We start from the raw sequence: 72,089 nt of genomic DNA on the forward strand, positions 1-72,089 counted from the left end.
CTAATGCTTGACGAGAGAGAAATCCTTAAGGGGAAATATATTAAAGGGGGAGAAATCCTTAAGGGGGAAAGTTATCTAAGCACATGCTTACCCAAATGAGGTAAACTACAAGAAGGGAAAGCTTCTTGTATTGGACTTGTCTCACCCTACCTACTTCCAATATCTAAATGCTATGATTCAAGGGGAGACAATATCCTACATAATCACACTGAGGGGAGAAAGTTCCAAATGTTCTTGGAGACACATCTATCCAAACAAACAGAGGGAGAATTATCTATCATCAAATCCTATTTTCAATATGTCTTCTATGTGTTGGTACTTTTGAAGCTCTTTGCATCTTTACAATAGAATACTCTTGTGTTATCTAACAATTATTTTCTCAAGTGTGTTCATAGTACTAAGATGCTCAAGAACTCCAAGGTAAGTATATGCATCACATCCTTGTTCACGATGATCTCTTGTCTCTTGCACATATTGTTTGCAAGAGTGAGTCTTGAACATGGAAACCTTTAAATTCACATATGTTTGATGCATATAGCCAAGATTCACATGACTTGTCTTGTCCCTTATACTATGTGTGTGCCCATGCAGTCCAAAGAAAATATCTCTTAAAAGGGATTGCACACATTTAGGGGGAGCTTGTATTAGTCGTGTACCTTTGAAAGCTATCTTGTTCTTATGCATATCTCTATTTCAACCTTTGATTGTATGTTGTCATCAGTTACCAAAAAGGGGGAGATTGAAAACACATATGCTACCTTGGTGGTTTTGGTAATTCATGACAACATACATTGTCTCTTGGACTAATACTTTTACCTAGTATATTTCAGATATAGTCCACATAGAGGATTGGCTAAGGATTGTGAGGAGAATTCCTAAGGAAGGAAAGGAATAGGATTGGCCAAGCTTCAAGCTTCAAGACTCTATATTTTATATTTTGTGAGAAATCACACTTGAGTCCATAGGAAAGCCAATACTATTAGAAGGGGATGAGGTGACTATGATGATCTGGTTGCTCGAGTGCTTAAAAATTAGCCACCAAAAATACTCATGAATTCTCCCACAAATATTCTATCCAAAATTCGGTGCGACCGTTTTTTTCCATTCGGCCCTACCGAGTTTACCTGAGACATATCCTATGCCAAATCCTAGCTTCTCGGTGACACCAAGTCTTGTTTCAGTCTGACCAAGAATGAGTGAACAACTCTTTGTCTACCTGTTTCTGAATCGTAATTTACGAGTTTTAGGAATCAGTGCCACCGAGTGTGGTAACTCTCGAGACTAGCCAAAACCGGACCCATCGAGATTCATATTTCGGTTTCACCGAAATGCGGAAAGTTGCCACATTTTGCACTAGTCGGTGCAACCGATTTTTTACCTCGGTTTCACCGAGTTGAATAATAATGTTGCAACGGTCGGATTTTTGGAGATGCCTATATATACCCATCCACCACCTCTCATTCGCACAGGAAGCACTCAGAACATATAAACACTTTCCCCATCCATTTTTCCGAGAGAGAGACACATACTCATGTGTTGAGATCAAGATATTCCATTCCTACCATATGAATCTTGATTTGTAGCCTCCCCAAGTTGCTTTCGACCCAACCAATATCTTCTACCCAAGACAAATCGATAAAAGAGTGGATGAGTGTTGAGGAGACTATCTTTTGAAGCACAAGAGCAAGGAGTTCATCATACTACCACATCTATTTACCTTCTCGAGAGTGGTGTCTCTTAGATTGGTTAGGTGTCGCTTGGGAGCCCCCTACTTCGTGTTGTGGAGTTGAACCAAGAAGTTTGTAAAGGCAAGGATATTTCCTACTTCATGAAGATCTACCCCGAGTGAAGCTAGCCCTTCATGGATGTAAGTCATGACAAAATATACAAGGTTGCTTCTTCGTCGACCCCTTATAGGTGGAGCCCTCCGTGGACTCGCGCAACTGTTACCCTCCGTCGGTTGAAGTCTCCATTAACGTGGGTGTATGATAGCACCACCTATCGGAACCACCCCAAAAATCTCAGTGCCAATCTTTGCGTTTGATCTTGCTTAACTCTACTCCTTACTTTGCATGTGCATGTCTTTACTTTCCGCTGCTATTCTCATAAACTTGCATCTATAGGGTGTGTTTGACTTCTATAAGTGTTAAAATTCTGCCAACAATTAAAATTGGGAAAACGCTAGGTTTTAATTTTTCAAGTAGTCTATTCACCCCCCCCTCTAGATATTTCTTCTAGTGATCCCACAACATCATTGAAATCTCAAGCTTATTTTGATGGTTATAAAGGGAGAGCTTATTCGAAGACAACCCAATAGTCATCATCTATTTCTGTTTGTGTGAGATAAGATGATTATTGCTACTGTAATGATTGTGTTTTATGTTTAATTTAGTGTTTGTGCCAAGTAAATCCTTTGGGATGACTTGCATGATAAGTAGAATTGATGCGGTGCAAGAACAAAAACTATGGCGTCCACTGCATTATTTATGTGATTTTAGTGGAACGTCTTTTTGATCTGATTTTTTTACACAATATTTTATTACAAATTCCTCAGGTTGTCCTAATGTGTCAGAATTTTCGGAGTTACACAAGTATAGTTTCCTTACAAATCATTAGAGACTATTCTATTTTTGCTTGCATAGTTTGCTTGTTTTGACGATGCTATAGATTGTATCGGGGGTATAAGCCATGGAGAAGTTAGAATCCAATAACTTATATAATAATAAAATAATAATCAATTTATAACAGAACCTAAAGTATTTGATATGTTTATTATACTAACGGATCTCACGAAGGTTTCCCTTGAGTTTTGCGTGCTGAAGTTTTCAAGTTTTGGGTGCTATCACGATGGATGAAGGAATAAGGAGCAGCAAGAGCCTAAGCTAGGGGATTCCCAAGGCACCCTAAGCTAATATTCTAGGAAGAATCAAGCGTCTAAGCTTGGGGATGCCTTGAAAGGCATCCCCTCTTTCGTCTCAATCCATTGGCATGTCACTTGGAGCTATATTTTTATTCATCACATGATATGAGTTTTGCTTGGAGCGTCATGTATCTTAGTTTGCTTTTGTTTTAGTTTTCCACAATCATTGTTTTTGAACACATCTACCTGAGAGAGACACATATTTACCACGATTTATTGGAATACTCATTGTGCTTCACTTATATCTTTTGAGCTAAGCAGTTGCTCTAGTACTTCACTTATATCTTTTTAGAGCATGGTGGCATGTAGATTTTAAAGAAATAATTGCACTTTCGTTCTTCACTCATATTTGTTTGAGATTCAACAAATAGTGATGGTAATTTTCATGGGTTATAAGACGAGTCCAAAAATAATAGGTATTCAAGGAGTGCATAATCAAATCTTCATGTAGCACATAAAAGAGAAAGTGTGAGTTATGATATTAATGTGGTAATGTGAAAAGACATCAGTGCATGCTCATTGGTTAGTAAGAATAACATAAATTAGAGGGAGTTAACTTGTTTTTCATCTAAATATTTTTTAGGCATGATGATGATGTGTGAGCATTCTTATCCCTCGTTGAAATCCCACCGTTGTTTAGGTCGGGGGCGCACGATGGCTAACTCCTACCAACCTCCTCCCTAGGGGCATGCGAGCGGTACTTTTAGTCGAGAGAGCTAATAAAATCTTGCAATAAGTATGTGAGTTCTTTATGACTAATGTGAATCCATGGATGTACACACTCTCACCTCACATATTTTGCTAGCCTCTTTGGTACCGTGCATTGCCCATTCCCACCTCGAGGATCGGTGCATACTTTGCCGGTGCGTCCAAACCCCATGACATGATACGCTCTATTGCACATAAGCCACCTTATATCTTCCTCAAAACAGCCACCATACCTATCTATCATGGCATTTCCATAGCCATTCCAAAATATATTGCCATGCAACTTCCACCTTCACATAATATGACTTGTACTTACACCATCATATTGCTTTACATGATCATGTAGACACAGTATTTGTGGCAAAGCCACCGTTCGTCATTATCATACATGTTACGCTAAATCATTGCACATCCTGGTACATTGTCAGAGGCATTCATATAGAGTCATACTATAGTTTTCCATATCAAGTTGTAAGTAAGTAAAAGTGTGATGATCATCATTATTAGGGCACTGTCTTATTGAGGAAAGGATGATGGAGACAATGATTCCCCACAAGTCATGATGAGACTTCTGCCGAAAAAAGAAAAAAGAAAAGAACTAATTAAATAAATAAATGATAGAAACGAGAGAAGGGACGGTGCCACTACCTCTTTTTCGACACTTGTGCCTCAAAGTGGCACCATGTTCTTCATATAGAGAGTCTCTTGTTTTGTCACTTCCATATGCTAGTGGGAATTTTTCATTATATAACTTGGCTTGTATATTTCGATGACGGGATTCCTCAAATGCCCGAGGTCTTCATGAGCAAGCAAGTTGGATGCACACCCACTCAGCTTCAGTTGAGCTTTCATAAACTTATAGCTCTCGTGCATCCGTTGCATGGCAATCCCTACTCCTCACATTGATATCTATTGATGGGCATATCCATAGACCATTGATACGTCGAGTTGATGCGAGACTTTCTTCTCCACTTTTACTCCTTCGAAACCTACCACCATATTCTATTCCACATATCTGCTATATCCATGGTTCACGCTCATGTATCAAGTGAGTAATAAAAAGCTGAAGTGCGTTAAAAAGCACAACCCAATTGCCTGACTTAATACCGTGGTGCTTGATATTTGTATCTATGTGGTGAAGACGAAGCCATGCCTTGCTAATATGATAAAATAAATAGGGGTAAACATTCTTTAAGGATTGTATATTTTGAAACTTGATGATTATGTTACTTATGTTTATGAATATTACTATGTTGATGTTTATTTCATCATTCCTCAATGATCATACATGTAATATATTACATGTTGGGTAGCTTGTCGCATCAAATATTCTATTTTTATCATTTTCCTACTCGAGGACTAGCAGGAATTAAGCTTGGGATGTTGATATGTCGCCAACGTATCTATAATTTTGATAGTTCTGTGCTATTATCATTCTAGGATACTTTTTGGGAACTTATTTTTTAATTCATATTTTTTTGAGCACTAACCTATTAACCCGGTGCCTAGTGCCAATTGCTATTTTCTGTGTTTTTTTTTGGATCTTCAGCTTTACAGTATGAAACAAAGTCCAATGACCACAAAACTTTTTGATTATTTTTTTGGACCAATAGAACACCTGGAAGCTTCGGGAGGAGACCGGAGGCCACACGAGGGAGGCAACACACATCAGGGCGCGCCGGGGGGGGGTCGTGCCCTATTCTGTGTTGGCTCCCCCTGACATCCCGTGACGCCCCTCGTTGGCCTATAAATTCTAGTATATCCCAAAAACCCTAGGGAGCATCCCGAAACACTTTTTCCACCACTTCAAGTCTTTGTTCCATCATGTGCCCATTTGGAGCCCTGTTCCGGTGACGTGCCAGAGGAGTGGTGATCATTGAGGGCCTCTACATCAACCTTGCTACTCCCATGGTGATGTGTGAGTAGTTAACCTCAGACCTACGGGTCCGTAGTTAGTACTTAGATGGCTATCTTTCTCTTTCTCTTGATCTTCAATACAAAGTTCACTGCATCTTCGCGGTGATCTATTCGGTGTAATCACTTTGTGCGGTGCGTTTGTTGGGATTCGATGAATTTTGAGTTTATGTTTAGATCATTCATGATAAAAGATTTGAGCCTTCTCTGAATTATACGATTCTTAATTGCATGACTATTATAGCTTCGTAAATTTCTCCGATCTATTGATGTAGTTTGGCCAACTAGATTGATCTATCTCCAATGAAAGGGGTGCGTTGTAGTGGGTTCAATCTGGCGGTGCTTATGGACGTCTTTGCATTGTTGCCATTAGATTGATATATCCAAGTGACAGAAGGGAACAAGACACGTCTTTGCATTGTTGCCACTAAGGATAAAACGATGGGGCCGATTCATATTAGGTGAGTTATCTTTGTCTACATCATGTCATTGTTCTTCAAGCATTACTCTGCTTTACTTAATACTCTAGATGCATGCTCGATAGCGGACGATGGGTGCAACAATAGTAATAGGTGCAGGCAAGAGTCGGTCGATTTTCTTATGGACGTGATGCCTATATACACATGATCATCGTCGTGAATAAAGATTGCATTACTATGCGTTTTTCTAACAATTGCCCAACAGTAATTCATTTACCCACCGTATGCCTACTATATGAGAGATGCCACTAGAGAAAACTGTGGCCTCCAGATCTATATACTTATATATTTATAAAAACTTTATTTCCTCGCCGCCTTTATTTACCTTTTTATTTATTTCGCAATTATCAACTATCATCTACACACTTCATTTGCTTACAAATAATGAGTCCAAGGGGATTGACAACCATCTCGCGCGCGTTGGGTGCAAGTGTTTGCTTCTTTGTGTGCAGTCGCTGAAGATGGGGTTGCATGCTACTCTTATTGGTTCGATAACCTTGGTTCTCACTCAGGGAAATGCTTATCTATACTATGCTGCATCATCCGCTCCTCTTTGCAAAAAACCCAACGTAGATCACAAGTATCAAGGTGACAAACTCGTCGAGTTTCGGCATGGATGTGGCCTAGCGCCCGTGTTGGTGCAGCGACAACGAAGTCAAGAGAGAAAAACAGAAGGAGAGAAAAATGAAAGAATGAAGGCCCCGGTTCCGAGAGGGATCTTGGACGGGGTTTTTGGGTGTGATGGGGGTGTCGAAGTCCTACTTGGATGTTGTCTGGATCTTCGAACCGCCAGTTTGTCTCGCATTTACAGAAAGAAGTATGTCTGGACCATTGGATGGATCGACACAGATCCACGACGGACGACACAACACGTTCGGTCCATGCAGTTCGGACGGTTGTGGATGGTTTGAAGGTCCATTTTGAAGACGCCCTAAGGTGGAGAACGACACCAACAACACAAACAAGTAGTTTGGCAACCCGCAAAATTGACTAGGGAAGGAGTACGTGAATTTTTATTTGGTACCCACTTGTTAGCGTTCCTTGTTGTGTTCAACGTTTGACTCTAGAATGAAATTACGTCCATAAAGGATGTGTGGTTTAGGAAGCACATCCACATAATGGCTGGGTTTACTACAAGTATAAGGCCTTGTTTGATTGTTTTGCCATAAACACCTGTGTATAAAAAATACAGATCTCTTTCCATTATTTCGTGTTTGACTGGTAGTCTTATAGCCGCCGGTAAAATACACCCATAAAAGTAATATGTCTGTATCTAATTACACCGCATCCAAGCGCAGCCTAAGATGGTAGTCATCGACGCACACAACATTATCTCCGCAATATGCCAATGAAACTAGTTTTATACTTCCTCTGTCCCAAAATAAGTGTTTCAATCTTATTATAATTTTGTACTAGAGTTAGTATAAAGTTAAGACACTTAGTTTCTCTTCGTGCGATAGTTGCAAACATTTGTGCTAGTTGTTCGTTCTGAAAAAAAGCGATTGACTAGGCTGCTTAAACTCCCGTCTGGGCCGACTGCCTTTGATGTTTGAAATTCAAAAAGTTTTATCTACAAAACCGTTAATTCAATCGATGATCCGTTTTCACCATTGACTTTTTCAAAACTAGATCCCACGTCGACATGTTCTCTTAACTATTTTTTCCGGTTCAGACTTGCCATATTTTTTGACCCACTTGTCATATTATTAACCACTTACTTGTCTCAGAAAAATAACTTGATTGACACTTTTTAATGTTGTTTCGTACAAAGCCCTGTAGCAGGTTTTTTATTATGCATGATATAAAAAAGCATGTAATAGGTTGTGTTTGCCAATTTAAATATGCCAACTTGTCGTATTTACATACATCTTTGTCAGAAAACTATTTTGTGTGCTTGTTAGTTTAACTATGTCGAGTTGTCATATTTACAAACGACGATAAAAAAGATTTATTGTGATCATCGGTTTTAAATATGTTGAGTTGTCATATTTTCACACGTAATCGCCTATAAAAAGTTGTTTGTGTTTGCTAGTTTGATTATGTCGAAATGTCATATTTATATGTAATTTCTAAAAAATATGACGATTAAGTTATTTTTTATCAGACAAATAAGTACTTATTAATATGACAAGTAACTGCAACAAATGTGGTAAGTACGAGTAAAAAAAAGTTATCGATTAAGTTGTTTTAAAGATTTCGTCGAAACAAAGTCAACACGAAAACGGATCATCGATCGAATTAATGATTTAAGAGATAATTTTTTTGAATTCCAATCATTTAGAGATGAATCATTGCATGCTGCATGACCAAGAGAACACAACCGATCGTTTCCGCGGCCGGCGCACGGTAATAACGAGACGCGGCACTGTTAGTTAGTTTTTTTTTTAAGAAAAACCAACAACTGTGTTCTACATCCGCTTTCCTCGAGAGTGATCCAGCCGTCCAGTCTCATGGGGAATAAATGGACGGCACGAATCTTAACTTGACCACCGAACGGGGTGGAAGCGAAATCAAGGCAAAGGCGGACAAAAGCCCCGTCCTCCACTCTCCTCCTCAGTTTGCTCCGTTTCCCCCAAATCCGCCGCCCGACCCAACAAAACCCTTGCGGCGGCGACCCACCCCATCTCCGGCGGCCAGGCGGAATGGAGCGCTCTGCGGCGGGCGCCTCGTACCAGCGCTTCCCGCGCGTGCGGATCCGCGAGCTCAAGGACGAGTACGCCAAGTTCGAGCTCAAGGACACCGACGCGAGCATGGCCAACGCCCTCCGTCGCGTCATGATCGCCGAGGTCCCCACCGTCGCCATCGACCTCGTCGAGATCGAGAGCAACTCCTCCGTCCTCAACGACGAGTTCCTCGCGCACCGCCTCGGCCTCATCCCGCTCACCTCCTCCGGCGCCATGTCCATGCGCTTCTCCCGCGACTGCGACGCCTGTGACGGGGACGGCTCCTGCGAGCACTGCTCCGTCGAGTTCCACCTCGCTGCCCGCGCCACCGACTCCGGCCAGACGCTCGAGGTCACCTCCACCAAGGACCTCCGCTCCACCGACCCCAAGGTCTGCCCTGTCGACCAGCAAAGGGAATACCAGCAGGCCCTCGGCAATGTCGACGCCTACGAGCCCGATGCTGCCGGTGACCACAGGCAAGTCAGCGCTCTCCATTTCGCCACCATTGTGTTAATATTTATTCTTTATCTCTTAAATCCCCAAGTATTGATGAAATGATGACCTCTGCCTCATCTACAGAACCCAACTAACCCTAGTTAGTCATTCTACTAGTAGCTTATCTGTTTGATGAATTCCTAATTTACCTATCTGGCTCTATTTCTATCTAGTTTGTTGTGTTTTTGTTTTGTTTGTCATACTATTTATTCTGCTTTGTACCAAATGGTTTATGTGTCCCTAACTATTTGTCTTGCCTCTAAATGCGTTTTTCCTTTCTTTGGAAGGTACTGTAGATGTGTAAAAATGTAATCCTGTGACTGCACTACTTGAACTACCTCATGCTCGTCACCGTATCTGTAGATGCTTTAATTCGATGGTTAATTTGTATCAAAAGGTCACAATTACATTTTCATGGCCTTGTCCCTGCGCTCATTCTTGTATTTTAAATCAGCATTCTGTTACTAGGAGTCTAGCAGTGCATGTAATTCAATCATGCTCAACCAGGTCTCAATTTCAGATTAAAGCTCTATGTGTGCTACAATTGCTTATAGGTTAATTTAGTCGGAGGCCAAGGCACCAGCATTTTACTCTATCTATGCCAAAATGCTAGTTGTCCTCACTCACACCACCTTATGCTTTCACTACCTTAACATTGCAATGACTCAAGTGAAACTATATTAGCATCGTTGTACAGCATCTTCAAGTGAGATCAGCATTAATACGAAGGCATGGATTTCTTTAGCCAAAGCAATCTTGTATTGTTGATTCCAATGAACAACTCATTTTGTATCCTTCTACTATATCTGAACTAAACCAGCATTTCCTAGTAATAAATAATAACGTTGCAATCTCTGAATTCTGAAGATGGTATATTCTTGCTAACATTGAAATTTGGAAATTTGTCATACTAATCCAGTAGTGTGGAAGTATTGATAATGTCATGTAGTCTAACATTTGAATAGATCATTTATGTAGAGAGTTCAATAACTTTATTGGTTGTGTAAGCCTCTTCGATCACTTTGTTAGTTAGACATTTAGTACACATGGTTGTTCTGTTAAATCACATTCTGTATTTTTGTCGAAATCACTGAGAAGATATAAATATACTGCAACATCAGGTTCTCTATCTTTCATGGTATGTAGTTCAGGAAGCATAAAATACGTTGACCTCTTGTTTCGATTGTAATGTTCAGTGCTTTTGTTAAAACCTCCAAAAATTCGTGTCCAGTGAAACTTATAAATTATTTATCCTTGTTGGATTTGCACATTCGATGCTTGTCTAGACACCTTTCTGGGTTATGTACATACGACATGGTCGTTATTGTGCATCCTTTGCCCAGAGAAATTATTTACTTTAGACCTTGATACCACTTTTAGAAAAAGAAGGGAGCAACATGAGGTTGTAAAAGAGAGATAGAAAAGAAGCTACCATGCAATTTCCTTTTACTTCTTAATAACGTAAACAAACGAGCTTGATGGCTACACAGTAAAGCCTAAGTTGTACGCACCTTTTGCCATGCTGTTATATTATAACTCGTACCCTAGTGTTCATCACCTCATTGTTCTACGGTGTTCATCCATATACCGTAAGTTTATCTGCCTGTAATCTGCTCAATTTTCCATTTTCCATCGTACAGATTGTAATGCTTATGTTGGGAGTACCACTCTATATGTCACATGTATCTTTCCTTCTCTTCTACAATAAGTTAACCAATTCATTTTCCTTTGTAAGCAGTTAGTTAAAGAAAAGAAAGATGCCTCTTTTGTACATTCTTCTTTTCCCTCTTCTTTCATTCCATCATAATGGGGCGTTATGAAGGCAAGTACTGACCATTTGGTTATTAGTTGATCTTGCATGTCACTAATCTTATGTGGGACAACACTACAAATGACTCAATTTTCCATATCCCATGCAGCTTGTAATAATACTTTATGTTGGGAAACACTACTGTGTATGTCACATGTATCGCTCCTTAATAAGTTGACCAAATCATTTTCCTTTGTAAGCAGTTTTAAAGAAAATAAAGAGGCTTTTTTTGGGTACAAACTTCTTTGCCCTTTTCTGTCATTCCATCATAATGGAGCGTTATGAATGGAAGTAAAACTGAGCATTTGGTTATTAGTTGATCTTCATGCTAATTATACACACTAATGTTATGTGGAGACAGCACCACATATGTGTATACCAGGCTTACCGTCAGTGGCATCTTTAGGAGGCAGATAAGACTTTGTACCCCTTAATGGTTTGATTGAATAACCTCTAGGTCGGATGCACATTTAACTCTTTGATTATGACATTTGGCTATATCTATCTGACACTGATCTAAGACTAGTGCCGTACTTGGGGATCTTCTTGAAATGAAACAGATGCCCAACTTCTCAGAAGGCAAAGGAATGCCTTATGTCAGATTTATTTCCTTTATTGCCTAGGCCTTGGCTTATCAGAACTGATAGGATAATTCCTTGGGCTTATCAGAACTGATAGGATAAAGATCGAGACCTCACAAACAACAACGTTCCTTCCCCATCAAACCCCAATTACTAACCACCTTCCATTGAGAGTAGACTAGACAGGCGGATGATGGGGATGGCGGCAGCGGCGGCTAGCACAGGGGAGAGGAAGGGGCCGAAGGAGCCGGAACCTTCCTTCAAGAAATCGATGGAAGTGGGTCCTCCCCTACAACTCAGCAAATCTTCCTTCTTTTCTGTTCTGCACTGTACCTGCAAGGAGTTCAAGGGGAAATTATTAATCCTATCGAGACCGGTTAATGCTAGAACTATAAATAAGGGGATCAAGATCTCCTATGTGCTTCTAAATGCAAGCATACTCTGCTTATAACTATCTTTGCCTAATTATTTTGTTATTATATACGTTAGATGGATATGTACATTAACCAGGTCCAAAGGATTAATAACACTATAAACCTTCTCCTACATGCACAGAGCATGCACTAGTGATATGTTCTGCTGCTGTCGCAATAAAGTTAAGCTACCTTATTATACTCCCTCCGTCCCAAAATAAGTGTCTTAAGCTTAGTACAACTTTGTACTAGACCTAGTGTAAAGTTGAGACAGTTATTTTGGGACGGAGGGAGTATGTGTTAACTTTTGGTCTAATGGATTCAGTGGCATCTTTCCTTTGCATATCTTGGTCTTGCTAATAAATGTTTGAAAATTGCCCTTAACTCTTGTTTAACTAATGCTTATTGTATTGAGCTTTAAATAATGATATCTTATTTCAGAGGCATATTAATTGTAAAGCTGCGCCGTGGGCAAGAGCTGCGTCTTCGAGCAATTGCCAGGAAGGGAATTGGAAAGGACCATGCCAAATGGTCTCCAGCTGCTACTGTGACCTTCATGTATGAGCCTGATATACGTATTAATCAAGAACTCATGGAGACACTCACACTTGAGGAAAAACAAAGCTGGGTGGAGAGCAGCCCTACAAAAGTATTTGACATTGATCCTGTCACCCAACAGGTCAGCTTGCTCTCTAGTGCTTCTCCATCACTCATTTCAAATACATCATCAACAGATAGGTGGAGTTCTTTTTTCATATGCTATGATAAACTATTGCTAGTTTCACTGTGTGTGAGTGTGCGCGCACCCCCCTGTGGGCGAACTATTCCTAGATTCACCACACATCTTACTGTATTAGTCAAATCATTCAACACCACAACTATGATGTTATGCAGTCTCCATGCACTACGTTAGATAAGCCGTCAATATTTGCTGATGCTGCAATCTGTCACTTCAGTGGTTTAGGCACTTCATTGTTACACAACACCTGCTATCGTAAGTGGTGCATGTGTTTATTCAGTGCTTATGTACTTATATCTGCTATTTATTTTTCTGGCTGTTGGAATTAAATTACCATCAAATACCTGACTGAGTTCAGTTTTTGGTCTGGTTGACAACTTGGCATATCAATACACATAGCATTGATGCTTCACAGTAGTGATTTTAACAACAAATTTTACTCGATATTACTGTAAAATGGACTGCTCAGAGCAATAATTGTTCTCTCGATATATTTACTAGTAACACGTGACTGGAAAACTCTGTTTCCTGTTACCAAATTTAAGTTTCCATTCCTGATAGACATACCGCAAGTTGCACTCTCCTGTTTACTGAACTCTTGGATATGCACTTCTCGTGAGTCATCAACCAGAAGAAACCCCCAAAAAATTGTCTGCACAAACTCAATTGCTTCTCCAAAGTGCGAGAGCACAAAATTACGGCAAATCAGCAACCACAACAACATATGCAAACCATGCAAATGATTGTTAAAAGACATTCCTAAACTCTCAGAGGTCTACTAGTTAAAGTTTACATCTAGCATGTCCTTGTTGGGGAGAACTGCCCCGTCACCATCCAATTCACATGCGCCGTTTGCAGCCACTAAGTGAAGGTGGATCTAGTGCATCATGTAAACCAGAGGATAGGAAAACATAGGAATTTTGCAGACTTAGGCCTCCTTTGGCTCACAGGATCCTAAAAACGCTGGAATTAATTATGAATGCATGTGTAAACCAGAGGATTGGAAAACATAGGAATTTTGCAGACTCCTCCTTTGGCTCACAGGATTCTAAAACGCAGGAAAGGAAAAAAAAAACCAGGAATTGGGTAGGAATACATGTGTAAAACGTAGGAATTTGCAGACTTTGGCCTCTCAACAGGTTTCTTAAAATGCAAGAAAGGAAAAAAACACAGGAATTGGATAGGATTACGTGTGTAAAACAGAGGGTTGGAAAACATAGGAATTTTTCAGAGTTGAATTCCTACAAACCGAAGGAGGCCTGAGGAAAAACACAGGAATCCTAATAAACAGAGTCAGATCAAAGTCAAACCACATGGAAATGTATAATTTCTTTTGAGACAAAAGGCAGCTCCGTATATTGACTCAGAGATTTGTTCAGTACAAACAATGGCCCTGATAATATCAGGAGACACATTAAACCAGCAGGGCCCTACATCATGTTCAGCTGACTTTGCTAGAACATGAGCTGCCTCATTACAAGAACGACTAACATGAGTAAAATTACATGACATGAACTTTGGAGCCCTTCTCTTAATATCAAAGAGTATGGCGCCTATGTGAGATCTATCCTTCTTCCCACTTTTCACCTTGCTTACCAAACTAGCACAATCAGAAGCTACAATAATCTGCTGGAAGCCAGTTTCTTCAGCGAAGGTTAAAGCATGGCGCATAGCGATAGCTCTGCCCAGCTCTGGGTTATCCACATGATCAACTAATCTTCTACTTGCAGCTAACACCAGACCCAGATGGTTGCAGATGACAACACCAATTCCCATGCGTTTGGTCTGGGCAAAAATCGCAGCATCAACATTAACCAGGACCGACCCAGCCGGCAGCAGAGACCACTTTGGGATTGTTGTCTGGTGCTCACGCCTAGTGGAGGTAGTCGACCTGAAGTTGTACAATAGGATGAAATCAACATAAGCCTTGATCTTGCCCACTACACATGAAGGATGAGGCATTTTTTCACCATTTCTTATGTTACGATTCTCCCAAATGTGCCAAATTGCAACAGCAAGAATCATTGAATGGAGACGTGATGCATTAGAAATCCAGTTCAATAACCATTGTTGCACATGGAAAGGTATAATTAGCCTGTTATTATGTCACTAAGGATCTCAGTCTCGTTTTTTCTGCGTAGGAATTTGAGAAAGAGGTCCAAGTGCATTGGAAAATTCCTATGATTTTCCTCTGAAACTGAGAACAAAGAAAATTTTCCTCTATTTTGTATTTTCCCTTCGCTACATTCCTTTGAACCAAAGGCCTGAATAGTGCCACCATAGGAAACTTTACTATTCTTATGTGTTTCCACCACTTCCCCTTTGAAGCAAAGTTTCTTGCAGGGCCTCTTTGGATTGCAGGATTTTGAAAACGTAGTAATAGGAAAAACACAGGATTTGGGTGTCACATAGGAGGTGTTTGGTTCGTCAATTTTGGCCCGTAACCTGATTACAGCGTAACTTGAAAACGTTACTTGTGTTTGGACCACATGGGCTGTAATCCGTTTCCGTGTAATCCAATTACATGGCTACTCACCGCCGATACCGCCCACCCTGCTCTGGAAACGGTTTCCTTTACTGACGTATTCTGATTCCATTACCATTTACGTTACAGTTTCTGAACCAAACACCTCCATAACGTGAAACAACACATGAATTTTACAGGATTGAGGAGAGAGGGCAGGATTCTGAAAATGTGGGAATAGGAAAAGTATAGGGTTGGAGTGGCATGGCCACAGGAAAAACAAAGGAATTGTAAAAGGAGGTTGGAGTTGATGTTAGATTTCCTATGAAATGTAGTATCCAAATCAATTGATGCGTCAGTTAATTTGGATCAGAGGGAGTACAAAAGATTCCATAGCAAAAATTCCTATAGGATTGAATCCTTATGAATCAAAGGACCAGCGTAGGAAAAATTCCTATGTATTTCAATCCTCCAAAATTCCTATAGAAATCCTTTGAATCAAAGGAGGTTAAAGTGCATAGGACTTCTTAAAGGAAAAATAAAATGAGGTCTGATCTCTTGTTGAGATTCCTATGGAATGAGGAGCATAGGAATGGATTCCATAGGAATTTCGTGACGTCAATCCTATGAAATTTCTTCAATCCAAAGAAGCACTCAATCTATGTGTACTTGAGGTCCTACACCTGGCAATCATAAGTGTAAAGTATAAATGCTATGTTTCCGTGTGCGTAGATAGTCCCCTGGAAGCTTAAATGCAAACCTAGAACAAATACATGCCTGATACCTGACACAATTTGTGCATCTCATATGACGATAAATAGCCAAAAAATTGGCATCATCACATGCTATTGTTTTGTATAGATTATTTATAATATACCCATGTGTTGAAAGTGGATTTACCTTTGTCAACTCATGAATTGGCCTTTTAGGAGTTTCATTCCACCTGACCTCCTCATTCCCTTAATTGGTCTTGTTTTGCTCAATAAACCATGTCATGCTTGGGCAAAGGCCTTAGGATTTGCGGAACTTCTGTCACTCTATGCCTTTTACTCTTGAGGAACTTCTGTCACTTTGTGCCTTGTAAGCATTGAGTTATATTTTCTTCGAACGCCTTATCTAGCATAGCAAAGAATGATAAAAAACAGTAAATATCGTTGTCTGTCAGATTGTCTTTTATTTACATAAAACGGTAAATGTTATCAAATGCCTATCTGTTTATGAGATTTTTAAATTATCATGTTGGTAGACAGGGATTGTATTTCCTTTTCATATCTGTAAGTGCAAATTAATCCATGTAGCTGTCTGTTTCTAATAAAGTAATAATGTCATTGATTTTGAGCATGCCTACTTTTTGTGTGACTGTCAGGTGACGATTGTGGACGCAGAGGCATACACATATGACGATGAGGTGATCAAGAAAGCAGAGGCCATGGGGAAGCCAGGATTGGTAGAGATCAACGCCAAGGAGGACAGCTTTGTGTTCACTGTGGAAACAACAGGCGCCATCACAGCCTACGAGCTGATTATGAATGCTATCACGGTCCTGAGGCAGAAGCTGGACGCCGTTCGCCTGCAAGATGATGACGGTGATCTTTTGGACCTCGGTGCCCACCTTACCGGAGGCTAACCGCTTTGTCTGGGAAAGAAATGGGCAGCCGTATCTTTCTTTCTTCCGTGTCTAGGCCCGTCTCGTCTAACTAGCGTGTTTGTGGCAAGAGGTGATGGATGCTTCCTTTGATATCCAGTACCAAAACTCTACGGTAATCGTCTTTGTATCCCTCTGTTTATGTCCTGACCTCTGCCGGAACTCTGTATGTGCAACCCCCAAAAAAAAGAAAAATGGGCACTGAAGCTTAGCCGCACTGTGGAGCAAGAGGATAGCTGGTAGTCCATGATTGGCCGGGCCTTGCGGTGGTGATACGGCGTGATGACTTGAATTCAGAGTTATTTGCAGGTCTCCCAGATTCATAAGCTGTGATGGCATTGCATTGTGGGGATTAATGTAGTGGGGTCGACGGATGCAGTTGCAGAGTGGTACCTGGTACCAGGTTGCGGGTTGAATGATGGGCCGCAGTACAACGGTATTCTGTGATGGATCGCTGGCTCGTTTGCTTAGATGTGCTGCCGATTACGGCGCCATGTGGGTCGGGGTCGGTACGGCTTTGGAGTGATGGGATGTAGCGCGAGATTTGGTGATTAATCCTGTTTGAATGCTCGTGTCGCTTCTCCTGTCTGTTTGCTCCAGGCGTTTTGACATCGTGGTAAATTCCGTTTGCTGCAACTAGGCTGTGCGTGTTATGTCCGATGCCACGTACGTGATGGCGCAAGCCGTGGTGCGTATTGTACATGCCATACGTACGTACGTGTGTCCATCTACGGCCGGCTTGAATGGAAGGAAGTGTCCCACGGCCACGGACGTTTGTTTCGCCGCGTTCAATACGACGTGAAAACAAGGCGGCGGCTGTTTGCTCGTGATTTTGGCGGGGTGAAGTTGATTGGGCGTCGTGGAGCCTCGTTTTGCTCTCCATTTTGCCGCCTTCCACCCCCACGGCATGCTAAGGTTTAAGGTAGGTAGGTAGGTTTCCTACTGTCATGCAATGTTTGTACGGGCGCCATTGTTGTGCGAGTCTTGCCAGCCATGCCACGGCCTCACGAGCGGCGTTTTTTCCATCAAAAAGGTCTGGGCGTCTCATTTTTGGGGGCCAGATGGCTATGCTATGCTGGATGATTTCCGCTGCCTTTTGCAGACAGGTCCCAGTCGTTTCAGTAGCACAACTGTAGGCCTGATGGGACGACGGCTCACTGTTCCCTGAGCTGGTACGGTTGTTACCTTGGCTAATGAGTAGGAGGGGTAGCAGCGATGGCGGATTAGCGAGCCCTTGTAATTGGGAAACAAGCCGTTTCAGGAGCGATGGATCGCCTTTTTACTTCTACGGTTCTACCACTGCTGCTACTACTACGGACGGACCGCCTTTTACTTCTACCACTACTACTACCTTGTACTTCCTCCGTTTTAAAATATAAGAACTTTTAGAGATTTTACTAGAAGACTACATACCGAGTAAAATGAATGAATTTATACTTCAAAATATGTCTATGTACATCCGTATGTAGTTCATAATACAATCTCTAAAATGTCTTATATTTAGAAACGGAGGGAGTAATGTAAGAGCAAGTACAATAGTATAGCCAGCTGCTGGCTATAAGCCATTGTCATGTCATCTATAACTCGTCTTATAGCCAACATGTATAATAGTTCATTTCAAAAGTGTACTACTTCTTCATTATATGGTCCACCTTTCATACTCATAAAATGCCTAGGAGCACGTGCTAAAGCTGGCTCTTAGCTAAGAGCCCGCTTAGAGCAAGTACAATAGTAGAGCCGGCTGCCGGTTGTAAGCTCATGTCATGTCACCTATAGCCCATCTTATAGCTAACATGTACAATAGTTGATTAGAAGAGTGTACTACTAATTTATTATATGACCCACTTTTCATTCTCACAGAGTGCCTAGGAGCACGTGCTAGAGCTGGCTTTTAGCTAAGAGCCCGCTTACCTTCTCTCTTCTCTTCTCTCTCCTCCAACTAAGCAAAAATATACTATTTTATTCCTTATAGCCAGCTGACTCAGCTCTATTATACTTGCTCTTACCTTCTCTTTCCTTTAACCTAACAAAAATATATTAGTTTATTTTTTATAGCCAGTTGACTCAGCTCTATTGTACTTGCTTTAAAAGGTGTAAGGTTTGGCATATTAGTGCCAAATGATGATCGGTTTCGTTCCCGGAGCACGCAGAGTATACTTCCGCACGCGGTACGTACATCCGTGGGCATTTAATTAGTACGCCGTAGCTAGTGTCAGATCATGTAAATGCAGGACCCGGTACTACCGGGCATCATTAGAGGCGGGGATTCCTTTGGATACGGATGTTGGTGTTGGGCGTGGCCGTTCCCTCCTGTGAGTGTGTGCCGTGCTGCGCACACGCTTTTCTCCACCTGTCTCCTGGATCCACCCGTCTCTTTACCGCTACACAGTGTTCACAGAGAGAGAGAGCGAGAGAGAGATGCACGCTGATCATTACATGCATGTTGCAAGTGAGTGAGTGACTTGGGGATGATGGATGATTATTACATCGATCTCGTCTAAGCTACAGTACGCATGCATATGCATTGCATGCACGCGCGCACGTAAAGCTCAGGAGGAGGAGGAGGAGACCAATGGTGGGAACTTGGATTGATGGATCAGGTGCGCCCAATTCAAGGCTCATCATGCTGCCGCCCTGCACCACGCCACTCTATACGATACGATGCGTCCATCGCCTTTGCATCCTCCTCCTCCTCCTTCCCTGGCCGAGCTGCTCTCGCACACGCAAAGCCTGCCTGTGTGATGCATGACGTGCCATGCCATCTCGTCTCGTCTTGACCCTACCACGTTTACGTGCAACCAAGCATTATATTCTCCGTTTGCATTTGGTCCATCAATTCAATATCTATTGCGCCGTTTGCATTTCATGCACATGAGAAGAATGTCCTGTCATGTTTTTGTAGCGCCAGCTTATTGAAAGCTATGGCGCTCCTATAACATGTGGTTATCTTATCATTCAATGCTAAGCTGGCCCCGCGTGTCTGCCCGGATCACTATAGCATTAAATGCTAGCCCTCTAGGGGTTTTCTTCTTCCTCACCCTACGTTGGACACAAAAATGTGTAGGCTATGGAGGCAGATACCCGATGGTTAATTAACAGTAGAGACATAAACTGCTGAGCACTGAGATTACTTTGACTGGCAGAGAGGATTAACGTACTACCTCTGTAAAGTAATTAACCATTAGAGCATATAACAGTACCATGTACACTACTGTTACCGGTAGTAACAGGCTTTTATGTGCAGCTTGGAACATTTTACCGCATTGTAGTGCAGGACCTGAAACCCGCCAATCAATTCAAACACAACATCCAAAAACCACATCCGTTCTCACGAACAATACGGTGTAAGATCTACTCCCCCGTTCATGAATAAGTGTACATTTAACTTTAAAATTTATCCATCAAAAAATGTACTGCACTATAAAGTTAAAAAAAAATGATTCCTCTCGTCACACAGTAATCAAGACCATTAACATTTAACACATGGTCTCCTTACTTTCTACATGCGCTTAGCTCATTGGATGTGAAGTAATTAAAGATGAGAGAGATGATAGTTGCATCTTTCCAATGCAGTTTTTTTTACTTCACTCTATAATCCGTCTTAAAATTTCTATATGCACATTTATTCGTGGACGGAGGGAGTACGGCGGTAAGAGCATCTTCAATAGTTTGTTGATTAGCTTGTTAGTAAAATATGCCATGTCATCAGTCAACACCTTAACATACAACTACTTCAATGGGTTGTATCTAGTTTGCTCAATAAGATATGAGGTACTCCCTCCGTCCGGTGAAGTGTGTACGTTTGGCTTTAAAATTTGTTCACAAAAGAGTGTACTTTATCTTTCCAATGCACTTTAAAGTAAGAAGAAATGCTTCTCTTTCATCACACGTAATCAAGGCCAATAACATTCTACACACAGTCTTTTTAATTTATACATGCACTTAACTCATTGGAGGTTGAATAATTGAAGAAGAGAGAGATGGTGGCTTGCATTTTTCCAATACATTTTTTACTCCACTTTATAATTTGTCTTAAAATATTTATATGTACACTCTTTAACGGACGGAGGAAGTAATAAATAAGGTGCTTTCTCATTCTACATTGAAGCTTGTGCAAGAGTATTGGTTAATTTACATACAACCTTACTCTCTTCCTTATTTATTACATGACACATCATCAAAAATCCTATGTGTCAAAATTTCCAACAGCTATCTTATAACTATTGGAGATGCCCTGAAGGAGGTACTTGTACATACGTGAAGCTATTCAATGAAGTACGTACATACTACATGATGATGGAGGGCGAGGCGCGCAAACCCGTTTCGCCATTACGCATGCATGCGTGCGTAGCAGCTAAGGAGGAGGGTGAGTCACATCTTGTGAGTGAGCGACCAGTTGGTCAATCAATCCAGGAGGGGAATTTTACGTGGTGGAAGTAAGTAACAAGCAGGTTGGACTGTGCGTATTATGAGTGTGATGCCATGGCCTTGAATGCTCCCGGACCGCGGGTTTAAATGCTCGGAGCTCGAGCTGTTATTGTGCAGGAGTACCTTGATGGATCCGTTGCACGTACGGCGTACGCACGCCTCCCCCCTTCGGATCTGCGTGACTGCATGCATCTACATGTACATACGTTGTTGCCCCCGATACGTGCAGCACGTGCATCCACTTGAACCGCGAGAGCAGCATATCTGCTCTGCATGGAAAACAAACCTAGCCGCGGGCATGCATAGCTGCGTTGCAAGGTGTAATTATGAAACTGTAAACAAATTCCTATTTAAAAAGAGCAATCATGTATGTGTTTAAGTCTCAACAAATTTGCTTCCACATCCGTCTGCCGCCCCAAACGTGGGAGCCGACCATCCAATGCTATTATGTACTGACTCTGTTTCAAAATAAGTGACTCAATTTTAAACTAAGTTTAATACAAAGTTAGTATAAAGTTGAGTCACTTATTTTGAAACGGAGAGAGTATATGTTTGTTAGTAAACACTTTGTTAGTAAACACAATTTGAAATCCAATTAAATTCTGATCCATAGCGCATGTTGTATCACACCAGCGTCGGATCATCCGATTGGCCATTACAAAAAGCTGCAAGTATGCTTAGTTTTTACATGCTCGGTCACAAAATAATATCAGCGTGACAATCCGAACCTCCACGCTGAAGGTGCCGTCACCGCCGCGTAGACAACCTCCGCCTCTCCTCCTCCTCCTTGTCTGTCATGCCTCTAACTCATCTTTCTACGGATGCAACATCTTGTAGCGGACGGCTTGCAAGATCATTCGTGCGTCAACATCCAAAGACTCCAAACTTAAAGACAACATCTTGGCCTTTTCCTCATCAGCTGCGATCTTCACCTTCTTTTCATCGAGCCCCTTTGTCTCCTCAAGCATTCCTTCTTCTTAGTGGCGGAGCTAACACAAGATCATTGGGGGGCCAATGGCAAAATATGGATTCCTGAAAAAGCAAAAGTATATATTTTCCCAATCTATACTACCACACACAAAAAATTCTTCACAAAAAATCCGAGGGCAGGGGGCGAGTGCCCCCCTAGCTATACACATGGCTCCGTCGGTGCTTCTTCTAAACACTAGCTTTTACTTGGTCGTCTTCATCAACGGTTTGAACCTCTCCGCCTTCTTTTTCTTCCTTGGTGTTCGAGCGCTTGACGTATGCCTCCTCCTTCTTGGACAGGAGTCCTCGACGCACCCTCTCGCTTCACCCTTTCCTCCTCCCACTTCTTTTCCAAAAACTCTCTTCTAACCTTCTTGGGTGGTTGCTACTTGTAAACTGTGTTGGAATTTTCTCCAAAGAGGAGGGAAGATGCAGCACAATAGAGATAAATATTTCCCTCAGTAAGAACCAAAGTTATTGAACCACTAGGAGGACCACATAAATGCCCATCTTCAACGCCTACACACAAAAGAGCAAGGCCCGGAAAGCCAGCTCGTTAAGTGGGCCGGCTCATTAATGTCGCCTAGATAGTCGGCTCAAACATGAAGGCACAAGAAACCCTCTTTTCCTTGAGGAGCAAGGGAAGTAGGAGTTAGATTATTTCACAGGCTCTTTATTGACCCAAACTCTATTGTAATCTCAAGGCCTTCACCTATATATAAAGGGGAGTCCTTGAGCTAGAAAGATCAAGTAAGAAACAAGCAAACCCTCGAGAGCTTGATTAGTGATTCCACACCCTCGTAATCGAGATCTTCATCAATATACACACAAGGAGGACATAGGCTTTTACCTCCATCGAAGGGGTCGAACCTGGGTAAACTCGTCTCTCGTTCCTGATCAACTCCTTTGAGTCGCCACCCAGCTGCGATGGCTCCGCACCTAAGTCCTTTCAAGAGGACATCTGTCGTGACAAAACCACGACAAAATCTGAGAGGGGAGAGGAGATGACAGAGCAAGAGATGCTAGTGAGTGAGCTAGGTTCGGAGCGAGGCGCCGGATTGGGAATTATGTAGCACAACGGTGAGGACGATGGTGTGTCGGGCATGTCAGCCACATCGTGGCGGATGCGGGAGGGCGTTCCCGGGCCGCCCCATACCCGTCCTAGATTTGGGCTGGATATGAGGGGCGCCGGATAGCCCGAGCACGTGAGGCCGGTTTTACGCGTCCGAGTGGGTCGATTTTTTGTGACCAGTTCGCCTGCCCGAACGTTTGAGACGCGTTTGGTACGCAAGGCTGTAGATGTTGTTACATCAACCATTTAGTTTTTAGTTGTAGTCGTACATCAGTGTGCGTTGTCTCTTCAAACCTCACGTAACGGTTCAGATAGCGGAAGCCATCCAACGAGGTCGTGTATTGGTCCGGATGCGATTTCTTCCACAAACTGTAAACAAATGTGGCGGAGGTTTGCGAGAGTCCGGACCACTACTTTGCCCGATTCTCATCCCTGGCCCACAAAACCCCCTCCCTCACCCCCTCACCCCACGCGAAACGGCCAGTGCCCGCATTCATCCCCGACCAGAGCGGACGTGACCGCTCACTGGCACCAGCATTGAAGCGATGTGCAGGCCGAGAGAGCGCCGCACTCGTCGCTTCCAAGTGCACACGACTGTTGCGCGTTCAAACAACACAACCGACGCCCGTCCGTGTGCCTGCCGGCCACATTGATGGCATGCCGTTGCCGAGGCATCACCTCCGCCGTCACCCGTCCGTCCGTCTGCCGCCCGCCATTGCTCTATAAACCGCAGTCCGACCATAGCCACACTCATGAGCCTCTGATCCCTCTCCGCAACAATCCCACCATGGATTCCTCCCCCCGCCAAAGCTCTCTAGGACGGGCTGACACTGGAAGAGAAGATTGAAATGGTAGGCATTGCTGCGAGTTGGCTGGCTGACAGGAAGCCGGAGGACACCGACGACCGAATGTAGGACGCAACCGACCATGACCCGACGCTACCCTACTCTTCCTCCTTCGCACGCCACCCTCATTCCTCGCCGTGCCTCCCTCGCCGTGCCTCCCTCGCCGGTGCACTACACCATGACCATCGGCGAGTCCAGTGGCCATTCCATGGACATGGTGCGGGATGAGCAGTTCAGGGAGGCGCAGGCCGACGCCGTCTACAACCACCACCTCCTCCAGGAGCACATGCAGGACGAGGAGGAGGAGGGCGAGACGATGTTCGGCTTGACCAATGACGAGGTGGAGGATAACACCGAGGCCGCACCCGACGAAGTGGACACGTTCGCGGGCGCTGCCAACATCTACGAAGATTAGTGCACGTTAGGTCGCCACCGCTCTAGTCCGAGGAAGGCCATCGCTCCTCCCCTCCCACCGATGCCAAGCTTGATGGGCTCAACATCGACGGCCGATTAGTCGCTTGGCGACGACGTGGAGGCGGACATCTAAGCTTGCCGGGTCTCCGGAGGAGGAGGTTACGGAGGCGGAGCTGGAAAGCGCCGAAGTGTAGCTGGAGAAGACGAAACTTCAGTCCTTGGGGCTCATGGCCACACAGAGGGAACGGACGCTGACCACCATTTAGATTAGATATTAATTACACCTCTAGAACCGGATTAGGGATGTAAATGTAGTGAAATCCGGTCATATTTATATGAAATGTTTGCATAAAATTTGACTGTGTTTGCACGAATTTCATCCGATTGATTTAAATTATTGGAAGGATGTATGTGGGTAGCGTTGAATGTCATCCTCCGTATCCGTGTCCACGGACCTATCCATGGACAGATGTGGAAGGAAATTTATGATTTATTGTTGGAGATGTGCTTTGCGGCTGTGTGCGGACGGATGCGGAAGAAAATTTACGATTTGTTGTCGAAGATGCGCTTTGCGGGCGCCCGCGAGTTTTGAGTGCGGTTTTTGTCTCTGTTTTTATGCACACCGCCGGTGCTGCAAGCTGAGCGGCTGTGGTAGGAAGGGCAGAGCCTGAGCGGGGGTCAAGGTCCTAGATTGCCATCATATTATTCTCCGGTTATTGTTTCCTTCGGCCCACACACTTTGCTCGACTTGGACTTGTCACGGCAAAAGCAAATTAAAGGGCTGAAGCAAAGTCAAATGAAAAGCATCATGTTGCCCCATTGCAATGCACCTTCCGGCTTAGGAGAAGATGGAATGAAAAGAGAGAGCATAGATGTGATCTCGGTCAGATTGTAGCTGCCAAGAAAGAACGGTGAAGCCCTCCACACACACACACACAAACACAAAAGAAGAATGCTTGGCCAAAACGGACAGCCATGGGGCTACTGCTTTGATGTGTTTTGTCATGTTGCATTGCATGTGCTACGTAGATGAGAGAGAGAAGTAGAGAGGGGCGCAATCTTTTGGCCCTATTTTCCGCCTGAGGGCGACTTGTGCGTATGATTTTGTTCCATGCAGCAGCGGTTGCAGGTCGGCCTTTTTGCAGAGGTCGGGCAGGGTCACGACTCGCTGCGCCTTTTTACACGGCGCGCTCCAACTCACGCATACATGCATACTGCTTTGACATCCCTCTATGGTTCATGTGTGATCATGGCATTTTGCACTCCGCTTTGGACTTTGGTTACAGCGTCTCCGAAGAGCCCAAGATACGCACTGTCATGCCTTAGTAGTAGTAGAGTATAGTAGTTGGACATCCAAATTAGGTCCAAGATCCGCCAACAGCTCTGTTTTTAACGCGCACGTTAAGTCAATGTGTTATGACTTGGGGTAGCCCTTTGTCCACACTCCACAACCAGTGAGACTCATGGGTGGCCACCTGCTCTTGTCCTTTGCCTCTTGTTTGGACTAGATATATGGGAACATATACAGACCTACTATACATTTCGACTTAGCATTAAAACACAACTAAAATTTGCTCAGCCCATTTCGGGCTGATGCAAATTAATTGTTTGATGAGCAGACCCTTGTTTCCTCGTAGAGCCAGAGGAGAGGAGGGTGTCCACAGGTGAGAAGGATGGTCCTTCCTTGGCGCTGGCATGATGGCATGCACATCAACAGGCCTGGCCTGGGCTGGTGGAGTGGAGTGGACTAGCTTAGCTAGCACAGGAGCCAATGCATGCATGTGGGGCCTTTTGTTTTTCTTGCACATGTGGCAGCGGTGGACAAAGGCGCCCGCTCCCGCGCGAATCACATATTGTACTACTCTTCTTTTTTTCTTTTAGCTGCGAATCACGTACTTCCTCCGTTCCTAAATATAAGTCTTTCTATAGATTCCACTAGTAGACTATATACGGATGTATATAAACATATTTTTTTAGTATAGATTCATTCATTTTGCTTTGTATGTAGACTCATAGTAAAATCTCTTAAAAAACTTATATTTAAGAACGGAGAGAGTACTGTTGTAAGTTGCCGCGCTGAGTGCCGGACAGAGGCAATTGCACGCCAACGCGAAACATTTCACTGTTTCCTAGTACCAAACCGGACCACCGTGGTCCCTGCAAGAGGCACCCGTTTTGCCACTTCTTCTTCCTGTTCCTTTTCTTCTTCTTCTTCTTTTCTCTTTACCACGTAGATCGTCGTTAAAACGTATACAAAATTTGTTTGGTTGCCTACATATAGTTAATCAGGACGCGCGGAAGGAATTCGATCCATTCGGATGCCACCGTACATTGTTAGGCTTGCATGTCACGAAATTCAAAGTACGTCACAACGAGACCTGCTAGGAACAATCATATCGACACCTTCTAGCGAGCCAGACTATGCCGAAGCAGGGTATGGGAACGTGGCACGGAGCTCATGCGACCACGGAGATGGCGCGAGCTCGCGCGCGTCTTTGAAAAACGACGGGATGATTTCGGGTTACCTCCGCATATTCAGTCAGCCTATATAGCCCCCTTCGCTTCACTGTCGAAACTCCTCCCACCATCATTTCCCCTTTCGAGCTTTCCCACCAACGCTGACGACACCGACGAGCAGGCAAGCGCCGCTTCTTCTCTGGTCGATGGTCCACGGCGGCGGCGACTCATCTCCTACCCTTTTTCGACCCGTTCCGTGTCTCCCTCGAGCTCCAGCAATGGCATTTATGAGTTCATTCACCACCTTCTCTATACTCGTTGTAGCTAGATCTGAGAGCATATGGTAGGTTTTGACTTTAGAGCACGTGATATGTATTTGAGTTTCTAATGAATACAACTCTAGCATGGACAATAAACGAGTATCATGAACAAGGAATAATAATAACTAATTTATTATTACCTTTAGGGCATATTTTCAACCGTCTCCCGCTTGCACTAGAGTAAATAATCTAGTTCACATCACTATGTGATTCATACCCAATGAGTTCTAGGGTTTATTATGTTTTCCTTGTGAGAAGGGTCTTAGTCAACCTGTCTGAACCTTTTACATCCGCGTGTTCTTTACAAATCTCTATGTCCTATGTAGATGTTGCTACCATGCTCCATTTGGAACTATTCCTAAATGACCACTCCACTATATGAACCCGGCTTGCTCCTCAGAGTCATCCAGATTGGTGTCAAGCTTGCATCAACATAAACCTTTACGATGAACTCTTTTATCACCTCCATAATCGAGAAATATTTTTCCTTAGTCCTGAAGTTACTAAGGATAATCTTGACCGCTGTCCAGTGACCCATTCCTGGATCACTCTTGTATCCCTTGACAGATACATCGCAAGGCACACATCAGGTGCGGTACACAACATAGCATACTATAGAGCCTACTAATAAGGCATAGGGGACGACCTTCGTCCTTTCTATTTCTTCTGCCATGGTCGATCTTTGAGTCTTACTCAAATTCACACCTTACAACTTAGCCAAGAACTCCTTCTTTGACCGATCTATTTTGAACTCCTTCAAAATCTTGTGAATGTATGTATTCATTGAAAGTTTTATTACGCGTCTTGATATATCTCTATAGATCTTGATGCTTAATGTTCAAGTAGCTTGATCCAGGTTTTCCTTTGAAAAACACCTTTCAAACAACCTTGTATGCTTCACATAAATCCTACATCATTTTTGATCAACAATATGTCAACCATATATACTCATCAGAAATTCTATAGTGCTCCCACTCAGTTTCTTGGAAATACAAGTTTCTCATAAACTTTGTAAAAAACCCAAACAGTTTGATCATCACGTAAATGTGTATATTCCGACTCCGAGATACTTGCTCCAGTCTATAGAAGGATTGCTGGAACTTGCATACATGTTAGCATCCTCAGGATCAACAAAACCTTCTATTGTATGCTACCTCTTGAGCTTGTGTTGGTTTTCCCTTGAAGAGGAAAGGGTGATGTAGCAAAGTAGATGAGTATTTCCCTCAGTTTCTTGAGAACCAAGGTATCAATCCAGTAGGAGGAACAAACGAGACTCCAATAGTAGTACCTACACAAATAATCAAACATTTGCACCCAACACCATAAAGGGGTTGTCAATCCCTTCACAATTATTTGCAAGGGTGAGATCTGATAGACATAGATATAAAATATTGATAGATCTGAAAGTAACACTAAAGTAAATAAATTCTAGCAAATTATTTTTGGTTTATAGATCTGAAAATAGACCCGAGGGCCATAGGTTTCACTAGAGGTATCTCTCATAAAGGAAAATAATACGGTGGGTGAACAAACTACTGTTGAGCAATTGATAGAAAAGCAAATAATTATGAAGATATCCAAGACAATGATTATGCATATGGGCATCACGTCCATATCAAGTAGACCAAAACGATTCTGCATCTACTAATATTACTCCACACATCGATCGACTCCTGCCTGCATCTAGAGTATTAAGTTTATGAAAAACAGAGTAACACATTAAGTAAGATGACATGATGTAGAGGGATAAACTCAAGCAATATGATGAAAACCCCATCTTTTTACCCTTGATGGGAACAATACAATACGTGTCTCTCTACCCCTACTGTCACTCGGTGAGGACACCGCAAGATTGAACCCAAAACTAAGCACTTCTCCCATTGCAAGAATTACCAATCTAGTTGGCAAACCAAACAAATAATTCAATGAGACTTGCAAAGATATGAAATCATGCATATAAGAATTCAAAAGAGACTCAAATAATATTCATGAATAAATTGAACATAAACTCACAATTCATCGGATCTTGACAAACACACCGCAAAAGAGTATTACATCGGATAGATCTCCATGAAGATCATGAAGAACATGGTATTGAAGATCAAAGAGAGAGAAGAAGCCATCTAGCTACTAGCTATGGACCCGTAGGTCTGTGGTGAACTACTCACACATCATCGGAGGGGCAATGGAGTTGATTTAAATGCCCACCGTGATCTATTCCCTCTCCGACAGATTACTGGAAAAGGCTCCCATATTGGATCTCTCGGGAACAGAGGCTCCCAGCGGCATACAAGTATTCTCGTTTTTCTTTTTGGTGTTTCAGGAATATTTGGGAAGTTATAAGCCAAGAATTAGGGTAGGAGACCTGCAGGGGGCCCACAAGCCAGGGGGCACGACCACCCCCAGGGCACGCCCTGTGGGCTTGTGGCCTCCCGGCAACTTCCTTCCCCCTACTCCAAGTTTGTCACGTGTCTTCTGGTCCAGAAAAAATCTTTCCAGAGATTTTATTCCGTTTGGACTCCATTTAATATTCCTTATCTGCAATATTAAAAAATGTGGAAAAACAAAAACTGGCACTAGGCTCTAGGTTAATTGGTTAGTCCCAAAAATAATATAAAACAACATATTAATGCATATGAGACATCCAAAACATATAATATAATAGCATGCAACAATCAAACATTATATATACGTTGGAGACGTATCACCATCCCCAAGCTTAATTCCTGCTCGTCCTCGAGTAGGTAAATGACAAAAACAGAATTTTTGATGTGGAATGCTACCTAACATATTTATCCATGTAATATGTTGGGTAACGTTGTATGTGAAACAAAAAATTTCCTACGCACATGAAGACCTATCATGGTGATGTCCATCTACGAGAGGAGATTAGATCTACGTACCCTTGTAGATTGCTCAGCGGGAAGCGTTAAGAAACGCGGTTGATGTAGTGGTACAACTTCGTGCACTACTGGAAAAACCTAATTTGCCGACAACTTTGGGCTTTGCCGTCAGCATTTTCACGGGGCTGACGGCATAGAGGCTTTACCCTCAGCCGAAAATAATGCTGACGGCATAGGCGCGGCTGACGGCATAGAAACTCTATGCCGCCCGCTCTGTCTAAGCCGTCAGCCAGCTGATGGCAAAAGAGCAAAAGAATGACAGCAAAGGGCGGCTAACGGCATAGGGAGGTTCTCGGTCCCACGTTCGACCACGGCTTAACGGGAGCCGTCTATGCCGACAGCTAGCTGACGGCAAAGCCCAACGGCTGTCTTTGCCGAGAGCCAGCTGACGGCATAGTCGGGTGGTAACCCCCCCCCCCCCCGTGCAGGCTACGACCTAACCCCTCTTCTCTCTCACCTCTCCCACCCTGCTCTCCCGACCAGCCGCCGTCGTCGACCCACGCCCGAGGCATCGGCCCCTGCGCCAGCCCCGCCCTGCGCCGCCCCGCACCGCCCCTACTCGCCGGCGCCGCCCCGCGCCAGCCCCGCCATCGCCCCGTCCCGAGGCATCGGCCCCCGCGCCGCCCCGCGCCCGCCCGTACTCGCCGGCGCCGTGCCGCGCCGCCCCTACTCGCCTCTGCCCCGCGCCGCCCCTACTCGCCTCTGCCCCGCGCCAGCCCCACCCCGCCGCCGCCCTGCGTCAGCCCCGCCCCGACTCGCCGGTGAGCTCATCCTGCCCCTTTTTTATTTTTTTATTTTTTTAGTTTATTTTTTCTATGTTAGGGCCTCTATTGGCACAATCATTTGTATGTGGGTGTCCTCCATATCATCTTGAAGTGGTTTGCCTAGCCTGTGGTCATAATTGGTTGAACAAATTATGGAGGACCCTCGCCTCTCGAGATGGACACAGAGGTAATCCTCTGATCCTTTGATTGGAGGAGAAGTAGGGGCAGCAGATGTACCCTTCCCTAAGGTCTGGTGACAAAGCTGATAAAAAAATAAAGCAAGGACCCGATGCATGTTTGGCATCTGATCCCCCAAGGCAACGTAGCAGTCTATGATGAGTGTCCATGGAAGCTGTTGGTTTCAGCTATAGGGCGGCAATCATCACGCCATTTGTTGAGACGGCCGTCCCGTCCTGATATGCTGTTGGAACAGCGAAAATCTGAGGAAATTAAGGGCATCGTCGGCATAGAGAACAATACATGTCCTAGGAGCGGCGTTTCGAGTTGCGTACAGTGAATCGGGTGGCGATGATGCTCGACCAGATGATGTTTACCATCGTACCTCTACCTAGTACTCCAACTAGGGTGCTATACTATACTGGAGTAGTGCACTTGTAGTGTTGTACATGATCGCAAAAACATAGGAATAGGAAAAATGTAGGGAAACTATCGGAATGCATGTGTAAAACTGAGGATTGGAAAATTTAGTTAACAATTACTTAGTGGTAGATTTTTAGTTAGATTTAGTTAGCAATATATGTTAGTACATCTAAGTATTAGTTAGCTAGCTGTTAGTATTAGTCAGCTAGCTGTTATTATTAGTTAGCTAGCTGTTAGCAATAGAAAGAAAATAATAAGAAGAAAAGAAATAGAAGAAGAGAAGAGTAACAAAACTTGAATAACAAATTATTAATAATAGATGTTAGTATTAGTTAGCTTAATTACCGCGAGTGCGTATTTGTGTTGATTGAGTGCATTTAAATGTGCAGTAGCTTCTCCGCGAGGGTTTGGTTTTCGACGACCTCCCCTGCATTCGAAAGTGAGCACATTTGTTAACTCCTCCTCCACCCCCTTTATTTTGCTCTGTTCCGGCCTTCGTGCTGATGACACTAGCTAGCTAGGTATTTTTAGTATTAAAATGCAAAGGTGTTGCGTAACCATCCATTCAGAAAAGACAAGAAGAATTTCATGAAAGGTAAAGTTGTCAAACACTCAGCACCACCTGCGTTGACGGGGGCACAAATTAATGAACAGTTAAAATCTATGGAGCCTGATCCAAACCGTCCAGGGTATTTCTTGGGTTATGATGAAGAACACGCCTGGACCCACAAGCCATGCACCTGGGATCTCCCCTACTTCGAAGACCTCTTACTTCCACACAACATTGACATGATGCACACTGAAAAGAATATCGCCGAGGCCCTTCTTGGCACATTTTTCAGCACTGATAAGGGCAAAGATAATACAAAGGCTAGAGTTGACCAGGAGACTCTGTGTGATAGAGTTACTTTAGGGTCGAGGAGGGGACAGAGGAGGCGGCCAAGAAGAACCTAGTGAAAGAGTGCAAGAGTTTATTGAATAACACGAGGCACGAGCTGCATGTTCAGGCTGTTCGAGATTGGTACGCCAAGCAAGGGGAGCCGAAGACAAAGACTGAATGTCGAAAGATTTTCCTTGATAAGACCGAGTACATGGAGGTATGTACATTCCAAAGATCAATTCTTAGGGCTAGTTAGGTCTATTTAGTTATAATACTTAGTTTCATTCTTCATTAACTTACATGCATAGGTGCCCCCGAGATGGTTGGCCAATAAGATGGATTGTTGGGAGATGATAGTGGACATGTGGTGCACAGAGGCTTGGTTGAGCACCCACACTATGGCCAAGGACCGTCGTGCCCAATTGGTTGGTGTGCCACACCACCAAGGCAATGCCAACATCAAGCAATACGCCAAAAATGGGTATGTGTGCCTTGTTTTGTTTCATCAATAATTCGTTCGTTCATGATTTCTGTTGTACTAATTCTTTGTCTTTTCGTGTAGGCCAAACACAATAACCAGCCCGAGCCTGAGGGATACACCGCGTTTAGCATGGCCCATAAGGGCTTGTACAAGACAGCGAAGGCATATTCTAAGGGGGACGGGCCGTCGGCGTACACAAGCCTGTCCGCCTACAACAAGATGACGTCTTATTCTAAGGTGGTCAAACAGCTGCGCGGGTCTGACTTTGACCCGAGCGAGAATCCTATCGATCCAGAGGCGTTAATGATCTCTGGTGGCGGTAAGAGTCATGGCACGCTGGCCATGTGTGATGGCTTCGTCCCTATCACTGAGACTCTATCTCAGATCAAGTCAAGGCAAACGAGCTCCGCTCCTGTAATACGGCAACGCGCGAGGCCAGTTGATCTTGCCATCGAGGTTAGTTTTCTTCATTATTTCTTTCGTTCTTTTGTCCCTGGATGGATGATGAAAATTCCTTTTGAGGAGTGGTTGCAGGCCGCACTTATGAAGGAGAGGGAGGCCACCAGGCTCTTGTTGGAGGAGAGGGACCGGAATACGCAGAGGTTGCTTGAGGAGGAGAGGGCACGCAATAATGCCCATGCGAAGGCCATGCACGACTTCGTTGCGGTAAGTCAGTTGTGTGAGAAGCAAGGCTATGGGTGAGACGCAACAAGGCTATTTCTTTGACTCCTCGAAAACTAATTTGCAGGCAATGTGTGAGAAGCAAGGTTTGCCGGCCCCTCCGCCGATGCCTTCTCCGGTGGGAACGGTGAGTTCCCTTTCAATGACCAACCTTGCACGGTCTTATACCATTGTCTGTCGCCGTGCTAACCACATATTTTAACTCTTGCCTTGTTGCAGCATCATTCCAGAGTTGAATCCCACGATCCCTTTACTTCTCCTGGTGAGAGCCCTAGCAACCCAGCGACCAACGGAGATGGAGCTTCTCCTCCGTTTCTTGGCATTCGGTAAGTTATTCCTCTCCTTCTTATTCTTCTTATTGTTTAGATCAACTTAGATTATGCCATGCTTTAGTTAGCTTAGAAAATTCTAGCTGATATTAGCCATGGTTTAGTTAGCTTAGAATTCTAGTTGATATTAGAGCTCAAAAATGACATAATTAGTTTAGAAAGTTTTAAAAGAAACCAGAAGAGAAGAACAAACAAGAGGTGAAGAAATAAGAGAAGAAGAAAGAGGAGAAAAAGATAACTTCTCTTCTTTCTTTTTCTCTATCTTCTTCTTCTTCTTCTTCCACTTCTTCCACTTCTTCTTCTTGTTCTTGTTCTTGTTCTTCTTCTTCTTCCACTTCTTCTTCTAATTGCTTAGCTTAATTTAGATAACTTCTTTCTTATTGTATTCTTCTTCTAACTTCTTTCTCATTATGCAGATTTTGATAAAGCAGCATGGAATATGGATGGATGCTCGAGGGACTTTGTAATGCACTTGTGTAGTCTTAGATGAACTTTGTAATGCAATTGTATTTGTGGATGCACTTGTGATGCTTTGTAATACTTTGTGATCTTGTTTGCACTTTAATTACATATATTCGTGCTGTTTGCACTTGTGTTGTGCTGTTTGCACTTTGTGATGCACTTGTGGTGCTGTTTAGGGGCTGGGAATATATATATATGTTGCTGTTTGTATCTATGTTTTGCAAATGCAGAGAATTAACAGAAAACAAATATGAAAAAAGCAGAGAGGGTCTTTGCCTACAGCTTACTGACGGCAACGGCTTTGCCGTCGGTGGACTGACGGCAAAGAAGACACGTGGCAGCAACCTGTGTATCCTGACAACTCTGGGAATACCAAATTTTCCCAGATTTTCGGATTTGCCGTCAGCTGTGCTCCAGCTGTGGGCAAAGAGGGGACCTAGGGGACCCAGGGGTTTCGGCTTTGCCGTCAGCTTTGCTACGGCTGTGGGAAAAGCCTGTCGTTAACTTTCTAACGGGACTCCGCCTGCACCATTGCCGCCACTGCTCTTTGTCGTCAGCCCGTGCCACAAAGCTGATGGCAAAGTCTTTGCCGTCGGTCGACCTTCAGCTGACGGCAAAGAAGGTGATTGCCGATAAAATCTTGGCCGGTACCTTTGCCGACAGCACACTGACGGCAAATCCTTTGCCATCAGTTAAACTATCCTTTGCCGTCAGCTCTGGCTGTCGGCAAACCAGCAGATTCTAGTAGTGGTGATTCAAATCACCGTCGTCCCACGATCCGTCCCATGAACGGTTCCGATCTAGCGCCGAACGGACGGCACCTCCGTGTTCATCACACGTACAGCTCGACGATGATCTCGGCCTTCTTGATCCAAAAAGCAAGACGGAGAAGTAGATGAGTTCTACGGCAGCATGACGGCGCTCCGGTGGTGGTGATGATCTACTCGTGCAGGGCTCCGCCCGAGCTCCGCAGAAATCCGATCTAGAGGTAAAACCATGTGGAATAGGCTTGAGTTGCATGTGGCAAAGTTGTGTCTCAAAAAGCCCTAAACCACCAATATATATAGGAGGAGGGGAGGGGCTAGCCTTGGGGCACAAGGGTCCCAAGGGTGCGCCAGTCACCAGGGAGGCTCCTCCTCTAATTCGGTTTGGGAAGGAGGAGTCCTCCTCTTCCTTCCCACCTCCCTCTTTCCTTTTTTCTTCTTCTTTTCCTTTGGTATTTTTACATGTGGCGCCATAGCCCTCTTGGGCTGACTCCACCAACCCACTAAGGACTTGGTGCGCCACCCTAGGGCCTTGGGCTCACTCCCGGGTGGGTGGGCCCCTCCCGGTAAACACCCAAACCCATTCGTCACTCCCGGTACACTGCTGGAATTGCTCGAAACTTTTCGGGGACTGTCGTGGGTATAAGTCTGACAGTAGATGTGTAGGGTACGAAAGGATGGGCAGAGCCTTAGCTACGGTGAGGTTGTATGAGTTCAGGCCCCTCTACGGTGGAGGTAAAAGCCCTACGTCTCAGTGCTCTTGGGAGCTTGTTGTCGAGTGGAATATGAATTATAGTGAATTGCTAACCCCTGCACCAGTGGGGAAGGGCGGCTTATATAGAGTGCGTTGCCCTTCACAACGGTTCGGTGCACACGGGTGGAGTAGTGGCAAATAAATGCCTATGTTACAGGTAACGTATGTCTTAAATGCTAATAAAGGTACGTGGAAACGTATGACCGCTGCCCTCCAGGGGGGTTACCATGTACAGAGTGGAATCCAGTCGGTAAGTTTGATATGCTCCGAATGCTCATCTCCGACTGGATGATGGAGGAATCGTCGCCGACTGGATGATGGGAAGTCCTTAATTCAGTCGGAACTGACTAAGGGCCTTATCCCTTATGAAGGGTAGTCCTTGGGTAGGACCTATAGGGCAGGTCTATGACCCTACCCTAAGACTATAACCCCAACATTAGTCCCCGAATGGATTGGGGTTGGAACGACGAAGCGATGCTTGGAGTACGAATGCGACTGGTATGCATGCGACTTTGGCGTTGTTTGCTTCAATCCATTTTATCCTCTTGACCAGTGATCCGAGTGGATGTATGTATGAAACGAACCGTCAGGCACCGAGTGCTTCCGAGGAATCTTTTGACGTGACCAGTCAACTGACAGCGGCGGATTTTCTAGGATCCTCAAATTTCGGTTGCCACGCACTCGGCGGGGATGACGACATCATAATCGAGTAGTATCTGCCGCCTCGATTTTGGCGCCTTCGTCTCCTCCACTAATATCGCAGCGACCGGTCGGGGGATAAGATTTCGGGGCCACCTGCTAGTGACCCAGTCGGAACCTTATTTAAACCTCTACAGCGAGGGTTTTTCGTTGCACTCGCCTAACATCTCGCACTTGCCCCGCTTCTCTCGTGACCTCCTGCGCATCCCGAGCTCCTTCCTTCCCTTCCTCCTCCGCGGATCTGCAGCCTCCGCCATGACGAAGGGGCAGACGAGCAAGCTCGAGGCGCGGAAGAAGAAGAAGGCGGCGGCTCCTGCTCAGCGGCGACAGCGAGCACTGCCGGCGGGTTGGATCCAGGGGGATTTCCTCCCCTCCACGGTGATGGTGGTGGACATGCTGGAGCTGGTGGAGCAAGGCATGATTGAGCACAAGACGTGGAGGCTGCCGGCGGAGGGCGAGATGGAGCCGGCGCCCCAGGAGGGGGAGCGCGTCTTGCTGCTCAGTCATGTGTACCGAGGCTTCTCTCTGCCTCCTCATCCCTTCTTCAGAGGTGTAATGAACCACCTCGGGGCGCAGTTCCACCACTTTCCTCCCAACGAAATAGCTCATCTCTCTGCCTTCGTCATGTTGTGCGAGTGTTTTATCGGCTGTCCTCCCCACTGGGGGCTCTTTAAGCACATCTTCTGTGCTAGATCTCAAACCATCAAAAGACTTAGCCAGTCGGACGACAAAACTCATCTCCTCCAGCTCTGCGGATGCTTAGGCTTCCAAAAGAAAAGTAAAAGTAGCTATCCCGTTCTTCAGTTGTCTGAATCCGTTAGGAACTGGCAGTCGACTTGGTTCTACTGTCAGGACATTGCTTGCCCGAATGCCGCAACTGGACTGCCGCCTTTTAGCCTAGACCGACCGGCTCCGCCTAGGCAGCTTGCGCTCACGAAGATGGAGAACATCCAGATCCAGCCTCTGGTTGATGCGCTGGTAGAGGTCGTCCGAAAGGGGGTCACTGTCATAGATTTGCTGGAGATTTTTCTGGGTCGGCGTATCCAGCCTTTGCAAGCTCGACACCATGCCATGTGGCACTATACGGGGCCTGAGGACTCCACTCGGACTAACCCCGAGTGCGTGACCGGGGAGCTTGTGGCGTCGTGGGTCCTCAACATCACAGGCGCCTGTGATAACCCCAGAGGAGCCCGGCGAGTGAAGCCCTTCCGCGCGGACAACCCTCCTCCGAATGAGGTGAGTATAACTTGTCGAGTGCACACAATTGTCTTAGATTTATTGCTTTTTCTTGTATCACTGTCTGACGTCTGATGTTGTCGACTGTATCTTGTGCAGGCGTGGACCAACTGGTTTTCTCCTATCTCGAACGGGAATCCGGCTGAGGAAGAGGAAGGTAGCCAGGAGGGCAGCGTGGAGAGCGTCGAGTACGTCTCCGACAGTGGGGAGACAGAGGAGGATTCTGTAGAAGAAGAGGGGGAAGATGAGGAACAGAGCTCGCCACCCCCACCACCAGAGCCTCGGACTAAACACCGTCACGAACCTGTGGCTCCGTCGGCTCCCCCAGCGGCCTCGAGTGCCCCGCCAGCTCCTCCTGTGGTTCCGAATGCCTTGCCAGCTTCTCCCGTGGTTCCGAGTACTCGGAGCACAAAAAGGACCAGGGACTCTGCTGCTGAGCCCGCGGGCCAGCCCTCTAAGGTGGCCAAACCAAGTGGATCCAAGCCTCGGAAGGCTTTGCCGCGGATGAAGATCGCCGTTCCCGTTGCCTCAGCGTAAGTATATTGTTCTTCTATCTTCTTCCAGTATTTGATTGAACTCATGCTTATCGTTCGAGTGAATTTAACTCGATAGAGCTGCCACCTCCGCCATTTCTCTGCCGCGCCAGGAAGACGATCCCATGGATACGAACAATGTTGTCACGTCCCAGCAAGGTACGTCGTGGCGACTCCGAGAGCTTACATTATTGTTTCACGAATTCTGTCTTTGGTCTTGCCCTTTTTTCTGTGGTCTCATGTCATTTGGTCGGGCTTCCTTCAGAGGTGATTCATGTGGAGGATGACGACCAGAAGAGGCCCGATCAAGCAGCGGCGCCTGTTCTTGAGGCTGTTCTGTCTGTTACTACTCCCGCCATGGACGCGCCGCCAACCGAGACGATGCCGTCGACTGAAACGGTGCTTATCGCTGCTGAACCGACTGGAGCAGGACTTGGGATGCCCAAGGAGTCTCTTGTGGTGCCAGGTCCGTCGACTATCCAGTACGACGCCCAGCGTCTCCCGGAAGATCAGGTGGGAGCTGCCAAGGGGGCCATGGTGCAGGCGGAGTTGATGGCGGGTGATGCCAAGAGAGCTTACGATTCCATCGCGTTTGTGTACAAGCGAAGCTTGGGACTCCGGGACGATATCCGAGTAAGTGGGCTAGTAAGTATTTGCTTTCCCCTTGTAACCCACTGGGTGTTTAAGCAAGATACTCGGAAACGGAATGATTAGTTTGCAGTGGGTTCACTCTTAGTGAACCCAGTGGGTGTAGTCCCCGAGACTTCTGTCGAGTGCTTGCACCGGCAGTTGTCTTTATATAAATTTTCTTTAACTTGATCAGATCAAAACTAATCCGTTCGAATGTTACCGGTGGTGGCATTCCGAGTGCACCTACTGGATTAGTCCCCGAGAGTAATTTTACTCAGGTCGGGTAGTAGTAGCCTCATAGGCTTGTTTTTTGTTATGTATCTCAATAGGGCGGACCTGTTTGAGGTTCATGCCAGTGGGGTTACTCTCAATGAACCCACTGGGTGTAGTCCACGAGACCGCTGTCGACTACTTGCGTCGGCAGGGGTCTGAAGAACTTCGAGTTTTTATTGTTGTCCTTGTTGAATTTGTCTGATCGTCTCTTGGCGCTGACTTGCAGAAGACTTGCGAGATGGGATCAGCGTACAACACTCTGAAGGCTGAAAAGATTCAGTTTGCTGCGGAACTGGATGCAGCAATGCTTGCCTTGGCTGGTCTGAAGGGTGTTCTGGCTGAACGAGAGAAGGCCTTGGAGGAGTCCCGTGAGGCAAACAAGGCATTGGTGGCCGAAATGGAGAAAGGGGAAACAAAGAACCGAGATGATGGGACAGATGCAGGTGATGAACAGGCGGTGCATAGCATAGGAGAAGTACGTCAGTGACTGGGCAAGGAAGATGATTGCGCTTCTCGGTGGTAAGTTCTGTTTTTCCGAGTGCTTCTTGACTGTGTATTTCATTTTGCGCTTACTTTTTGCTCGTCTTTTCTTTGCAGATTTTTGCATGGACGCTGAGGCTGAAGCAGCTGACGTTGAGCGGTCGGTTCTTCCGAATGTTCCACTCGGCGAGGACGCCAATCGAGACATGCTCCGAGCGCACATTCGCCTGGGCAAAGTGGGACCTTTCATCGGTTGACTGAGAGAGGTCGTCGGCCGAATCGACAAGGAGTTGTGGCCCGAAGACGAGTCTCGGCAAGAGATGGTAGGGTTGATGACTCGGCTGGAGGAGCTCCCGAACCAAGTGCAGGCGTGGAAGAAGTCTGCGGCTCGCTGTGGTGCGGACGTGGCGCTGTCGCTGGTCCGAGTGCACTGCAAGGAGGCTCGCGAAGAGAAGTTGAAGGCGTTGCAAGTCTCCAACACCAAAAAGCTTCGATTTGAAGATTTCATGGAGACCTTCCTTGAGAGCGCCACTCGTATCGCAGATGGGATTGACCTCGACACTTTCGTGGAGCCTGCCAGTCCCAGTGCCAATCCTGACGACGCTTGAGAAAACTTTTACCTCGGTATGCCGAGTGTCAGTTGTATGAAACTTTGGCCACTTCTATTGGCCGTCACATTCGTGGTTCGGCGTGGATAAGCTTGATCTACACCGAACCAACTATCTTTAGACGAACTTTGAATTTGAATCGAATCTTTTGCTCTTCCTTTGCCAACGAGTTGTTGACACGATTTTGGTTCGCGGTTTTTGTTTGGCGTTTCTTGGTGAAGCCAATGGCAAACATGCGGAGCATGTAATTGTCAGTTGTCTTGACATTTGCATGAGCCTCACTGAGGGTCTGCTTAGTCTCCGAGTGGATCTGTAGGATACACTCGAAGGCAATTGTGTACTTAGGCGATTCGTGATCGCGGCTAAGTCTTCGAGTGCGACTGTATGGTCGTCCTCGGAGCGAGTTGTTACTCATGTAATTGTCAGTTGTCTTGACATCTACATGAGCCTCAATGAGGTTCTGCTACTCATGTAATTCTCAGTTGTCTTGACATCTACATGAGCCTCAATGAGGGTCTGCTAAGCCTCCGAGTGGATCTGTAAGATACACTCGAAGGAATCTTTCTATTTAGGCGATTTTTGATCGCAGACAAGTCCTCGAGTGCGACGTTTAGTGCACATTCGGAGAAAGTTAGTACTTAGGCGATTCTGGATCGCGTCTAAGTCCCCAAGTGCGACGTTTAGTGCACACTCGGAGAAAGTTTGTACTTAGGCGATTCTTGATCGCAGCTAAGTTCCCGAGTGCGACGTTTAGTGCACACTCGGAGAAAGTTTGTACTTAGGCCATTGTTGATCGCAGCTAAGTCCCCGAGTGCGACGTTTAGTGCACACTCGGAGGAATTTTGTACTTAGGCGATTCTTGATCGCAGCTAAGTCCCCGAGTGCGACGTTTAGTGCACACTTGGAGAAAGTTTGTACTTAGGCGATTCTTGATCGCAGCTAAGTCCCCGAGTGCGACGTTTAGTGTACACTCGGAGAAAGTTTGTACTTAGGCGATTCTTGATCGCAGCTAAGTCCCCGAGTGCGAAGTTTAGTGCACACTCGGAGAAAGTTAGTACTTAGGCGACTCTGGATCGCAGCTAAGTCCCCGAGTGCGATGTTTAGTGCACACTCGGAGAAAGTTTGTACTTAGGCGATTCTTGATCGCGGCTAAGTCCCCGAGTGCGACGTTTAGTGCACACTCGGAGAAAGTTAGTACTTAGGTGACTCTGGATCGCAGCTAAGTTTTTTTTTTCGAGACCGGAGTCTGCGACCGCGGAAGAATTTTGAATCTGCAAAAACTCAATCTGCTTTGTATTACTTCAACGATACTTGTTGTTTACATTGCTTCAGTCGACGGTCACGTGTAGAAGCGCTTCAGGAGATCTCCGTTCCATGCTCGCGGCTCGTCCGTTTCTCTATCGAGGTTGTAGAGTCGATATGCTCCGTTGTTCAGCACCTTGGAGATGATGAAGGGTCCTTCCCAGGCGGGAGCCAACTTGTGAGGTCTCTGCTGATCCACTCGGAGCACCAGGTCGCCTGCTTGGAATGTACGACTCCTGACGTGTCGCGCGTGAAAGCGCCGCAGATCTTGTTGATAAATGGTTGAGCGAGTCAGTGCCATCTCGCGCTCCTCCTTTAGAAGATCCACTCCGTCTTGCCTTGCTTGCTCTGCTTCAGCTTCGGAGAAGAGTTCAACTCGTGGAGCATTGTGAAGCAAGTCACTCGGAAGGACTGCCTCTGCTCCGTAAACGAGGAAGAACGGGGATCGCCCTGTAGATCTATTTGGGGTTGTGCGGAGACCCCAAAGCACCGAAGGTAGCTCGATGACCCATGCGCCGGTGGCATGTCCCACTTCTCGCAGGAGTCGAGGCTTCAAACCTTGCAGAATAAGTCCATTCGCCGGCTCTGCTTTCCCGTTTGTTTGGGGATGCGCCACAGATGCAAAATCCACTCGGATACCTTGGCCTGTACAGAAACCTTTGAATCTGTCCGAGTCAAAGTTTGTTCCATTGTCAGTGATTATGCTGTGAGGTACCCCGAATCTGGAGATGATGTCCATGACAAACTTGATGGCCGTAAGGGCGTCGAGCTTCTTGATGGGCTTGGCTTCAATCCACTTTGTGAACTTGTCGACTGCCACCAACAGATGTGTGAATCCCCCTTGGCCTATCCTGAATGGACCGACTGTATCTAAACCCCATACTGCAAACGACCAAACAAGAGGGATTGTGTTCAACGCAGATGTTGGTTTGTGGGACTTGTTAGAGTAGAACTGACAACCTTCACATCGGTCGACCATATCTTTCGCCATTTCATTCTCCTGCAGCCAGAAGAAGCCAGCTCTGAATGCTTTGGCGACGATTGCCCTTGAGGAGGCGTGATGACCGCAGGTTCCCGAGTGAATTTCTTCCAGGATTAACTGTCCCTCCTCAGGGGAGATGCATCGTTGAAGGACGCCTGAAACGCTTTCTTTGTACAACTGGCCATCAATGACAGTGAACGACTTTGACGTGCGGACGATCTGTCTGGCTTAGACTTCGTCTTCTGGTAATTCTTGCCTCAGGATGTATGCAATAAATGACACAATCCAATCGGGGATGATAGCAAGAATCTCCATGATCAAATCAACCACAGCAGGGACTTCAACTTCAATCGGATCTGTCGAGCTCTTTGGTTGTATTGGTTCCTCTGTGAAAGGATCTTCTTTAACTGAGGGAAGGTGGAGGTGCTCGAGGCAGACGTCACTCGGGACTGGTCTCCGAGTGGATCCGAGTTTTGCCAACTCATCAGCTGCTTGTTTTTTCAGTCGCGGAACATGGTGGAGTTCCACACCTTCAAACTTTTTCTCGAGCTTCCTCACTGCATTGCAGTATGTGGTCATGGTGGGGTTCCTGACGTCCCACTCCTTCATCACTTGATTAACCACCAAATCCGAATCGCCATAGACCATCAAGCGACGGACGCCGAGTGTGATGGCCATGCGCAGTCCATAAAGGAGAGCTTCATACTCTGCCTCGTTGTTGGAGGAATCAAAGTGTATTTGCAACACATACTTGAGTTTGTCACCTTTTGGCGATATGATCACAACGCCAGCGCCAGAGCCATTCAACATCTTGGACCCATCGAAGAACATTGTCCAATGAGCCGAGTAGATGTGGGTCGGTTGCTCTTGTTCTACCCATTCTGCTATGAAGTCAGCTAGAGCTTGAGACTTTATAGCTTTCTTGGCCTTGAACTTGATGTCACAGTATAACATCTCCATTGCCCACTTCGCCACTCGGCCCGATGCGTCCCGATTGTGTAGGATTTCCGACAACGGAGCATCAGAAACGACAGACACCGAGTGGTCTTGGAAATAATGAGCCACCTTCTTCGCAGTCATGTAAATCCCGTAGATAAGTTTTTGATAATGGGGATACCTCTGCTTGGAAGGAGTCAGGACTTCGGAGACACAATACACTCGTCGCTGAACCTTGTATGCTTTGCCTTCTTCTTCCCGTTCGACTGTGAGAACAGTGCTGACGACTTGATTTGTAGCTGCGATGTACAGAAGAAGGGGTTCTTTACTGAGCGGAGCAGTAAGAACCGACTGGGTGGAAAGTAGGACTTTGAGGTCGTCGAATGCGATTTGGGCTTTGTCTGTCCACTCGAAAGTATCTGATTTCTTCATGAGTCGGTATAGAGGAAGTGCCTTCTCGCCGAGTCGACTGATAAACCTGCTCAAAGCCGCTAGGCAACCTGTGAGTCTTTGAACATTGTGTATTCTAACCGGCCGCTCCATTCGGACGATGCTCCCGATCTTTTCGGGGTTGACATCGATCCCTCGTTCGGAAACGAAGAAACCGAGTAACTTTCCGCTTGGAACGCCGAATGAACACTTGGCTGGGTTGAGCTTGATATCGTACCTACGAAGGTTGGCGAATGTTTCTGCCAAGTCAGTCAGCAGGTCGGAACCTTTGCGTGACTTGACTACGATATCATTCATATACGCCTCCACATTCTGACCGATCTGGTCGAGGAGGCATTTTTCGATCATGCGCATAAAGGTTGCTCCTGCATTCTTCAAACCAAATGGCATAGTGATGTAGCAGAAGCACCTGAATGGGGTGATGAAGGCTGTTTTTAATTCATCGGGGCCGTACAGATGGATCTGATGATAGCCCGAGTAGGCATCAAGGAATGACAAACGCTCGCAACCCGTAGTCGAATCGACAATTTGATCGATGCGGGGGAGCGGAAAATGGTCTTTCGGGCAGACGTTATTGAGATGCTTGAAGTCGATGCACATTCGGAGCGACTTGTCTTTCTTGGGCACCATGACAGCATTGGCGAGCCACTCGAAGTGGTGTACCTCGCAAATGAAGTTGGCTGCCAAAAGCTTAGCCACCTCTTCTCCGATTGCCTTCCTCTTGTGCGCGGCGGACCGACGCAGGCGTTCTCGGACAGGCCGAGCGGCGGGATCCACATGCAGTCGGTGCTCAGCCAACTCCCTGGGTACACCTGGCATGTCAGTGGGCTTCCATGTGAAGATGTCCCAGTTCTCACGGAGGAATTGGATGAGCTCGGCTTCCTATTTAGGATCGAGGGTGGTGGAGATGTTCGTCGGGGCAACGGCGTCGTCCGTCGGGTGGATGCTGACCTTCTTCGTCTGTCCCGCCGACTGAAATGCGGACTCCGAAGCTGGCTTCTTTGAACGCATCAAATCAGTGGGGTCGACTGTTTTCTTGTACTCGTCAAGCTCAAGGACAGCCATCTGCTTATCGGCGATCCTCGATCCCTGCCGCAGACACTCCTCGGCCCGCTGCCGATTGCCTGTGATAGTGATCACACCTTTTCGGCCTGGCATCTTCAGCTTCAGGTACACGTAACATGGACGGGGCATGAAACGCGCATACGCCGGGCGGCCCAGAATTGTGTGGTACGCACTCTGGAAGTCCACCACCTCGAACGTCAGCTTCTCCTTGCGGAAGTTCTTGTCGGACCCGAAGACGACGTACAACTCGATCTGGCCGAGTGACTTGGCCTTTCGTCCAGGGACGACTCCATGGAACTGCATACTGCTCTCGCTAAATTTGGACATCGGAATGCCCATCCCCTTGAGAGTGTCAGCGTCCATGATGTTCAAGCCACTGCCGCCGTCCATGAGGACTTTGCACAGTCGGACTCCTTCCACCATCGGGTCGACGACTAGAGCCTGCCTCCCTGGGGTGGGTACGTGTGCTGGATGATCCGGATGGTCAAAGGTGATCGCAGTCTGAGACCATTTGAGGAACGTGGGGTTGGTCAGCGTGGCCATGTTCGCCTCCGTGTTCACCAGCTTCAGTCGACTCTTGCTCTCAACGTCAGCAAAAATCATCAGTGTTGCATGGACTTGGGGGAACGGATCCTCCTTGTCCTCCTCATCCTGTTCATTGTCCTTTTCACTCGGCTGCCCTTCGCCAAACCCCTGGATCAGGAGGCGACATTACTGAGTGGTATGCTTCAGAAATATGGGGTTGCCCTCTTCATACATCTTCGTGTGAATTAGACATGGCTGGTCCAGGATGGGGTTTCCGAACTGCTTCTTCTTGGGGGTGAACTGAGCCTTCCCCTTGCCCTTAAACTTGGCATTGGTAACGGCTGCAGCCTCTGCCTGCGGAGTGGACAGAGCTTTCTGCTTCTGCTTCCGAGTGTTGTTTCCATCTCCATCGGCGACTGCTTTGTGCTTGCCCCTACGAATGCGGTCTTCTTCTTCGCCATTTGCATAGCGTGCCGCTATCTCCATCATCTTACTCATGGAGATGTCGCCTGTCCGACCAAACTTCAGGTACAGATCTCTGTACCGCACGCCTGCCTTGAAGGCGCAGACTGCTTGGTGCTCTATGACGTTCTCCACCGTGTGGTAAAGGGTCGTCCAACACTGAATGAAATCGCGCAGGGGCTCATTCTGCTTCTGGACACAGTGCTGGAGCCCCAGGAGACCAGCAGGGCGTTTGCACGTCCCTTCGAAGGTCCTGATGAAGACTTGGGCCAGATCTGCCCAGCTGTAGATGCTTGAGGGAGCCAACTGGTTCAGCCACGCTCGTGCCGAGCCGTCGAGCATCAGAGGGAGGTGTTTCATGGCGACGTGGTCGTCCCCTCCTCCGATCTGGACTGCCACTCGGTAGTCGTCCAGCCATGTTTCTGGCTTGGATTCTCCTGTAAACTTGCTGATCCCCGTGGCCAATCGGAAGTTGGGAGGGATGTCAGCCGACCGGATGGTTCGACTGAAACACTCGGGACCAGAGACGATGGTCCTGCTTCGGACGGTCCATATCGTGACCATCGCGGTGGGCCCGGCCCCTGTCGACCCTCCTCTGGGCGATATGCCCTCTCGCGTCGGGCCTTGGATCATATGTGCCATCGAGTGAACGACGATCATCATGATGTCGGGGCCCATAGGGCCCACCCCGCGGAGGGGTGCGTGAGCAGTGACGATCTTCGGGATTCATGGAACGGCTGCCTCCCCTGTGTCGCTGATGAGAACCGGGGCTGTGAACTGACCGATGCTGTTCGCGTGAACAGAACTATTGTGAATCCTGTTATGCGACTGGGAGACCGCCGAATTTTGCTGCTGCGCAGTGTGCAGCAGGGCACAGATTTGCTCGATCCCTCTGCCAGCCTCTGAATCAGTCGGCTGGAGGGAATCGGCTATCTTGGCGGCGGCAGCCAGGTTGAGGACGGGTGTGCGGAACACCTCCACGTTGCTCCGCCGAGTGTGTCGACTGGCAGAACGGCGGGGTTGACGGAGAGCGCCGAATGTTTCGCCGACCTCGTGCTCGTTCTGGCCAATTTGGCGGGGACTTTCATGGGAGTTGGCCATGTGCACTTCAGCTGCAGGCCTGCGACCCAAGTACTCGGAAGGAAACTCAGTCGGAACTGAGTCCAAGCGCTGGGACGGCGGCGCAACCACAACCGACTCTAGGACCGCCACTTGTGAGGACGCGTTCTAGCGTGCCTGGGCGTGTTGCACCCAACGTTGGAGCCGCGGACGGCGAGACCGCTTGTTGCGGCGCGCGACGATGGCATAGGTCGACACCGAAGCCGACTGTTGTAGAAGAAGAATACCACGAGCGCCGGCACGGAAGTGCGTAGCCCCGCGACTGGGTAGCGCCTCGACGTCGAGAGGGGCATCCCGAAGCCATGCCGAATCATCGACGATTAAGGAGAGAGCGCCGAATAGGATCTCATGCTCAAATCTCCACCGGATGACAAGATGAAAAGATGTAGTCGCAAACTCGCCGGAAGTCGCTTAGACGCCTGCCCCACGGTGGGCGCCAATTGTCGTGGGTATAAGTCTGACAATAGATGTGTAGGGTATGAAAGGATGGGCAGAGCCTTAGCTACGGCGAGGTTGTATGAGTTCACGCCCCTCTACGGTGGAGGTAAAAGCCCTACGTCTCAGTGCTCTTGGGAGCTTGTTGTCGAGTGGAATATGGATTAAAGTGAATTGCTAACCCCTGCACCAGTGGGGAAGGGAGGCTTATATAGAGTGTGCTGCCCTTCACAACGGTTCAGTGCACAGGGGTCGAGTAGTGGCGAATAAATGCCTACGTTACAGGTAACGTATGTCTTAAATGCTAATAAAGGTACGTGGAAACGTATGACCGTTGCCCTCCAGGGGGGTTACGATGTACAGAGTGGAATCCAGTCGGTAAGTTTGATATGCTCCGAATGCTCATCTCCGACTCGATGATGGAGGAATCGTCACCGACTAGATGATGGGAAGTCCTTAATTCAGTCGGAACTGACTAAGGGCCTTATCCCTTATGAAGGGTAGTCCTTGGGTAGGACCTATAGGGCAGGTCTATGACCCAACCCTAGGACTATAACCCCATCAGTGACCAAATGAAACCATCCTATATATCAATCTTCGTTTCCGGATCATTCCAGAAACCCTCATGATGTCCGTGATATCATCCGGGACTCCGAACAACATTCGGTAACCACACATATAACTCAACTATACTAAAACATCATCGAACCTTAAGTGTGCAGACCGCGCGGGTTCGAGAACTATATAGACATGACCCGATACACTCCTCGGTCAATATCCAATAGCGGGACCTCGATGCCCATATTGGATCCTACATATTCTCCGAAGATCTTATCGGTTGAACCTCGGTGCCAAGGATTCATATAATCTCGTATGTCATTCCCTTTGTCCTTTGGTATGTTACTTGCCCGAGACTCGATCGTTGGTATCCGCATACGTATTTTAATCTCGTTACTGGCAAGTCTCTTTACTTGTTCTGTAATACAAGATCCTGTGATTTACACTTAGTCACATTGCTTGCAAGGCTTGTGTGTGATGTTGTATTACTGAGTGGGCCCCGAGATACCTCTCCGTCACACGGAGTGACAAATCCCAGTCTTGATCCATACTAACTCAACGGACACCTTCAGAGATACCTGTAGAGCATGTTTATAGTCACCCAGTTGCGACGTTTGATACACACAAGGTATTCCTCCAGTGCCAATGAGTTATATGATCTCATGGTCATAGGAATAAATACTTGACACGCAGAAAAAATAGCAATAAAATGACGCGATCAACATGCTATGTTCATAGTTTGGGTCTAGTCCATCACATGATTCTCCTAATGATGTGATCGAGACATCAAGTGACAACACTTGCATATAGTCAGAAAACCTTGACTATCATTGATCAACTGGCTAGCCAACTAGAGGCTTGGTAGGGACATTGTTTTGTCTATGTATCCACACATGTATCTATGTTTTCATTCAATACAACTATAACATGGACAATAAACGATTATCTTATAAGAGGAAATATAATAATAACTATTTTATCATTGCCTCTAGGGAATATTTCCAACATAATATTCTCTAATGTGGCATGAATATTCAGATCCATAAGACTCAAGACAAAAGTCTATATTGACATAAAAACAATAATATTTCAAGCATACTAAGAAGGTAATTTCTTCCTTTCGACATAGCATGGTCTTAGAAAGTTATCCCTACAAAATCATATGGTCTAACTATGCTCCATCTTCACCACACAAAGTATCTAAATCATGCACAACCTCGGTGGAAATCAAGCAATTGTTTCACACTTTTTATGTTCTCAAACCTTTTTAACTCCCACGCAGTACATGAGTGTGACCTATGGATATAGCACTATAGGTGGAATAGAATGTGGTGGAGGTTACAAAAAGAAAGGAAGAAGATAGTCTCACATCAACTAGGCATATCAACAGGATATGGAGATGCCCATCAATAGATATTAATGTGAGTGAGTAGGGATTCTCATGCAACAAATGCACGAGAGCTACAAGTGTATGAAAGCTCAAAAGAAAACTTAGTGGTTGTGCAAAAGATGTGTACCACTAGTTATATGAAAGTGACAACATATGTAGAACATGGTGCTACTTTGAAGCACAAGTGTGGAAAAAGATAGTAGCATTGTCCCTTCTCTCTTTCTCCCATTTTTTTTCTTCTTTTCATTTTTTTCTTTTCTGAATGGGCTTCTATGGCCTCTTTTATTTTATTTGGGCTTCGCTGGTCTCTTTTATTTTTTTTGTAAAGTCCGGAGACTCATCCCAACTTGTGAGGGAATCATAGCTTCCATCATCCTTTTTTCTCACACGGGACAATGCTCTAATAATGCAAAAATCATCACACTTTTATTTAATTACAACTCAAAATGTTACAAGTCGATAGCTAGAACAAAGTATGACAAGCAATATGGAAGTATGGTGTGTGTCATAAAAACGGGACGATGGTGTTGCATGGCAATATATCTCAGAATGGCTATAAAAATGCCATAATAGGTAGGTATGGTGGATGTTTTGAGGAAAATATATGGTGGCTATTTTGAGGAAGGTGGGTTTAATGTACCGGCGAAGATTGCGCGGTACTAGAGAGGCTAGCAAATGTGGAAGGGTGAGAGTGCGTATAATCCATGAACTCAACATTAGTCATAAAGAACGCACATACTTATTGCAAAAGCCTATTAGTTATCGAAACAAAGCATTAGACACATGCTCCTAGGAGAAGGATTGGTAGGAGTTAACCATTGCGTGATCCCGACCTCCACACAAAGGTTGACAATCATTAAACAAGTCATGCTCCGACTTCATCACACAACGGTTCACCATACGTGCATGCTACGGGAATCACAAGCTTCAACACAAGTATTTTTTCTAATTCACAATTACTTACTAGCATGACTCTCATATCACCATCCTCGAATCTTAAAACTATATGCAAGGAATCAAACTTCTCATCATATTCAATGCACTTAATATGAAAGTTTTAATTATAACCCTTTTGGATGCCTATTATATTAGACTAAATTCATAAACTAAACCAATTACCATGCTGTTTAAATAACTCTCAAAATAATATAAGTGAAGTACGAGAGTTTAATAATTCCAGAACACGACCATTCTCTAAAAGATAGAAGTGAAGTACTAGAGCAATATTGCCTAGCTCAAAAGATATAAGTGAAGCATAAAGAGTATTCTAATAAATTCACGATTCAGTGTGTGTATCTCTCTCAAAAGATGTGTGCAGCAAGGATGATTGTGGCAAACTAAAAAGTAAAGACTCATATCATACAAGATGCTCCAAGCAAAACACATATCATGTGGTGAATAAAAATATAGCCTCAAGTAAATTTACAGATGGATTGAAGACGAAAGAGGGGATGCCTTCTGGGGCATCCCCAAGCTTAGCCTTTTTGGTATCCTTGAATATGGCTTGGGGTTCCTTGGGCATCCCCAACCTTAGGTTCTTGCCACTCCTTATTCCATAGTCCATCAAATCTTTACCCAAAACTTGAGAACTTCACAACACAATACTCAAGAGAAAACTCGTGAGATCCGTTAGTATAAGAAAGATAAATCACCACTTAGGTACTGTCGTGAACTCATTCTTTATTTATATTGATGTAATATTTACTGTATTCTAACTTATCCATGGTTAATACCACCCGATACAACCCATACATTCATCAAAATAAGCAAACAACACAAAGAAAACAAAATCTGTCAAAAACAGAACAGTCTGTAGCAATCTATTTACTTTGAATACTTATGTAACTCCAAAAGTTCTGAAACATTAGTAAGACCTGGGAAATGTGTATACCAATATTGTGTAAAAAATTCATATCAAAAGCACATTCCAGTGAATTTATAAAATTCCTGGACTGAGAGCGAAAGTTTCTGTTTTTCAGCAAAATCAACTTGCAAGCACCATAGATCATCCCAAAGGTCTTACTTGGCTCAAACACTAATTGAAACAAGAAAACACATTTATTACAGAGGTAATAATATGTGAAACACACAAAAACAGAAACAAAAACAAAAGCAAAATAAATAAAATTGTGTTGCCTCCCAACAAGCGCTATTGTTTAACGCCCCTAGCTAGGCATGACGATTTCAATGATGCTCGCATAAAAGTAAAGAACAGAAACATAAATAGAGCATCATTAATCACATGGCAAGAGTATTTAAGTCTAACCCACTTCCTATGCATAGGTATTTTTTGAGCAAACAAATTATGGGAACAAGAATCAATTAGCATAGGAAGGGAAAACAAGTATAACTTCAAAATTTCCAACACATAGAGGAGAAACTTGATATTATTGCAATATATAAAAGCTTATGTTCCACTCTCATAGTAAGTTTTAGTAGCATCATGAATAAATTCAACAATATAGCTGTCACATACAACATTATTTTCATGATCCACATGCATAAAAGTCTTACAATCTTCCAAGGTAGTGGGATTAACATTAACTAAAGTCACGACCTCTCCAAACCCACTTTTATCAAAAAAAAACATAAGATTGAACACTCTCCAAATATGTGGGATTCTTTTTACCTAAAGTTGACACTCTTCCAAACCCACTTTCGATAAAAAAAACATAAGATTGAACACTCTCCAAATATGTGGGATTCTTTTTACCTAAAGTTGACACTCTTCCAAACCCACTTTCGATATCATATTCATCAAGAGTATTAAATAAATTATCAAGATCATAAGAAGCATTATCACCCCAATCATGATCATTGCAATAAGTAGTGGTCATGGCAAACTCATCAAATATAGCATCCCCAAGCTTGTGGGTTTGCATATCTTTAGAACAATTGATATTTATAGAATTTATAACAATATCATTGCAATCATGATTTTCATTCAAGGAAACACCGTGAATCACTTCATCACAATTTTCAGATTCACGAATCTCAAGCAAAACTTCATGGAGATAATCAAGTACACTCAACTCACTAGCAATTGGTTCATCATAATTGGATATCTTGAAAAGATTAGCAAGTGGATGAGGATCCATATCAATAGATTTTTAGCAAGCAAAGATGCAAGCAAATAGAAGGCACATGGTAACACAAGTAGACAAAAAGAGATCCGGCGAGAAAAAGGCAAATAAAACAACATATTGGTGAAGTGAGGGAGAGGAAAACGAGAGGCAAATGGCAAATAAAGTAAATGAAAGAGATGAGTTTGTGATGCGTACTTGGTGATCTTGCTATGTATCCTCCCCGGCAACGGTGCCAGAAATCCTTCTTGCTACCTCTTGAGCTTGAGTTGGTTTTACATTGAAGAGGAAAGGGTGATGCAACAAAGTAGATAAGTATTTCCCTCCGTTTGTTGAGAACCAAGGTATCAATCCAGTAGGAGGAACAAGCGAGACTCCAATAGTAGTCCCTACACAAATAATCAAATGCTTGCACCCGACGCTATAAAGAGGTTTTCAATCCCTTCAAAGTTTTTTGCAAGGATGAGATCTGATAGAGATAGATATAAAATATAATAGATCTGAAAGTAAAACTAGAGTAAATAAATTGCAGCAAAGTATTTTTCGTATTTTCGGTTTATAGATCTGAAAATATGATATGGAAAATAGACCCAGTGGCCATAGGTTTCACCACAGGCTTCTCTCATAAAGGACAATGATACGGTGGGTGGACAAATTACTGTCAAGAAATTGATAGAAAAGTAAATAATTATGAAGATATCCAAGGCAATGATTATGCATATAGGCATCACGTCCGTATCAAGTAGACCGAAAATATTTTGCATCTACTACTATTAATCCACAGATCGACCGACTCGTGCGTGCATCTAGAATATCAACTTGGGATATCTTATATGCATTTATATGCCATTTTATATAATATTTGGGACTAACCTATTAACTCAGTGCCTAGTGACAGTTTCTGTTTTTTCCGTGTTTTTGACCTTTTTCAATAAAGAATATTAAACGGAGTCCAAACGGAATAAAACCTGCGGGATGATTTTTTCCATAACAGAAGATACGCAGAGGACTTGAGAACCAAGGCAGGAGGTCTCGTGGGAGGTCACGAGCCCCCTAGGCGCGCCCTAGGGGGGCGCCTAGCAGGCTCGTGGGCCCCTCGTGGCTCCTCCGCCCTACCTCTTTCGCCTATAAATTCCCAAAAATCCCGAAACCAAAGAAGAGAGCCACAAAAATACTTTTCCGCCGCCGCAAGCTTCTGTCTCCGCGAGATCCCATCTGGGGACCGTTCTGGTGCCCTGCCGGAGGGGGATTCGGACACAGAGGGATTCTTCATCAACACCATTGCCTCTCTGATGATGCGTGAGTAGTTCACCACAGACCTTCGGGTCAATAACTAGTGGCTAGATGGCTTCTTCTCTCTCTTGGATCTTCAATATAAAGTTCTCTACGATCTTCAAGGAGATCTATCCGATGTTACTTTCTTTTGCGGTGTGTTTGTTGAGATCCAATGAATTGTGGATTTATGATCAGATTATCTATGAATATTATTTGAGTCTCCTCTGATTTCTTATATGCATGATTTCGTATCCTTGTAATTCTCTTCGAGTTATGGGTTTTGTTTGGCCAACTTGATATATAATTATTGCAATGGGAGAAGTGCTTGGTTTTGGGTTCATACCGTGCGGTGTCCTCACCTAGTGACAGAAGGGGTAGCGAGGCACGCATCATGTTGTTGCCATCAAGGGTAAAAAGATGGGGTTTATGTCATATTGCATGAATTTATCCCTCTAGATCATGTCATCTTGCTTAAGGCGTTACTCCGTTTGTTATGAACTTAATACACTAGATGCATGCTGGATAGCGGTCGATGTGTGGAGTAATAGTAGTAGATGCAGAAAGCATCGGTCTACTTGTCTTGGACATGATGCCTATATGTATGATCATTGCCTTAGATATCATCATGACTTTGCGCGATTCTATCAATTGCTCGACAGTAATTCGTTCACCCACCGTAATACTTGCTATCATAAAAGAAGCCTCTAGAGAACACTATGGCCCCCGGGTCTATTTTACAAATCATATATTCAGATCTACATACAAAAATACCAAAAATGCTTTGCTGCACTTTTATTTCTTTTTACCTTTTATCACCTTCAGATCTCACCTTGCAAGTAATCGTGAAGGGATTGAAAACCCCTTTATCGCGTTGGGTGCAAGTTTGTTTGTTTTTGCGCAGGTTCATTGGTGCCTCATCTTGATACTCCTACTGGATTGATACCTTGGTTCTCAAACTGAGGGAAATACTTATTTCTACTTTGCTGCATCACCCTTTCCTCTTCAAGGGAAAAACCAACGCAAACTCAAGAAGTAGCAGGAAGAATTTCTAGCACCGTTGCCACGGAGTATTCAAGTGAAGCATATCTAGCAAGTACCTATCACAAACTCATCTCTTGGATTTACATTATTTGCCTTTTGCCTCTCGTTTTCCTATGCCCCACTCAAACGATTTTCCGAAAATACCAAAAAGATTTTCCTTTTCATTCGCTCTTCTTCCGTTCGCCTTTTTGTTGCTATGTTTGCTTATGTTGCCATGTGCCTTCTATTTGCTTGCATCTTCGCTTGCTAAAAATCCATTGATATGGATCCTCATCCACTTGCTAATCTTTTGAAAAGACCGAATTAGGATGAACAATTTGCTAGTGAGTTGAGTGCACTTGATTATCTCTATGGAGTTTTGTTTGAAAATCATGAATCTGAAAAATTTGATGAACTGTTGAAAGAAGAAAATTATAAAGTGGTTCATGATATCTGCCTGAATAAAAACATGATTGCCATGTTGTTAGTATGGATTATTTGAATATCTATGATGCTAATGATATGAAAAACCACAAGCTTGGGGATGCTATGCTTGAGGAAGATGATATTTCTTGTTTCCCAAGTTTTGGTGATGACCCTTATGCTATAATTGATCATGAAAAGAATGCTTTGTGTGATAGTTATATTGTAAGGTTCCTTCATGACGTTACTGAAAATTACTATGAGAGAGGAACATATGCTTTTACATATTGCAATAATATCAAGCTTCCTCTCTATGTGTTCAACGTTTTGAAGTTATGCTTGTTTTGCCTTCCTATGCTAGTTAATTCTTGTTCCCATAAACTGTTTGCTCGCAAAATCCCTATGCATAGGAAGTGGGTTAGACTTAAACGTGTTTTTTGCCATTCATGATGCTCTTTTGCATATCTCAACCACTACTTTTAATGTGAGCATCATTGAAATCGTTAAGCCTAGCTAGGGGCGTTAAACGATAGCGCTTGTTGGGAGGCAACTCGATGAATAAATTTATTTTTGCTTTTCACTTCCTGTTTTGTTGAGTCCACACCATCATGATTCTGTTATGATTGTGTTTTTATGTTTTAATTAGTGTTTGTGCCAAGTAGAACCTTTATGATTAGTTTTGGTGATAGTTGTTTAATCATGCTGAAAAAGACAGAAACTTTGTGCTCATGAAATTATTTTTAATTCCTATCCAGAAAGAGATTTTGAGTTGATTCTTTTTGCTGCTGATTGATACGCAAATTTCCCTAATTGTCACAATTTTTCAGAAGTTTTGGGATAGCATAGGTATACGAAATATACAGATTGCTACAAACTGTTCTGTTTTTATTGTGTTGATTACTTATTTTGATGAAACTATGGTTAGTATCGGGAGGTACGAGCCATGGAGAAGTGAGAATACAGTAATATAACATCAATATAAATGGAAATCAAGTTTACTACAGTACCTAAAAGTTTGTGGTTTGTTTTCCTATGGTAATGATATCACGAGTTTCTATTTAAGTTTTGTGTTGTGAAGTTTTCAAATTTTGGGTGATGTTCTTATGGACAATGGAATAAAGAGTGGAAAGAGCCTAAGCTTGGGGATGCTCAAGACATCCCAAGCCAAATTCTAGGACACCAAAAAGCCTAAGCTTGGGGATGCCCCGGGAAGGCATCCCCTCTTTCGTCTTCAATCCATCGGTAATGTTACTTGGAGCTATATTTTTATTTACCACATGATATGTGTTTTGCTTGGTGCGTCGTGTATTATAGGAGTATTTGCTTTTTGTTTTATCACAATCATCCTTGCTGCACACCTTTTTGAGAGGGACATGCACTCATCATGAATTTGTTAGAATACTCAATGAGCTTCACTTATATCCTTTGAGCTAGGCAATTTAGCTCCCATGAGCTCCACTTATATCTTTTGAGCTAGATAATTTTGCTCTAGTGCTTCACTCAAATCTTTTCAGAGCACGGCGGTGTCATATTTTGTAGAAATAAAAACTCTTGATCTTCACTTATATCATTTTGAGAGTGCTCTCTCTAAGTAACTTGGTAATTGGCGTGTGCTATGAAATTAGTCCTAACTATGATAGGCATCCAAAGAGGATATAACAAAAACTTTCATATTCAAGTGAATTGATTAGTAAGAGAAGTTTGATTCCTCACAATAAGTTTTGAGATATGGATATGGTAATATTAGAGTTATGTTAGTAGAGTGTTGTGAATCTAGTAATACTTGTGTTGAGTTTAGTGATTCCTGTAGCATGCACGTATGGTGAACCGCTATGTTAGGAAGTCGGAGCATAATTGATTTATTGATTGTCATCCTTTGTGTGGCGGTCGGGATCGCGCAATGGTTAACACCTACCAACCCTTCCCCTAGGAGTATGCGTTTAGCAATTTGTTTTGATTACTAATAAAACTTTCACAATAAGTATATGAGTTCTTCATGACTAATGTGAGTCCATGGTATAGATGCACTCTCACCTTCCACCATTGCTAGACTCTCTAGTGCCGCGCAACTTTCTCTGGTGCACAAACCCACCATATACCTTCCACAAAACAGCCACCATACCTACCTATTATGGCATTTTCATAGCCATTCTGAGATATATTGCCATGCAACTTCCACAGTTCCATCTCATGACATGTGCCATCACTTTCATATTGCCATTGCATGATCGTAATATAGCTAGCGAGATGTTCCAACGTCATACGCTAAGCTAGATCGTTGCACATCCCGGTACACTGCCGGAGGCATTTCATATAGTCATTATTGTTCTAAGTATCGAGTTCTAAGTAAATAAAAGTGTGATGATCATCATTATTAGAGCATTTTCCCATGTGAGGAAATTTAAAAAAAGAGGCCAAAGATTCCCACACAAAAAATAGGCCAAAGAGCCCAAACAAAAAAAATGATGAGAGCAAAAGAGAGAAGGGACAATGCTACTATCTTTTTCCACACTTGTGCTTCAAAATAGCACCACGTTCTTCATGAGAGAGAGTCTCTTGTTTTGTCACTTTCATATACTAGTGGAAATTTTCATTATATAACTTGGCTTGTATATTCCAATGATGGGCTTCCTCAAAATTGCCATAGGTCTTCGTGAGCAAGCAATTTGGGTGCACACCCACTAGTTTTTTTTGAGCTTTCATAGACTTATAGCTCTAGTGCATCCATTGCATGGCATTCCCTACTCATTCACATTGATATCTATTGATGGGCATCTCCATAGCCCATTGATACACCGAGTCGATGTGACCATCTCCTCCTTTTTTCCTCACAACCTCCACCACACTATATTCCACCCATAGTGCTATATGAATGGCTCACGCTCATGTATTGCGTGAGAGCTGAAAAGGTTTGAGAAAGTAAGAGTGCGAAAAAATTACTTGGCCAATACCGGGGTTGTGCATGATTTAAATTCTTTGTGTGGGGATGATGGAGCATAGCCAGACTATATGATTTTGTAGGGATAACTTTCTTTGGCCTTGTTATTTCAAAAGTTCATGATTACCTTGCTAGTATGCTTGAAGTATTATTGTTTTCATGTCAATATTAAACTATTGTTTTGAATGTTACGGATCTGAACATTCATGCCACAATAAAGAAGTTACAAAGAACAAATATGTTAGGTAGCATTCCACATCAAAAATTTGGTCTTTATCACTTCCCTACTCGAGGACGAGCAGGAGTTAAGCTTGGGGATGCTTGATACGTCTCCAGCATATCTATAATTTTTTATTGTTCCATGCTATTATATTATCAACTTGGGATGTCTTATATGCATTTATATGCCATGTAGATGCTACGGCAACTTGGGATTAATTTAGTGCCTAGTGCTAGTTTCTGTTTTTCCGTGTTTTTTTTACCTTTTTCAGAAAAGAATATTAAACGGAGTCCAAACGGAATAAAACATGCGGGGTGATTTTTTCCATAACATAAGATACGCAGAGGACTTGAGAACCAAAGCAGGAGGTCTCGTGGGAGGCCACGAGCCCCCTAGGCGCGCCCTAGGGGGGGCGCCTAGCAGGCTCGTGGGCCCCCCGTGGCTCCTCTGCCCAACCTCTTTTGCCTATAAATTCCCAAAAATCCCAAAACCAAAGAAGAGAGCCATGAAAATACATTTCCGCCGCCGCAAGCTTCTGTCTCCGCGAGATCCCATCTGGGGACCATTTTGGTGCCCTGTCGGAGGGGGATTCGGACACGGAGGGCTTCTTCATCAACACCATTGCCTCTCCGATGATGCGTGAGTAGTTCACCACAAACCTTTGGGTCCATAGCTAGTAGCTAGATCGCTTCTTCGCTCTCTTGGATCTTCAATACAAAGTTCTCCATGATCTTCATGGAGATCTATCCGATGTAACTTTCTTTTGCGGTGTGTTTGTCCAGATCCGATGAATTGTGGATTTATGATCAGATTATCTATGAATATTATTTGAGTCTCCTCTGATTTCTTATATGCATGATTTCGTATCTGTGTAATTCTCTTCGAGTTATGGGTTTCGTTTGGCCAACTTGATCTATAATTCTTGCAATGGGAGAAGTGCTTGGTTTTGGGTTCATACTGTGTGGTGTCCTCACCTAGTGATAGAAGGGGTAGCAAGGCACGCATCGTGTTGTTGCCATCAAGGGTAAAAAGATTGGGGTATGTCATATTGCATTAATATACCCCTCCACATCATGTCATCTTGCTTAAGGCGTTACTCCGTTTGTTATTGAACTTAATACACTAGATGCATGCTGGATAGCGGTCGATGTGTGGAGTAATAGTAGTAGATGCAGAAAGTATCGGTCTACTTGTCTTGGAAGTGATGCCTTTATATATCCTCTGACTTTGCGCGATTCTATCAATTGCTCGACAGTAATTCGTTCACCCACCGTAATACTTGCTATGATGAGAGAAGCCTCTAGTGAACACTATGGCCCCCCGGGTCTATTTTACACATCATATATTCAGATCTACATACAAAAATACCAAAAATACTTTGCTGCACTTTTATTTCTTTTTTACCTTTTATCACCTTCAGATCTCACCTTGCAAGTAATCGTGAAGGGATTGACAACCCCTTTATCGCGTTGGGTGCAAGTTTGTTTGCTTTTGCGCAGGTTCATTGGTGCCTCAGCTTGATACTCCTACTGGATTGATACCTTGGTTCTCAAACTGAGGGAAATACTTATTTCTACTTTGCTGCATCACCCTTTTATTTTCAAGGCGAAAAACCAACACAAGTTCAAGAAGTAGTAGTTAGTCCCAAAAATAATATAAAAACATCATATTAATGCATATAAAACATCCAAAACATATAATATAATAGCATGGAACAATCAAAAATTATAGATATGTTGGATACGTATCATTGTATCACACACAACGTTTCCTCAAGGAAACAGATGAGGAAACAATGTTTTGACATCCATCTGCAAGATTTCATAATCGACAAATGCAGCAAGTGCTAACAGAATTCCAACATAGTTTAGCATCGCTACGGGTGAGAGAGTCTCATCGTAATCAACTCCTTGAACTTTTAGGAAACTTCTTATGATCATTAAGTAGTTCTTCCAAAGTCCACACTTTGTTTTCATACATGGATACAATCTCGGATTTCATGGCCTCTAGCCATTTGTTGGAATGCGGGCTCTCCATCGCTTCTTGATAGCTCGTAGGTTCATTGTTGTCCAACAACATGACCTCCAAGACAGGATTACCGTACCACTCCACAGAAGTACGTGTCCTTGTCGACCTATGATGTTTAGTAGCAACTTGATCCGAAGCTTCATGATCACCATCATCAGCTTCCACTTCAACTGGTGTAGGCGCCACAGGAACAACTTCCTCCGCCCTTCTACTCTTTGGTTGAAGTGACGGTTCAAAAACCTCATCAAGTTCCACCAACCTCCCACTCAATTCTTTCGATAGAAACTCTTTCTCGATAAAGGACCTGTTTTGAGCAACAAACACTTTGCTTTCGGGTCTAAAATAGGAGGTATACCCAAGTATTTACTTTAGGTATCGTATGAAGATGCATTTATCAGCATTGGGTTCGAGCTTATCAGGCTGAAGCCTTTTGATATAAGTATCGCAACCCTAAACCTTAATAAACGATAGATTAGCTTTCCGTAAACCATAGTTCATACGGTTTCATCTCAATGGAATTAAATGGCGCCCTATATAAAGTGAATGTGGTTGTCTCTAACGCATGACCCCAAAATGATAGTGGTAATTTGATAAGAGACATCATTGTACGTACCATATCCAATAGGACACTGTTATGATGTTCGGACATAGCATCACACTATGGTGTTCCAGGTCGCATGAGTTGTGAAACATTTTCCACATTGTCTTAAATGTATACTAAAACTCGCAACTCAGTTATTCACCTCCACGATCACTTCATATACATATTATCCTCATGTCATGATGATCTTCAACTCCACTCTAAAATTGCTTGAACTTTTCAATATATCAGACGTGTGATTCATCAAGCAAATACACATGTATCTACTCAAATCATCAGTGAAGTAAGAACATAACGATATCCACTCCGTGCCTCGGCACTCATTGGACTCCATATATCAAAATGTATTATTTCCAATAAGTCACTTGCTCGTTTCATCTCACTGGAAAATGAGGCCTTCCGTCATCTTGCCCATGTAGCATGATTTGCATGTCTCAAAAGATTCAAAATCAAGTGAGTCCAAAAGATCCATCTGCATGGAGTTTCTTCACGAGTTTACACCAATAGGCATGGCTGGCATGTCTCAAATGATTCAAAAACGAGTGAGTCCAAAGATCCATCATCATGGAGTTTCTTCATGCGTTTTATACCAATATGACTTAGGCGACACTGCCACAATTAAGTGGCACTATCATTAATACTTTGTATCTTTTGGCATCAATATTATGAACATGTGTATCACTACGATCGAGATTGAATAAACCATTCGTATTAGGTGCAAGACCATTGAAGGTATTATTCAAGTAAATAGAGTAACCATTATTCTCTTTAAATGAACAATCGTATTGCAATAAATATGATCCAATCATGTTCATGCTCAACACAAACACCAACAACATTTAGGTTCAACACTAATCCCGAAGGTAGAGGGAGTGTGCGATGGTGATCACATCAAACTTGGAAACACTTCCAACACACATTGTCACCTCGCCTTTAGCTAGTCTCCATCTATTCTATAGATTTTATTTGGAGTCACTAACATTTAGCAATGTTGCCGGTATATAATACCCAGGTGCTACTAGGAGTACTAGTAATATACACATCAATGGCACATATATCTAATATACTACCGTTGTCGGCCTTCTTATCTACCACGTATCCAGGGAAGACCTGCCTCAGTGACCATACCCCTCATCATAGAAGAACTTAGTCTCGGGTTTGGGTTCTTGGGTTTCTTCTTTGGAGCGACAACTGACTTGTTATTCTCGAAGTTTCCCTTCTTTCGCTTTCCCTTCTTGAAACTAGTAGTTTTAGTAACCATCAACACTTTCTACTCCTTCTTGATTTCTACATTCGTGGTGTCAAACACCGCGAATAGCTCGGGGATCATCTTCTCAATACCTAGTATGCTATAGTTCATCACGAAGCTTAGTAACTTGGTGTCAGTGACTTTGGAGAAATATGTCAATCACTATCTCATTTGGAAGATCAATTACCACTCGATTCAAGTAATTGTAGAACCCACACAATCTAATCACATGCTCAACGATTGAGCTTTTCTCCTTTACTTTGTAGGCTAAGAATCTTGTCGAGGTCTCATACCTCACAACAGGGGCACGGCCCTGAAATCCTAATTTTAGCTCCTGGAACATATCATATGTTCCGTGACGTTCAAAACGTCTTGGGCGCCTCATTTAGAAGCCGTAAAGCATGACACACTGAACACGTAGTCATCAAAACGTGTATGTGAGATCCTTGGGGTAGCACACCCAGCGGTGCATTAAGGACATAAGCCTTGTGTGCAACAATGAGGACAATCCTCACTTTATAGATCCGTTACGCTTAATTTCTACTATCATCTTTCAACTTAGTTTTCTCTAGGAACATATCAAAATACAGGAGAGCTACACCGCAATCTAACCATCTACAACATAATTTGCAAAGTCATTTTGACTATGTTCATGATAATGAGTTCAATTAATCATATTACTTAAGAACTCCCACTCAGATTGACATCCCCCTGGTCATTCGAATGGTACATGATCCAAATTCACCAACCCAATATCGATCATCACGTGAGATGAGGTGGCTTCAATGGTGAATATCTCCATGTTGATCATATCTACTATATGACTCATGTTCGACCTTTCGGTCCCGTGTGTTCCGAGGCCATGTCTGTACATGCTAGGCTCATCAAGTTTAACCTGAGTGTTCCACATGTGCAAAGCTGTCTTGCACCCGTTGTATGTGAACGTAGAGTATATCACACCTGATTATCACGTGGTGTCTCGAAACGACGAACTGTCGCAATGGTGCACACTCGGGGAGAACACAATTTTATCTTGAAATTTTAGTGAGGGATCACCTTATAATGCTACCATCGTCCTAGGCAAAACAAGGTGCATAAAAAGGATTAACATCACATGCCAATCATAAGTGACATGATATGGCCATGAACTCGTGCCTTTTGATCTCCATCTTCAAAGCACCGGCATGATCTCCATCATCACCGGCACCACACCATGATCTCCATCATTGTATTGCTATCGAGGTTGTCTCGCCAACCATGCTTGTACTACTATTGCTACCATTTAGCGATAAAGTAAAGCATTACATAGCGCTTAATGAGTGACACGGAGGTCATACAATAATTAAAGACAACCCTATGGCTCCTGCTAGTTGCCATAGCATCTACATGCAAGTTGTTATTAACTATTACAACATGATCATCTCATACATCAAATATATATCATCATGTCTTTGTCCATATCATATCACAACATACCGTGCAAAAACAAGTTAGACGCCTCTAATTTGTTGTTGCATGTTTTTACGTGGCTGCTATGGGTATCTAGCAAGAACACTTCTTACCTACGCAAAAACCACAATAGTGATGTGCAAGTTGCTATTTAACCTTCTACAAGGACCGCCTGTGTCAAATCCGATCCACTTAATGCAGAAGAGACAGACACCCGACAACCATCTTTATGGAACAAGTTGATGGAACCGGTCTCTCGTACGTGGACGAGTAAAGTTGGTTCGGTCCACTTCATCCCACAATACCGCTGAATCAAGAAAATACTTGTAGTGAAGGTTGAGATGAACCCGCGGGAAGGCCTCACAAACAGTAATGAAGGTGGAGATGTGCATGACTAAATTCGGGGGAAGATTGTAGAAATATAACATGTAGTAGAACATAAATCCCTTGACAAAGGGGTGGAGCGGGAAGCCCAGTCCCCGAATGAACTGGGGGACGAACACAACCCGTTCACGAGGCCTTGGTGTGGTCACGACCTCGCCCTTCTTTGGTGCTCAGTGGGCGATGTCAATCAACAGGTAGCCGGAGAGCTTCAACTCATGGATGTCCTTGTCGGAGACGCTTGAGATATCCCACTTGCCTTGAGAGCCTAGGCCCGCCATTGCTGAGCTTGGAAAAGAGGAGGCTGGAAAGGATGGGAGAAGAAATGGATCTGGGCGCTCGAGCTTGGAAGAAAGTGGAGTCGAGTTTGGAATTCCTGTTGTGGGTTGCGGATCTTTTTCCCTTTTTATGGCAGGTCATAAAACTAAGGGTTCCCTCTTACTACGCCGTTGGCTGTGCCAATCCCCGAAATGGCCGCATTGTTGAACGTGTGTGCTCTAGCCCGGGTCATTATTCAAATCCCCTTAAATGCGGTACAGAACCTCCTATTTGATAGGACGTACCCAAGGGAAAGCGCCCTCGACCGCGGTTCGAGTTTTGGTACTTAGTTGTCATGACTTTTCGTCAGAAGGGTTGCCAGATGAGGGATTGTTCACCTCTCGGCTTTTAAGCCTTTAGATTTAGCGACGCTTGTTTTTGAGAACGTGAGTCACCAAACTGACCAAATCGAAGCCAGCCGGACATAAAGGGAACTCGTCGGGCAAGCCAATTATTCTAAGTGTGCGGCTGCCAAAGATCGCACACATCGGCGTTGGAGGCTAGTTTGGGGGCTAGTGAGGGAGTCCTGGATTAAGGGGTCCTCGGGCGGTCGCCTTATCACTTATCGGCCAATCATATGGGCCGCATTATGGAAGACTGGATTGTGTGACTACTTTATTATCAAGATGGAATGCTCCGAAGACTGGCGTGCACTCCAAGTGAAAAAAGACCAGGTCGGCCCATGTGTCCCCGGCTAAGGCCCGTAATATGTAGGCAGGTTGACTCATCCATGTAGGTAGGTTGATTCATCTAGGGTTTAGCTCATACGATCTCGAGGTAGATCGACTCTGTAATCATCGTTCCACATCAATATAATCAACCAGGACGTAGGGTTTTACCTCCTCACGAAGGACCGAACCTGGGTAAATACTCTCTCCCCTCTTCTCCTGCAACCCATCGATCCAATGTCCATAGTTCACGACCCCCTACCCGAGATCTGCCAATTTTTACACCAACAGTGGGGTTTTGACTTTATGGGACATTTTCCTTCCTCTATTGCATATACTCATATTTTAGTTGTTGTTGATTACTTTAAAAAGTGGTAGAATCTATTCCAACTAGTAGTGCTGATCATAACACTTATATTAAAATATGTAAAGACATTATCTTTCTGAGGTTTGGTGTCCCTAGATACTTAATGACTGATGGTGGTTCACACATTATTCACATTGCTTTCGGTAAACTATTAGCTAAATATGATGTTAACCATATAATTGCATCACCATATCATCCTCTAATCTAGTGGTCAAGTTGAACTAAGCAATCGAGAAATAAAATTAATCTTGCAAAAGATTGTTAATAGGTCCAGAAAGAATTGGTCTAAGAAACTTGATGATGCTTTGTGGGCTTATAGGACTGCTTATAAGAATCCCACGGGGATGTCCCCATATAAAATGGTCTATGGAAAAGCTCGTCATTTACCTCTTGAGTTAGAACATAAGTCTTATTGGGAAATTAAATAACTTAATTATTATTTTAAACTTGCCAGTGAGAAGAGGTTATTTGATATTAGATCACTGGATGAATGGAGGACACAAGCTTATAAAAATGGTAAGTTATTTCAAGAAAAGGTTAAAGATGGCATGCCAATTGAATTCAAAAACGAGAATTCAATGTAGGAGACTTAGTGCTTTTGTCATAACAAGGGAGGAGCACAGAAAATAAGTATTCTGAAAGATTCCACAAACCTGAAAAAGGGATAGGTACATGGTACGGTAAGTAAACAGACTCCAAAATTTCCAAAAAATATTTTTTACTCGTTTTGGTATTTTAGAAAAAATGAAAAAATATAACAGGATCCAAGGGACCCATGAGGGAGGCACAAGCCAACAGGACGTCGCCCCCTATTTGCGACCTGATGGCTTGTGGGGCCCTCGTGCTCCTCCCGGACACCGAATTCTTCGTGAGCATGTATTCTTACATGGAAAAATTCATTATATATACTCCCGTGTGTTGTGAACACTACATCACGAGATATTATTCTATTCTAGTTTCGAGTTGTTTATGTGACAGATATAGATCGTCATGACTTCACTAAGCCATTCCAAGGACAAGTTCTATGTGAAGGTCATCAACCCCTACCTGCGGGAGGTGATGAAGCACACTCAAGCCATTTAGATGCATGAGGGGGTGCTTCACATCCGGGACGTTCAAGGTCCAAAGAAGGAGGGAAGACAGAAGTCCAGGCTTGCAGTGGTGGAACACGATATCTTCATTGCCAAGGGATGGTTGAGAGTGGTTTGAGTGCTAACCACTCCATGATCACAAAATCCATCCGGGAAAACAAGCTGGACACAAGGAACGTGTGGGAGATTCTCTCTAAGCTTCAAGATTGGATCTATCACCTCTAAAATCTATGAGATCCAAGGACAAAAGTGTGAGTATGAATCTAGGTTTCAGAGGATGAGCCTCGCTACTGGTTTCAAGGCTACCGAGAAAAAAAATTCTTTCTATGACGGAGAGTCTACACCCTAGAGTACTAAGGACACCCCTACTACACCACCACCATCACATGAGGAGGACACTTGAGTACATGGGTATGGGTACCACCCTTGGCTTGCCCCAAGCTTGGGGGAGGTGTCTCGGTATCGTGTCATCATCACTTCCATCATTACTATCTATCTTAGTTCGATCCTTAGTTGCATCGTGATTTAAAGAAATAAATTTCAGATTTGCCTTGCTTAGAATTTTTGCTTTGAGTTCCATCTATCCTTGTAATCGAGTATGCGAGTAATATAATAAAGATAAGTTGAGTTTTTTTGGTTTACCTATGGGACCCATCATCATAGCATGGCAATAAAAAGAAAGATAAAGATCATATGCTCGTCTCATGAGAGGTAATGACTTCGCACAAAAAGGGTATAAGTGATAAAAGTTTTTGATAGTAAACAAACATAGTATTTGTCATTGTTGCAATCTAAGCAAGATTATGACAGAGGAGATGAGACTCACATATAAATACACTATCTTGGACATCTTGTATGATTGTGAGCCTTCATCAAATATTATATAATTATCAAGTGTTAATGTTGGACATGGAAGACAACGTAATGATCATCGTAGTTTATATTCACATAGAAGTTATATACTCTTGGATCCTTCAACATGTGATGCTTGCTTTAGATCCTTTGCTAGCCCAAAAATTCTGCACTAAGTAGACATACTACTCGTGCATCCATAACCCTAAAACCCAGCTTCTTGCCATGAGAGTCCACAATACCTACATATGGATTGAGTAAGATCCTTCAAGTAAGTTGTCATCGGTGCATCAAGCAATAAAAATTGCTCCTAAATATGTATGATCTTTTATTGCAACAAAAAACAAGCTTTGTATGATCTTGCGATGGCAAAGAAATAAAAGCGACAGAGTGCGTAATAAAGTTTGGTATCATAAGGGGAAATATAAAGTGGCGTTTCTTTGCACTAAGAGTTCACACATCCAATAAATAAAAAGCACATGACAACCTCTGCTTCCGTCTGCGAAGGGCCTATCCTTTACTTTCAGGACTTCAATCGTGTGTTGGAGTCAATAAAGTTTATCCCTCTTCCTACTTATTAATCCTATAGTGCCAAGCGCCATGTGTTGAGGAAAGATTCAGATTTATATATCCAAGTGGATGTAAATGATCATGATTTATTATTGTTGACATTATCCTTGAGGTAAATAAGTTGCATGGCAAACCATTCAAGCCCCTATCTTCCTATGTGTCCTATGGAAACATGAGCTCCAAATATATTCCTTGGGCGTGAGAAACCATAGAATATTAAATGATAGTTGAGTATGTGAACTTGCAAGAAAGAAAGCTCTTACGTAGACACTCCTCTGGATTATGATGAATTATCAGTGCCCCAATAACTAAGAACATAGTATTTTGATTATCAATAAAATTTTACGCTTCATACTCCAATAGTTGTGAATGGATTGTTAATTGTTTATGAGAAGTTATATGGTAAAATACTTGCTGCTAGGGTAATATTCATGATTTTCTCATGCCCGTATTATATTTTTATCGACACCTCTCTCTCAAATCATGTGGTCGTTATTTTTTAGCTCGGTTTTCGCTTGAGGACAAGCGAGGTCTAATCTTGGGGAGTGGATACATTCATCTTGCATCATGAATTACTATTGATATGTGTGTTGATCCTGCCCATTATCCCTTATTATCATACAATTACTATGCTCTTTCTCTCTCAATATGAAAGGTACATTGCTGAGAGGGAAATATCTCGAAACAAGAATCCTGGACCAGGAAACCGAGAAGAAAGCAGAAAAATCAACTTGCTTCCAATGACCTAAAACTTTATAGAGAATTTTTCTAGAATATTTGAGAATTTCTAGGTTAAAAATATACCGGAGAGGAGCCACCAGCTGGGCACAAGCCAACAGGGTACCCTCTCGTGACCATATTCTCCTATTTGGTGTGTTTTACCCTAGAAAAAAAAAATCATAAGTCATCTTTCGAGACGAAGCGCCGCCATCTCGAGGCGGAAATCTGGGAGAGGCCCTTTTGCTCTCCGACACAAAGATTCTGTTGGGCAAACTTCCCTCCGGGATGAGGAAATCAAAGCCATCGTCATCACTAATGCTTCCTCCTTTGTGCGAGGACCAATCTTCATCAACATCTTCACCAGAACCATCTCATTACCAACACTAGTTCATCACGTGTATTCAACCTTTGTCTCAAAACTTCAGATTGGTACCTCTGGGTTACTAGTTGCGTTGATTACATCTCGTGGTTGATGCTTGTTGGATTACTTGGTGGAAGATATTATGTTCAGATCCTTAATTCTTATTATTGTACCTCTGATCTGGAACATGTTGATGATGTGTGAGTAGTAACTATTGTTTCTGAGTACATGGGAGAAGTCTTGTTATAAGTAATCATATAGAGTTGGTATTCGTCCGATATTTTGATGATATGGATGTTGTTACTTCTTTTAGTGGTGTCACATGAACATTGACTACATGACACTTCACCAAGTTATGGGCCTAAGGGAAGTAATTATGGAGTATCAAATAGATGATGTGTTGCGAGAGAGGCAGAAGCTTAAACCACAGTTTATGCATTGCTTCATGAGGGGCGGATTTGGATCCACATGTTTCATACTATGGTTAGATTTATCTTAATTCTTATTTCGCAGTTGCGGATGCTCGCAAGGGGGGTAATCATATGTAGGTTGTTAGTTCAAGTAAGAACAACACCTTAGCACCGGTCCACCCACATATAAAATCATCAAAGTAGCGAACCTGAATCAACTCAATATGATGAACATGACTAGACAGAAATTCCCATGTGTCCTCTAGAGCACTTGTTTTATATAACAGAGCTTGCAGGCTTGTACTTTGCTATAAAAAGGATTGGGCTACCTTGCTGCACCTTTGCTACTATTGCTACTTTTCACTTGCTACGAACTATCTTGCTACAAAACTATCTATCTCCGCTACTTAGAGCACTTGTAGAGAATTCCTTGCTAAAAACTGCTTATCATTTCCTTCTACTCCTCATTGGGTTCAACACTCTTACTTATTGAAAGGACTACGATTGATCCGCTATGTTTGTGGGTTATCATGGTTCTCTTTAGCTATGGGCACAAATTGTTTGACAGGGAGCTGCTCCCGACGGATGGCGCGCTTCAACACCCCGTTTGGTATGATGGTAAAAGTACCACAAGATCTCATTCTAATTGATGAGTTCTTGTTTTTAAACTGCTCCCTCACATCCATATTACTTCTCGGTCAAGTGGTGAATCAACCACTAAAATACGTCCATATACATCTGTTGGAGCTACAAGTAGTATGGATCGATCGAATGGAGTAAACACATTGGGTTCTTATTCACATTTTGGATTAGTGTTCTTATTCTGTCCTCCAAAGACATTGCATGTATTTTATCCACGGTTCGTTGAGTTGCAAATCATTGATGTAATCTTTGAGTGTATCTTCTTCTAATTAAGTCAGTATGATTTCTCAAGATGATTTTGGTCTCAACTAATCCATGTTGACAATATGTCGACTGCTAGTTCATTTCCTGGATTTTACAAAATGTACATGCTAAAACTCCCCAAATAATGCCATTTATGAATCAATAGTCACGTCCCCTTAAAGAAACAATACATCATCTAGTATCTCCGAGTTATTTCCCTCGTAACCCATTAAATTTGCATGTTGGTTTACAGTACCAAAACTAGTAAGTTTCCCGTATGAAAGGCTATCCCAAAATATGATGTGAATCCAGCTAGGATTTTATTGCTCCTTCATTACCTTGATCTAAGAGTAATTAAGCATGAGTTTACTCATTTTGGCGCCAGTATTGGAACCTATTATTAACTACGAAGTGTTACAAGCTTTCAGGTGAATGAAGAAAAAGAATCTATATCGACAAGAAAAGCTTCTCGGCTTACTTGCTTAGTATTCCCAAATGACGGATTACCCGCTCTATAAGATCTATGTGCATTTGGTCCTTGGGTTAGAAGTAAACACCACGATGAACTGAATGAATGTGGCACTAAAAGTAAATGAAAAGATGCATATCCGGTGAGGATTTAAGATGTATCTCACTCTGTTATTGGAAACTATTCATCTATGATTAGAGTATTTTTACTTTCTCTATCATGTGCCACGGGATGTAAATTGTGCACTACAATGTTATGTCTTCAAGTACATTATGGAAGGGATATTATCATCGTCAACTCGAAGCGGTGACTATGGGTCTACATGTGCTGCTTCAAGGTTCAAATTGCTCATGTCTCTTAATGCATATGTATTACTGAGCTCAAGCAAATCAAAGAGAAAGCGAGTTCACGTGGTGAGTAGGCCAAATGTTTTTTGTAAACACTTCATTACTTTTGACCTTTGTTCACCCATGTAACTGCATATTGCGGCACATGCATCTATAGATTTTTGGAATTTTTCCCGTATGATATAACCTATTTGTATTTTTATGTAGGTAAAGGTACGCTCAAATGATGATCTTACTGCAAGTAGTTTGCCCTAGAAACAACAATTTGAACCTATCGTGAGTGCACTGTCGGTGCAATATGAAGGAATAGAAGCACTCGAGCAATACCTGACAAACCAGCATGAGAAAGTAAATGCTTTGAAGAAGGCCCTAGCATGTCAACAACTAGAACTTGAAACTGTCAAGAAGGCCCTCGCAGATCAGCAATAAGAGCTTGAAGTTGTGAAGCATCTCCTAGTAGATGGGCAGTGTCAACTTGAATTTAACAACAATGCCCTTCTAGAGCACCAAAAAGTACTTGAAGGTATCAAGAATGCCCTGCCAGAGGAACAAGATGAAATTGAGGACCTGAAATTGGGGGTGTTTGATCAGCACAACCGTATTCGACCTATCAACAATGGCCTCCAAGAATAGGAGGAAAAACTTGCAGCTTTCAAGAATGCAAATGAAGAGAAAACTATGGCTATTGAAAAGGGACTTGATGAACTGGATGTGTCAAATGGTAAGG

General features: G+C 43.8%; 1 protein-coding gene across 1 annotated transcript; it reads left to right on the forward strand.

The window, feature by feature from the left end:
- Nucleotides 1–8,532: 8,532 nt before the first annotated feature.
- Nucleotides 8,533–17,048, forward strand: LOC123399713 (DNA-directed RNA polymerases II, IV and V subunit 3-like). The gene is made up of 3 exons (XM_045094105.1): nucleotides 8,533–9,160; nucleotides 12,425–12,662; nucleotides 16,553–17,048. Exons 1-3 carry the CDS (start codon nucleotides 8,664–8,666, stop codon nucleotides 16,811–16,813), a joined length of 996 nt encoding a protein of 331 aa, XP_044950040.1. The 5' UTR covers nucleotides 8,533–8,663; the 3' UTR covers nucleotides 16,814–17,048.
- The last annotated feature ends 55,041 nt before the right edge of the window (nucleotides 17,049–72,089 follow it).

This window comes from Hordeum vulgare, chromosome 5H, assembly GCF_904849725.1.
Source record: "Hordeum vulgare subsp. vulgare chromosome 5H, MorexV3_pseudomolecules_assembly, whole genome shotgun sequence".
Taxonomy (NCBI): Eukaryota; Viridiplantae; Streptophyta; class Magnoliopsida; order Poales; family Poaceae; genus Hordeum; species Hordeum vulgare.

What these genes read in the sequence shown, in the direction of transcription:
- LOC123399713 (XM_045094105.1), top strand. Translation starts at nt 8,664, where the DNA reads ATGGAGCGCTCTGCGGCGGGCGCCTCGTACCAGCGCTTCCCGCGCGTG. An exon ending in GATGCTGCCGGTGACCACAG is followed by an intron (nt 9,161 to 12,424) that starts GCAAGTCAGCGC and finishes ATCTTATTTCAG; the next exon opens with AGGCATATTAATTGTAAAGC. An exon ending in TTGATCCTGTCACCCAACAG is followed by an intron (nt 12,663 to 16,552) that starts GTCAGCTTGCTC and finishes TGTGACTGTCAG; the next exon opens with GTGACGATTGTGGACGCAGA.